Genomic DNA, 67,034 nt, shown 5'->3' with positions numbered 1-67,034 from the left:
AGAGTGTCATGTCAACTGAGAGACCTTTGGAATTATTGCACATGGATTTATTTGGTCCTACAACTTATAGAAGTATTGGTGGAAATTGCTATTGTCTTGTGGTAGTGGATGATTACTCAAGATACACATGGGTTTTCTTTCTTCATGATAAGGCCGATACATATGACACATTCAAGAAATTCTTTACAAGGGCCGAAAATGAATTTGAGCTCAAAGTGAAGAAAGTGAGGAGTGACAATGGAAGTGAGTTTAGAAACACAAGAGTTGAGGAATGGTGTGATGAGAAAGGAATCAAGCATGAATTCTCAACCAAGTACACTCCGGAACAAAACGGTCTTGTTGAGAGGAAAAATAGAACCTTGATTGATATGGCAAGATCAATGCTCTCCGAGTATAATGTTTCGGATAGTTTTTTGGCCGAAGCAATCAACACGGCTTGTCATGCCTCAAATAGATTGTATTGCCATAGATTTCATAACAAGACCCCATATGAGTTGCTCATTGGAAGGAAGCCAAATATATTATATTTTAGAGTGTTTGGTTGCAAATGCTATATTCTCAAGAAGGGAACTCGGTTATCAAAGTTTCAAAGCAAATGTGATGAGGGTTTTCTTCTTGGATATTCATCTAGTAGCAAGGCTTATCGGGTCTACAACAAAACACATGGCATTGTTGAAGAAGCATATGATGTTGAGTTTGATGAAACCAATGGGTCTCACAATGAACAAGAAAATCTTGATGATGTGAGAAGTGATGGTTTGAGAAATGCAATGAAAAATATGTCAATTGGTGATGTTAGACCAAGAGAAGAAGATGAAGATGAAGTTGGTCCTTCTATCTCTATTAGAGTTAATCCTTCAACTTCTATCTCAAATGATCAAGCACAACAAAATATACAAGATTCAAGTAATGATGATTCTCAAGTACAAGATCAAGTTGGTTCATCTAGTGCACCTTCTTCATCAACTCAAGAACCCATTATTCCTCAAAGAATTCATCATGTTCTTGCAAAGGATCATCCGGTGGATCAAATCATGGGTGATATTAGTAAGGGTGTCCAAACTCGATCTCGCATTGCTTCATTTTGTGAACATTATTCTTTTGTATCTTTTCTTGAACCTAACCGTGTAGATGAAGCATTGAGAGATCCGGATTGGGTGAATGCTATGCATGAAGAATTAAATAATTTCACCCGGAATCAAGTTTGGGATTTAGTTGAGAGGCCCAAGAATTATAATGTTATTGGCACTAAATGGGTCTTTAGAAACAAGCAAAATGAAGATGGAATGGTTGTGAGGAACAAGGCAAGATTGGTCGCTCAAGGCTTCACTCAAGTCGAAGGTTTGGATTTCGGTGAAACTTTTGCTCCCGTTGCTAGATTAGAAGCTATTAGAATTTTATTAGCTTATGCTTGCTCTCACAACATTAAACTTTTTCAAATGGATGGGAAAAGTGCTTTCTTGAATGGCAAAATTAGTGAACTTGTTTTTGTTGAGCAACCTCCCGGTTTTGAAGATCCCAAAAAGCCAAATCATGTATACAAGCTCTCTAAAGCTCTTTATGGTCTTAAGCAAGCTCCACGAGCTTGGTATGAAAGATTGAGGGATTTTCTTATCTCTAAGGGCTTCAAAATTGGTAAGGTTGATACTACCTTGTTCACTAAAGATATTGGTAAAGACTTGTTTGTTTGTCAAATTTACGTCGATGATATTATCTTTGGTTCAACTAACCCAAATTTTTGTGAGGAATTTGGTGAAATGATGTCTAGGGAATTTGAGATGTCCATGATTGGTGAATTGAGTTTCTTTCTTGGACTTCAAATCAAGCAACTCAAGGAAGGCACCTTTGTGTGTCAATCAAAATACGTGAAGGATATCTTGAAGAAATTTGGAATGGAAGATGCAAAACCAATCAAGACTCCTATGGCCACAAATGGGCATCTAGACCTAGATGAGGGAGGTAACCCGGTTGACCAAAAGCTTTACCGTTCTATGATTGGTAGTTTGCTTTATTTGACCGCATCTAGGCCCGACATCATGTTTAGTGTTTGCATGTGTGCACGATTTCAAGCCGCACCTAGAGAATGTCATTTGACCGCCGTCAAGAGGATCTTGAGATACTTGAAATATTCTCCTAATATTGGCTTATGGTATCCCAAGGGTGCTCATTTTGATTTGGTTGGATTCTCGGATTCGGATTATGCGGGGTGCAAGGTTGATAGGAAGAGCACTTTCGGTGGTTGTCAATTTCTTGGAAGATCTCTTGTATCATGGTCATCAAAGAAGCAAAATTCCGTGGCTCTTTCAACCGCCGAAGCGGAATATATCTCGGCCGGAAGTTGTTGTGCTCAATTATTATGGATGAAGCAAACTCTTCTAGATTATGGTGTGAAATTTGATGAAATTCTCTTGTTGTGTGATAATGAAAGTGCCGTGAAGATTGCCTCTAATCCGGTTCAACATTCAAGAACCAAGCATATTGATATCCGCCATCATTTTCTTAGAGACCATGTGAACAAGGGTGATATCAAGATTGATGGTATTGGCACGGATGATCAATTAGCCGATATCTTTACCAAGCCTTTGGATGAATCTCGGTTTTGCAAGTTGAGAAATGAGTTAAATATCATTGACTTCTCAAATGTGGCTTGAAAACTAGCACATGTGGCATATGGTTCTTTCATGCACTTCTTGTTTCATTTTTATGAATTTTTGAAGTATTTTTGAGCCATTTATGAGTTTTCATGATTCTACTCGATTTATTTTTGAATTCTTGTTGAAACTTGCTCATATAAGTCGTTTGAAGGTTTTCATGCAATATTTGAGATTTTTGGATTTTTATATGAGCAATGATCCCAAATTGGAGTTGGAATTGAGAAAATTGGCAGAATTCAGACTTGTCAGATTTTTGGTAGCGCGGACGGTCCGCGGGTAATAGGCGGACAGTCCGCCGTTAATTGGACTTGTTCACCAGAGGCTCTGCAGAGAAGTTGTCAACCGCAGAAATTCATTGCGGACAGTCCGCAAAAGGACCGCGGACGGTCCGCACATGTTGGGCAGAGGAAGTTCAGTCAGTTGCAGTGTAAAAAATTTCAAAGGCGGACGGTCCGCCAAAGGACCGCGGACAGTCCGCGACTGGACAGAATTGTGGGGTCGGCCAGACTTGACTTATATTGGATGTCCCCCTCACCTCCCCCACCAAACCGAACACATACCCCAAAAGTGTCTCTCTCTTTCTCTCTCAAGCACGTGGGAAGACGACAAGGTCAAGCCCTTTTTGGAGTGGTTCCCGGACGGTCCGAACACATCCCCGGACTCTCCTCAAGATAGTGCATCATGTCCTCGCGGTATTTCAATGAATCCCTAACTCTTGTTCTTGGATTTCTTTATTGGAAAGAGTTAGGGTTAGATGCTCCGATCAATTTTTTGGCCATGGATTCTTGAAAATACTTGGGGGATCTTATTCCTAGTGATGAGGAGATGCTATAGTTTAATTTTGGTTGATGGATTTGAATCGAAACTCAAAATGTGGATGAATCAAAGATAAGGGCGATTTTGTGTTCCTGCGCAGAACAGATGGGTCGCGGACAGTCCGCCTGCTGGACGCGGACGGTCCGCCGTAGTAGTTCATGAACCGCGGACGGTCCGCGTTCAGAAGTGCGGACGGTCCGCTAGTATCAGATTTTTCAGATCAGTGCTGAATTGAGTTATATCATTAAGGATTCATTCTATTGCTTTAGTAATTGTTCTTATGGTTAAATCTTGATCTCAGGCCACCCCGGAAGATCATCAAGGTAGCTTCTAAAATCAAGAAGGCTATGTCTTCCAAAAGACAAAGAGACAGTGATGACTCGGATGATGTGGACTATGCTCCAAATGTCAGTGAGATGGCTGCAGCTTCTTCAGTAGGAGATGCAGGTGATGAGTCTTCAGAGGAAGAGACTGAAGGGGTTGATGATGATATTATAGATTTAATGGGGCTAGATCTACCTAGCCGTCAGTGGACTGCAGAGAGCTATGCCAATGCAAGAGCAGTGGATCAATTCAGCTTACCTCGTGACACCAACATTCTTTTCTTCAAAACCGAGGTACAAAAAGATGTTTACTTTGGTCATCTAGTTAAGAAAAATGTATTCAAACATCAGACCATTGACATAGGCTACATGAGACAACAACAAGTCATGACTGATCTAGTAGATAGATTTCAGCAAATGAGGTTAGCTAATTTTCTGCAGCATAGGTGTGATTGGAATGAAACTGTGATACGCCAGTTCTATGCCACCCTAGAGATCAACATGGTTGAGGAAACTTTTAGGTGGACAACTGGGAAAAGAACCTATGGTGCTACATTTGCACAGTTTGCTGAGGCAAATCAATTGGATTATAATTTCATCAATAGTGAGCAAAGCATGAATATTGTGTTAGAAAACCCACTAGATGAAAATGACTACCCCATGTTCTATGAGCCTGCACATCTTGGAATTGCTAGAACTTTTGGGGGCACTCAGGGTCTGAGGCATCATCCTGCAGTGATCAATAAGATTGCTAGAGTCACATTCATGCCTAAGAGTGGCAACAAGGACAAGATTAGAGGACACTATTGGAATGTGATATCTCATGTCATGAATGGAAATAGAATCAATGTCATTGCTCTTATCATGGATCAGCTTGCAGACTTGAGGCTTAACATGGAGATGAACTTGTACTTTGCTCCATACATTATGTCCATCATCAAGGTTAAGACTAGCTTCAGAGGGTTATGTGAAAGCAAGCACACTCCTTTCAGGCCATTCAAGAATGACAATGCTTTTCTCTTGAGGCCTTTGACTCCTTTCCCTGGAGATGATATGAATGATGAAGCACAGGGGCAAGATGATAGTGATGATGATGCTCATATGGGAGCAGCTGCACCTCAGCATGCCATGCCACCACCGCATCATCCAGCACAGCAGCAGTGGGCTCCTCCAGCTGGCTATTTTGACCCATACTTTGCATCAATGCAGGAGAGCATGTCCTCTCAGATTGCGGGGTTGGCTAGTCAGATGCAGAATCAGATGAACCTCAACTTTCAGAACATGCAGCAGCAAATGTTCCAGCCTATGATGGCTCAGATGCAGGGGTTTCATGAGAGTTTACACTCGGATATAGCAGCTCTTGACTCACGTTTTGAGGATTTGCCCTCTTCTGAGCAGTTTGAGCAGCTTGAGCAGAGACAGGAGCAGCTAGAGCAGCGCTTTGATGTCTTCAGCACAGCTTTCACAGGGTTTACTGACCACTTCTACTCAGTGTTTCCCGCTCCAGTGCCGCCTCCAGAGTTCTATCCGCACCAGCCCTTCTACCCACCGCCACCTCCTCCACCAGCCGTTTGACTTTCTTGGCAATTGATGCCAAAGGGGGAGAAGGAGCTTTGGAGTGCTTGGATCTAGGGGAGCTCATGGACTTCTTATGGAGATCATTCGTTTTCGGCTTCCGCTTGCCTCTCATGTTTTATTTGTGTCTTTCATGAACTCTATTTGAGACTTGTGTTTGGATTTGAACCTTGGTTTGTAATGTGTGATGAACTATGTTAGTTTGTGCTACTCTTATCTATTTATGTTCATCTTGTGGTTGTGAGGTTGTGCTAACCATGCTAAACTTTCATATCATATATCTATTGTATCTTGTATGCCTCGAATTCCACTTGTAGGGAAAACTCTGTCAAAATTCTCATATATATATATGTGCGCTCTTGGTATTCATGAAAATTTATATGCACATATCAAGGGGGAGTTCTCTCTACTCATCGAACTTGGTGAATTTATTCATACCATATTCTGAAATTTTCGAGAAAATGAGTAAGTTCTTCCAAAGTTCAATTCCAAGTCCACCTTATGCCTAGTGTATAAAGTTGACTTGAAAACTTTTATCACTCCAAAATTTAGTGTTGTCATCAATTACCAAAAAGGGGGAGATTGAAAGCATCTAGGCCCCTAATTCGAGTTTTGGTAATTAATGACAACGGTTTGTGGATTAACGATTTCATTTGAGAAGATGAGTATAGGTTGATTCACGGATGAAAGATATTTGGTTGTGAACGTATGGAGTTTTGGAGATGATGAGCAAAGCTCGGGCTCAAGGCAAAGGTATAAAATAGGGCTTTTATATTTTACCGGTCACAGGGCGTTTAGTGGATGAAAAGTGACCGGATTTGTTGGATAGTTAGCCGTACTATCAAGAGGGGTTATGTACTCATGCTTGACGGGTCTTTAGTGCCATTTTGCTCAAAATGTCTAGTTGCATGCATGAGGGCTAACGGCGTTTTGAAAAGTTTTGAAATAGACTAAGTTCGAGAGCTTACTGAGTAACGGCGGACAGTCCGCGCCTGTGGGGCGGACAGTCCGCGCCCGTTCCAGAGAGCTTGCAGTGTCTCTGGTGGGCTCGCGGACGGTCCGGCCCAGGTGGGCGGACGGTCCGCCACTATTTTTCAGATATGTACCAGAGAGAATGTTTCTCTGGTTTGGGGTCAAAAGTTAAACTGCGGACGGTCCGCTCCTGAGGCGCGGACGGTCCGCAGGCTAAACTCAAGTTTGTTCCAGAGACGTTGTTAGTCTCTGGTGGGTTGGAACTTTTAACTGCGGACGGTCCGCCACTGGGGCGCGGACGGTCCGCCAGGGCTTAACGGCTAGTTCTGACATGCATTTATTGCACTCTGACTCACTGGTTTATAACGGCGGACAGTCCGGTTTTTGAAACGCGGACGGTCCGCGACTTCGCAGAAAAGAGTGTAACGGCTAGTTTTTTGAGGGGTGTCTATATATACCCAATGCCCGGCCATTGGGAGGCTCTCTTGGCCATTTGGATAGCATTCTTGACACATTAGAGCTAAGGCATCCCTCTCTCACACACACTTGCTTAGAGATTGCATTTTTAAGAGTGTGAGAGCTTCCTAGTGCATTGCATCAAGAGTTTGAGCTTTGTGGCATTAGGGAAACTTCAAGCAAGCGTCATCAACTTGTTACTCTTGGGAGTTGCCGCTCCCTAGACGGCTTGGAGAAGTGGATTTCGTGGAGCACCTCCAAGGAGATTGTTGAGGAGCCCCGATTTCGGTTGTGAGAGGTCTTGTGCTCACCTCACCGGAGTGGTGAAGAGCAACTCTAGTGGAATCGAGGTGTGGAGCGGTTCCTTGATTCAAGCCGGCTCAAGATCAAGAGGTTCTTGATAGAGGAGCGGTTGATTCTTGGAATCCACCTCAACGTGGATTAGGGGTGACCGGCAAGTCATCGACACCACGGGATATATTCTTGTGTCAAGCTCGGTTACTACTCTTGCTCTCTTTTATTCTTGTCTTTACTTTGAGCAATTTACTTTACTAGAGCTTGATTCGTGTCTTGTCACCCTAGGTTGCAAACCCATCTAAAGATTGTAATAGCTTGACATAGGGCTTTCCTTTGTTACTATCTAAATTTCTCTAGTGTTGTTGGTTTTAGATTTTAAACCGCCTATTCACCCCCCTCTAGTCGGTGTTCTTGATCCTACAAGTGGTACCAGAGCAAAGTACTCCATTAATTAAGGATTTAACCATCTTGGAGTAGAACAATGACTAGTGATCATGGGATTCATGTTGGGAAGCCACCGTTCTTTGATGGGAACAATTATGATTATTGGAAGACTAGGATGTCGGCTCATCTCAAAGCCATGAGTAGAAAGCTATGGAGAGTAGTAAATGATGGATATGTCATTTTGGACCCAAAGAGTTTGACACCCCTAGATGAGGAAAATGAGACACTAAATGATCAAGGGGTTAATGTGCTCTTTAGTGCTCTTGATGTAAATGAATTCAATAGAGTCAAGAGCCTCACAAATGCAAATGACATATGGAAGAAGCTCATGGAAATTCATGAGGGTACATCAACGGTGAAGGAGGCCAAGCTATACTTGCTTAAAGGAAATTTTAGTGAATTCACCATGAAGAAGGATGAGAGCATATCCGAGATGTTCAACCGGCTAAATGACATTGTAAATGATCTCAAGGGACTTGGATTTGAGGTACCGGATGGGGATTTCAACCACAAGTTTCTTAGATGTCTTCCGGAAAGATATGACACAATTGTGACCTTACTTGTAAGGTCAAATGTGAAGACCGCAACTCCCACACAAATATTGGGAGAAATTCTCACCCATGACATGTTCAAGAAATCTCAAGATGAAGCTCATGGTGGAGAAATTGATATGAAAAAGAAAAGTGTGGCATTCAAAGCTCAAGATAGCAAAAATGAAGAAGAAAGTGGATGCCAAGAAGAAGAATCGGATGAGGAGATGGCTCTTTTTGTCAAGAGATTCAATAGAATGATGAGCAAGAAGAGCTTTGGCAAGAGAGGTCAATCATCAAGAAAAAATCCTTTTGTGGACAAGACTTGCTTTAATTGTGGTGAAGTAGGTCATATCATTGTCAATTGTCCAAACAAGAAAAAGGACAAGAAAAATGATGAAAAGAAGAAGAAGAAGTTCATCAAGAAGAAAAAGAATGGCCAAGCTTATTTTGTTGAATGGGATTCCGATGCAAGCTCCGATGATGATGATGATGATGATGACAAGCCATCCAAGGGAGTTGCCGGGATCGCCATCAAGGAGGCTCCATCACTCTTCTCTACACCACATTGTCTTATGGCAAAGGGTGGTGCAAAGGTACAACAAGATGATGAACTTGATGAACTTTTATATGATGATCTTGTTGAAATGCTTAATGATGCCGATGAATTCATGACAAAGGAAAAGGCTAAGTTGAGGGACTTGAAGTTGAAGTTTACTTCTCTTCAAGATTCCTATGAGGAGCTAAAGACTTCTCATGAGAATCTCAAAGAAACTCATGAGAAACTTGAGGAAGCTCACAATACCTTGCTTAGTCATGAAAGAAAAGCAACATTGAGCATTGGTGTTAGTTGTGATTTAATTGATGATAAATCTTGTGGCTCTAGCTCTACTAGTTCTTTGTGCACTAAAATTGATAACCCATCTTGCAATGAATCTCTCATTATGGAAAATGATTTATTAAAAAAAGAGGTTACTTGCTTGACAAATGATTTGAGAAAATGCTATGATAGTAGAGCAAAGTTTAATCATTGTTGGGCAAGCCAAAAGTTCACCTTGAACAAGCAAGGGTTTGGATATATTCCTAAGAAAGGGAAGAAGGCTTTTGTGCAAACCAAAACTACCTTTGTGAAGAGTAGTGGCAAGCCATATTGTGAAAAATGCAAGAAGGTTGGACATGTTGAGAAGAATTGCACCAACAAGAAAGTCATATCCTTTGATTCAAGTTACATGCTTATGAAAAATTCAAATGGCAATGTTAGTGCAAAATTTGTTGGGATACCTATAAATGGTGCTAAAAAGAATGCCATTTGGGTGCCAAAAGTCTTGGTCACTAATGTGGTTACTAACGTTCAAGGACCCAAGAAAGTTTGGGTACCTAAAAAGGTTACTTCCTCTTTGTAGGTGAATTACAAGTCCGGGGGAAGACATTGGGTGCTTGATAGTGGATGCATTCAACACATGACCGGAGATCAAATGATGTTTTCCTCTCTAGATGAGAATGTTGGTGGCTATAGTGACATTATCTTTGGTGACAATAGCCGGGGCAAAGTCAAAGGAGTTGGTACAATTCCTATCTCAAGCAATCATTCTCTCTCAAATGTATTGTTAGTTGATTCTCTGAAGTTTAATCTCTTAGCGGTCACTCAACTTTGTGATTTTGGATATAAGTGTAGTTTCACTAAAGATGATGTTGTAGTGACTAGCTTGGATGGAAAAGATCACATCTTTACGGGATTTAGACATGAGGATGTATATCTTGTGGATTTTGCAACTAAAGAGGCAAATTTGTCCACTTGCTTATTCACTCAATCATCTTTGGGTTGGTTATGGCATAGAAGGCTTGGTCATGTTGGCATGAAACAACTCAACCGACTTTTGAAGCATGATTTAGTAGTTGGCTTAAAGAATGTGAAGTTTGATAAAGATAAGCTTTGTAGTGCATGTCAAACCGGAAAGCAAGTTGCAAATACTCATCCCACTAAGAGTGTCATGTCAACTGAGAGACCTTTGGAATTATTGCACATGGATTTATTTGGTCCTACAACTTATAGAAGTATTGGTGGAAATTGCTATTGTCTTGTGGTAGTGGATGATTACTCAAGATACACATGGGTTTTCTTTCTTCATGACAAGGCCGATACATATGACACATTCAAGAAATTCTTTACAAGGGCCGAAAATGAATTTGAGCTCAAAGTGAAGAAAGTGAGGAGTGACAATGGAAGTGAGTTTAGAAACACAAGAGTTGAGGAATGGTGTGATGAGAAAGGAATCAAGCATGAATTCTCAACCAAGTACAGTCCGGAACAAAACGGTCTTGTTGAGAGGAAAAATAGAACCTTGATTGATATGGCAAGATCAATGCTCTCCGAGTATAATGTTTCGGATAGTTTTTGGGCCGAAGCAATCAACACGGCTTGTCATGCCTCAAATAGATTGTATTGCCATAGATTTCATAACAAGACCCCATATGAGTTGCTCATTGGAAGGAAGCCAAATATATCATATTTTAGAGTGTTTGGTTGCAAATGCTATATTCTCAAGAAGGGAACTCGGTTATCAAAGTTTCAAAGCAAATGTGATGAGGGTTTTCTTCTTGGATATTCATCTAGTAGCAAGGCTTATCGGGTCTACAACAAAACACATGGCATTGTTGAAGAAGCATATGATGTTGAGTTTGATGAAACCAATGGGTCTCACAATGAACAAGAAAATCTTGATGATGTGAGAAGTGATGGTTTGAGAAATGCAATGAAAAATATGTCAATTGGTGATGTTAGACCAAGAGAAGAAGATGAAGATGAAGTTGGTCCTTCTATCTCTATTAGAGTTAATCCTTCAACTTCTATCTCAAATGATCAAGCACAACAAAATATACAAGATTCAAGTAATGATGATTCTCAAGTACAAGATCAAGTTGGTTCATCTAGTGCACCTTCTTCATCAACTCAAGAACCCATTATTCCTCAAAGAATTCATCATGTTCTTGCAAAGGATCATCCGGTGGATCAAATTATGGGTGATATTAGTAAGGGTGTCCAAACTCGATCTCGCATTGCTTCATTTTGTGAACATTATTCTTTTGTATCTTTTCTTGAACCTAACCGTGTAGATGAAGCATTGAGAGATCCGGATTGGGTGAATGCTATGCATGAAGAATTAAATAATTTCACCCGGAATCAAGTTTGGGATTTAGTTGAGAGGCCCAAGAATTATAATGTTATTGGCACTAAATGGGTCTTTAGAAACAAGCAAAATGAAGATGGAATGGTTGTGAGGAACAAGGCAAGATTGGTCGCTCAAGGCTTCACTCAAGTCGAAGGTTTGGATTTCGGTGAAACTTTTGCTCCCGTTGCTAGATTAGAAGCTATTAGAATTTTATTAGCTTATGCTTGCTCTCACAACATTAAACTTTTTCAAATGGATGTATCTTGGTAATACGCGGTACACAGTGAGGCCTGACAAAGGCTGCCCCGCGTGCCGCGGCGGCAGAGCACGCCTCAACCACCAGCATTGAATGCGATGTGAGGGCGAGTCTTCCAGCGGAAGGCTCGCGCATGAGCCCGCGCCCGTGCCTCCGGGACACGTGGCGGCTCTGTACCCCCCAGCGGTATGTTGGTTCTACCGCACGGGAGGTCCGGATGGGCGCGGGAGGTCCCGGACCCCTATGGGGGGTCCGAGGCCCCGGCTGGCAGCTCGGAGCTTCCTTTTCTTAGGGACACGTGGCGTCTCCGGACCCGTCCCCGAGCGGGGGGCGGGCCCGGGGCCGTTGGCCCGGTGAGATAAGAGCTGGACCCGTGGGGCCCGGCTGCTCCGCCATTTACCGCACGGTTACGGATAACTACGCGGGGCCTTGCCTTGCTGCAGTAGAAGTTGGTATCCCTGCTACAGGGTACCGACAAGGGGCTTTTGGGCAAAATAGCCTTTTCTTCTCTCCCTCCCTTCCCGCAGAACAGGGGAGGCGCACCCGGGCGCCGGCGGCAGCTCCGGCCGGCGGCCTAGGCCATGGGGGCGCCTGGGAGGAGGGGAAAAGGGGCAGGGAGGTGCGGGGGTTCGATCCTCCCTCGATTTTAGGGAAGGGGGCCCGCAAGGAGGGGTACCATGGCAGTGAGTGGCGGCGACCGTGGTGGCGGCGCTAAAAGGCTCGGCGGCGGCCGGGGTTAGGGGGGAAAAGGGAGAGGGAGGCGAGGAGGTCCTTTTCCCCTCCTTACCTCGGGCAGTGGCGGTGCGAGGAGACGGCTCCGCGGTGGCCGGCGGGGCTTGGCGGCTATGGTGGTGGCGGCAGCGCTAGGGGGCTGAAGGGGGCTAGCGGCGGCGGTGAGGTTCGTGGTGGTGGAGAGCTCGATGGAAGGGGTTATTTATAGGACCAGAGAGGCGGTGGAGCGGTGGTGGCCGGTGGGGCGGCTTTAATGCCGCTCGGTGTCGCGGCGCGGCGGCGCGGCCGGCACAGGGCGACACAACGGCTCGGGCAGGCGGTGCTGCGCTTGACGGCGGGCGGCGCGGCGCGTGGTTCACGTGGGAGCAGTGCGGGCACGTGGACGGGAGCAGGGCGTCGGCCGGCAGCGAAGGCGGGCACTGTGTGCGGCTCTGCTCACGCGAGCTCGGGCGCCAAGGCGGCACAGGCGACGGGACGGCAGCGGCGAGCGGTGTGGTGGCGTGGTGCGCATGGGCGCACAGGGTGCGCGCGCGGCGCATGAGCAATCGGCCGTGGCGTGTCGCGGGCGTGCGTGGCGAGCGCGGCTCGGTGCGCCGAGCGCGGCGAGCGCGTGCGGGCACGCGCGCGGGCGCACGGCCTATGGGGGTGCTCGGCGCGGCTAGGTGCACGGGCCAGGGGGGCTTGCGTGCGTGGGCAGGGAAGGCGGGGCGCGCGGGCTGGGCGCGCTCGGTGCGCCGCGCGTGTGGGAGAGGAGAGAAGCAGAAGGAAGGAGGAGGGAAAAGAAAAAAGAAAAAGGGGAAAAGAAAATGAAGAAAAAGGGAGGGAGAGAGAGAGAGCACGCCCGCGGAATTCGCGGTCGGCGGTCGCGCGCGGGCGACAGGCAACCGAGCTGCGCGGGATGGGACGGCGGCAAAGAAAAAGTGGGAGGGGTACGGTCGGCGGGAAAAGGTTTTGCAAATCGACGAGTGGTTTAGAGGGTGACTTGTTATGGATTGAAAAACGCGGGCGTTACAACCCTTGAGACTTTTGACCGCGTGATTAGAGGATGGTTACTGTAGCACCACTATAGTTAATCATCCATTAATTACCGTCATTAGATTCGTCACGAAAAGTTACACCCATCCTTAAAAAAATTTTACAAATAAACTTTATTTAGTATTCCATGCATACAAAATTCTTTTCTCAAAAATCGTGTGCTAGGATTTTAGCACGGGAGCCAAACAAGGCCATGGAGTGGGAGGAGAAGCAAGCAAACGATCCGGCATCGCGGCTGCAGCAGCATTGGATGCTGCGTGCCCGGCGCATGCAGATGGTTCCAACCCTTGTTTTAGTGGCGGACCTGGCCTGACCTGACCGCCTCGTGGTTTGTCAATGCAAACCAGCCGGGGATTAGCCAAAAGATTACACTGGGTGGAGGAGGCTAACAAAAAGTCAGATGCTAGTAACAAAGCTATCTTTTTGAAAAACAGAATGTCGTGCTCTGTTTATTTTGAATAACTGAGATGCTGAGTTTGCTAACAAGAAAGTAGTAAAAAAGTTGGAGGGAGACCGAGAGAGTGACACCGACACAATCACATGAATCTACCTGGGTCGATTAGCGTGGGACGAGAGTTTAGCGGTACAGATGAGATCCCAGCCCCAGGGATTGCCGTGGCTTTGCTGCTGCTTTTCAAGATAGGAATGGGCTAATTATAGTGGTGATTGATTGACCTATTTCTCTTAGATGTTATAGTCTTGATGGTCCATTAAGTATTATGGGCCGACCCAAATATTTTTCTATAGTCTTAAATCATGAATACTATGAACACTTTTAGAAAAGATAAAATTCAAGATTAATATATATCACAATAATATGTTAATATTGTTAGCAATGCATCAAATTAAACATATTTACTAGCGGTTCATGATTTTAATTTTATCCATTTTCACTTCCAACGCATGGTAATCCTCACTATATTTTGAAGTATATATAATCTAACAACTAATGACCAGTTGTATTTATTCAAAAGAGCATTTATTCAAAAGAATGAAGAAAATCAGTAAATTAAATAAAAAATTATTAATATGACAAGTGGATCGACCCAAAATACCCATCGGGTCAATATGTACCGGCCCTATTGACCCATTTTAGAATTTAGGATCGATCTCTATAATCCATTGATCCTATTTTTATGGATCGGGTCAACTGAATCCATCCGATCCATTTCCATCCATAGCTGCTCTCTCACTCCTCAGTCCCTTACTCACCGGCACACCACTTCATCTGCGTCCTGTTGCTATTCCGTCTCCCTCCAGTATTTATTGCTCGAGATTGTCAGACAGTTCCGAGACCCTTTCCACACACGCTCCCCTCCTTCCTTCTTGTTCTTCCTTTTCCAACCCTCCCTGCTGCTACCGCTATCGCCCTGCGCCCCTGCCCTGCTCATCAGTCCTCACACATGTCTTCACATTCAAGTGCCTGCCTGCCTGCCCCCTCGCCCTCACCGGCACGGTGGTAACAAACTGGTAAGAAGCCCTTCCATTCCATCCCCATCCTCCTCAATCTTCACTTGCTTCCCTCCTGGATAAATCGTTTCCTTCCTCCGTGGCTAACTCTGGGCTCTGGCTATGGCGATTCCCCTTCTCGTTCGCAGATCCATGTCCGGCTGCTGACTCGTGCGGCCTCGGCGCTGCGAAGGTACTTGCCACTCCGCTCTCGCTCTCCCGCTCTCCCCTACCTACCGGAGTACATTTCGCCAAGAACCTCTGCTTGCTTGCACTTGCACTCCCCCGAAATGCCGGCGAGGAAGGAACCGCCGTGCCGTTCCACTCCCACGAGCTTCGCCCACTTCCTGGCCGCCGCCTCCGCTACACCTGCGCTGTGTGTTCAAGAATAGCACCGGCAGCGCCGCCCAGAAACCCAAGCATTCCTCACCTGTAGGATGGATGCGTAGTACAGACATGTAGCGCCCGGTTCCGGCGAGATTAGTAGGCACCCAGCGTCGGCGCCGGTGCTGCGTCATCAGAGCCGGGAAAGAGAAACAGAGAGCGCACAGATTTTTTTTACTTTGGGAATGGATAGCGAGAGCAGAGCAGTCAATTGAAGCCTGGTTGCTCCCGTAATCAATCAGGGTGCGTGAGTCTTTTTGTTTGGAAAGAGCACTCAAATCCCCCCCCCCCCCCCCCGGCACTGTTTTCACCCTCGTAGAGGTGCAGAGGTGCTCCGGTTTTACTCCGCCCACACCTCGCCTTTTCAGGTCATCGCTTTCTGGCGGCCTCTTTCTTTCCATGGGAAAGCGAGGCTGCCGCGCCCAGCCGTGCCGCACTAGACCCGGTGACCGACGCGAGCCGAGAGCCAGCCCCCACCGCCCGCCGCGAAAAGCCTACACGTCCTCTGCTCCCCTCCACAGTCCACAGTCCACGCCCCGGCTGCTGCTGCTGCCTCGCCTGCTCTGCTCCTCCGCCGCCCAGTTCAAAATTCAAACCCACCCGCACGGCGCCTGCACGGCCGCCGAGCCCCCGTCACTGCTGGTTCGTGGCCGCGGCACGTCAGGGTCACCGGCCCGGCGCCCCATTCCTCGCGTCCGGACGAGCGGGCGGGGCTGCTACGGCCGACGGCCACCACTGGCTCGGCGTCGCCTTATCGTCAGGACACCATCATTAGCCGCATCTAATCGCGAGATTACCCTCCACCCTCTTTTCCTTTGATGGCCTAATCATTAGCGCCCCAAAAGCCGCGCTGCGAGGATCCTGGTGTTTGGTGTGGCTGGGAGCTCGTCGCCTCGTCGGAACTCGGGGCGTGGCGTGGCGTGGTGGCGTGCGTGCGCGCCCGCCCGTCGCGGTGGTAAAGCCGGGGTTCTTTTCTGCGGGCGGGCGGTCGCCATGTACGCCGGCCCGTGATTACTGCGAGCCGGAGTACCAGTAGACAGGGGTGGGGTGCTAGGCGAGATCGCGGTGCATTTAATTTTCGCGCAGCAGTTTGCGGTCTGACGACTGGCAACTGCTCCCCATTCAAACCCTGATGCTGTTGTGATGGGGTTCCGTTTCTTCGTCTGTTTCAGTTACTACTTACTGGTGCTGCGCCAGCCGCCAGGCTTTGGTGGTGGTAGAGCGGCGCGGTTGGGGAAGAGGAGGAGGATCGGCGGGGGAGGAGGAGGGCGGAGATGAGGATGAAGACGCTGGCGTGCTGCCGGCGGCGGCCGCAGGACTTCAGCATCGACATGGACCAGGAGCCCGACAGTAAGCCCCTGATCTCCTTCCTCCCTCCTCTCTTCCTGCTAAGGTTTCTTTGATTTTTGCCAGATTTTGGTTTGTTCTTGTGTGTCCTTGAACCGAATCTTGACTCCCTGAACCGGACGTATGCATTTTATGCTGCTGGTTTGAATGCCATTCCTTCGCCCTCCGCTATTTTGATAGGCTTATGGATTATGGTTTTGTAGCAGGAGTACACTTGTCCTACCAGTTGCAACTTGCGAGTGGTTGGGCGGTGCAGCAGCCCCTGCCCGCTGCCTGCCCCGTAGTACTGATCTAGTAGATGGCTAGGCGCTGATGAGCAGACTGTATTCACAAACTTCTCACCTGCCCAAAATCACACACCCAAAGGATGAAAAAAGTTCGATTCAAAAAACAATGAAAAAATATTGGGGGTAGACGGCCAGAGAGGGATGGGAACGTGGGAGAGGTCACGGTCGACGCGACTGTTCATCAGAGGCGTCCCGTCCCGTCCCCACAGTACTCTCGCCTCCGAGCAGCGGTGCAGGCGCCGCGCGGCGCAGGCCGTGCCGTGCACTGGGATGGGAACGTGCGTGCGAGTGATGGGGGTCACGGGAAGATCCCGGGGGCAACGGCCACGGCCCCCCGGACTTGTGCCACCCGACGCGACCGGCAGCCGGCCGGCCGGCCCGGCCGCACCATGTTCGCATTCATAACTTGCTCGTTGCACTGCTCACTGCTCAGCCGTTACGCCCCACGTACCTTTTTTTTTTCTGGCCAGTCACCGGCGTTTGTGTGTTTGTCTTTCTGGCTGTCTCCCATGGATCTCACCCCACGGAAACCGTGATTTTTAGCTACTTTTTGTTTAATCTTAGAGTTCGTTAGCAGGTTTTGTATAGCTCAAAAGTGGTCCCTGGCTGTTTTCCGCAAGGTCAGGTGTGGCATCTTCCCCCTCATTGAATTTGGGCGCAAAGACTACTAGCCGGTAGAGTAGTGGTACACTTCTTTTTAGACACTGCGCAGAGGAAAGGCACAAAAAATTGGACCATGCCCCTTGGGTTGGACTTACGCTGTTGCAAGATTCCTGCAACTGAACAATCCTGAATGGCACGCCATGTGGCCGGGGCAATTGCAGCATAAGAGCAAGTATTATAGCATACTGCAAGCAGGCTAAATGTTGAGGTGGTGGAGAGAGAAGGGGAGAGAGAGTAGAAGTGGGCTGCAATCTACAAGAACCGAGAAGGCTTATGAGATAGACAAGTGGACCATGTATTAATGGTGGAGAGCTAAACTACTATACTAGTAGGCTAAGAGATGGGCTGAATAGAATCTTGCAGCCAACAATGGGCTAAATCATTAGCCTTGCTCTAACCCTACTATGATTTGAACACACTGGCTCTGACTTCTGCATTGTTATGAGTAGATGCTAGTGTATATGATAGCTGGGGCATGCTGACATGGCTCTTCTCATGTCCTTCCATTATACTTTTTTTCCCACCATGTACTTCATGCTTAGTACGAAACCAACTGTTCCACCAATAGCTACACTGAAGTAGTCTAGATTCCTTAAATTAATAATCGGATGTTGTAGCTCTGCAGTGAAATTTTTAGCAAGGATTTGATTGTAATTTCTTATTATTTGGTTGACATTCCACATGGAGCTATCAAAATTTTTAGCAATTGTTCTTAGTTTTTAGTCATTTAATTTGCCTCTCGATTTTGGTGGAAGTTGAACCAATTGGCAGGTTCTGCATTGTAGCAGAGGAAGTACTTCTATATTAGGCAGTGGAAAGTACAACAGCTTATAGGAAGTTCACACTTCACACAAGCATGTGCAAGCCTAGTTATGATAGCAACAACATTCTAATCACACCATGGTCCATGGACACTTGGAATCAATGACTGACAGTACAATTTTTATGGTCCTCCTTTGGTTATTTAGGGGTCTGCTTGTTTATACACTATATCATATTAGATAAACAAGCATAGCAAAACTGATTGCTGTTTTACCGTTATCTAGGGGACCTTCGATTAGGTTTCTGAACCAAAATCCCATAGCTGTGATATGTAAATGAGCTGCCCTGGATTCTGTTTTCCTCATCCTTTTTGTTTAGCAATGTCCTATGCGCAGGCAAATTGGCATTTGTTTGAAAGCACATATTGCATCCCCTCCCCCCTTCTGAATTAACATATTTCCATTTCATTATGGCAAAGATAAGTTACAGTTCCTATTGATGTAGGGGTGATGACATATAATGGCCTCGAGACCTGCATTATCAATAGTTCAGCCTATGATGATGATAGTGGCGTTAGTGCAACAACAGGTGGAGATGGCTGTGTCACCAATGATTCCCTTGATGATGAAGTCTCAAGTTGCTCTAGTAAAGATGCTTCCGGTTCTTCCTTCTCTTCAAACTGCCTTAGCAAGCAGGAGGAGCATTCGCTTGATGAGTTGGGTACACCCATCGCAGTTCATCTACTCCCTTTCAAAGGGAAGGAACCAATCACATACACGTTGAGTGCTTCAGATATTGAAAACATGAAGGAAAAATTTGCAAAGCTATTGCTCGGTGATGATACTTCAGGAGGAGCGAGGGGCGTTTGTACTGCTCTGGCCTTGTCCAATGGCATAATCAATCTCTCAGGTATACTTTTAGAAGCAATTTATTTTGTGCTGTGTATATTGTAGTTTCCCTGTGCTGACAGAAAAGGATAATGTTACAGCAACTGTTTTTGGAGAACTTTGGAAACTGGAACCATTGTGTGAAGAGAAAAAGATCAGATGGAGAAAAGAAATGGACTGGTTGCTGTCTCCTACAACTTACATGGTGGAGCTGGTTCCGACTAAACAAAGTGGGGCAGATGGATGCACATTTGAGGTGATTAGTCTCCTAATGAAGTGTTCCTCTTTGTTATATCTTGTTATGAAATAAAATGATTCAGAGTCTTATTTAGTTATTTTCAACTGAATCATGCAGATTATGACTCCAAAGGCCCGTTCAGATGTTCATGTGAACCTTCCTGCTCTTCAGAAGCTTGATGCGATGCTCATTGTACGTGTGTTACTCTAGCCATATGCATAATTAGGGCAGTTTTCATCCCTGTTTGATGGCATATCTTCTCTTAATTCTTGGTGGCATATTTTGTATTTGGTAATGGTGTATGCAACAATATATGCAGGAAGTGATGGACTCAATGATAGATACGGAGTTCTGGTATGAGGAGAGTGGTAGTAGAGCTGATGGACGGGGGAAAATAACTGGTCCAAGGAAGAGCAAAAAGTGGTGGCTCCCATCTCCTCGTGTCCCTGAGCAAGGGCTATCTCAATTTCAGCGAAAAAGGCTTGTTTTTCAGGCTAAGCTTGTTCATCAGATACTCAAAGCTGCAAAATCCATCAATGATCAAGTCCTATTCCATATGCCTATTCCTGCAGCTGTTTTGGATGCACTCCCAAAGGCAAGTATCCACTTAACTTTATTTGTTAGTACAGCCTTTTGGTGATCTTTCTGCAAGCATTGACCTTCACGTTTACCTATAAAATTAGTTGATGATTGAATTGAGATTCTGATACTCTGTAAATATTTTTGTTGTTCTTTGCAGTCTGGGAGAGCTAGCTTAGGCGAAGATTTGTATCAAGCTATAACCACGGAGTATATTCCTATAGAGGAAATCTTTGTTTCGCTCAGTTTGAAAACTGAGCATAGCGTGCTTGAGACTATAAACCGGTTGGAGGGTGCCGTGTTTGCATGGAACCAAAGGATTTTAGAGGAAAAAAGCAAGAGGTCACCAGGACGGCATTCCTGGAACTTCATGAAGGACAGTTCCTCAGAACTCGACAAGATGTCTGCGTGCAGCGAAAGGGCTGACACTCTTGTGCAGCTTCTGAAATCCAGATTTCCCAACCTGCCTCCAACGTTTATAGATGTTTTGAAGGTCCAATACAACGTGGTAAGTCTGGCATTGCATCAGGAAAATCGACTTTGATAGGTCTAAAAAGTGATGTAGCTCTGAACCATGGATTGAAGAACAGCTACTGTGAAATGTGTATGCAGGACGTGGGGCATGGCATTGTGGAGGCCTACTCTAGGGTCCTTGTCGGTGTCGCGTTCAGCATACTGTCCCGGGTGGCGGAGATACTGCTGGAGGACGACCTGGTGAAGAAGCCCAACACCCCGATGGCGACGCTGAAGTTCGACCTCTCCTCCGACGTGTACCTGGCGGGCATCACGGAGACGCCGCCGGGCCACATCCGGCGGTCCCTCATGGACCAGATCCGCATGGTCGACGGCCGCCTTGACGCCGCCGTCGTCAAGAAGAAAGGGGCAAAGCAGCTGCGGTGGTGAGGGCGCGGGCGCCGCCGGGCCGGCCGTTGTGAATCTTTTGGCGATGTGTACAGGGTGGCGATGCGGGGCCCAGTTGTCCGCTCCACAAGAGTTTGTTTACCTTACTACTAGTACTAATAGCGTACTCCGGGTTATAGTGTGTTCGACGTGTTTGGCGACTGATGATGAGTTTATAGTGCACTGTGTAAGAGCAGCGTTGGCCAAATGTCGCGGTCTCCGGGTGTGTTGCTGTTGCGTCTGGTCTGGTCTGGACAAATGTGGCGCCCTTGCCGTCAGCCCTGTGCGTTCCTTGCACCTTGCTGGCACCACCAGATGATTAACCTGTTGGAAGGGGGAGAGCTAGAGGTCTCGCTGGACTGCAGGCTGCAGCGTGTCTAGTACTAGCAGACTAGTAGTATAAACGAGACGACCTTGCTTGACGGGTTCAGGATGACGCGTCTTCCGCTCCGGTACGCGTCGATGGGGGGCGTGTGGAAAAGTGAATGGATGGACCATGCCAAACCTGAAGTCAGATTTGGCCCTAGAAAAATTCTTGAGTCGGGTTTTGGAGCCCTGGACGGGCGTAAAGGGAAGAGGGTTTCCATTCCGCGCAAGGGGCGCTCCGCACCCGTGCGTCGGCGGCCGGCACCGGGACAGAGCAGAGCAGGCACTTCGGAGTCCAATCGCCGCGGCCCAGGCCGCATTCGCAACTCGGCAGACTCCCCTTTCCCGGTGGGCGTCCTCCTCCTCTCCCTGGGTTGGCAATTCCGCGATCAAACAGGCGTCGGAGGTTGGCGTGCTGCTCGCCTGCTCCAAGGGGCGAACGAGTTCAGGAATCAGTTCTCCCCCGTTGACCCCGTGTGCTATCCCGTTCGGAGAAGAATTGCCCACGAGGCGACGACGCACTTGCGTCTGGACGCTGTCGTCCCTTCCAAGTCCGAACTACGTGTCCCGCAACTAAATGCCTCGTACCGTAAGCAAGTATCAAAAAGCAAAAAAAAAAAAAAAGGCAATCGTTGGAGGTGACGACGATTGCCCGGGATCGAACAATGGCCGTAGGAAACGGGGCGGAGGGATTTACGCCGCATCTCTTGACACGAAACAGGTGTCATTTCCCGTGCAGCCAATAGGGCCACGTCGCTGACTTCTTCTCAATCCTTGGATCACGTCGCTGGCTTGCCATCAGGCGTTGGATCAATGCTGAGGAGTCCGTGCAATGTAAACCGGCCATCTGTACTAGGGCCTAGGGCTCTACGTCTCTACATCTCTCCAGAACCCTCCGGCAAACACTCAAGGCATGTAGGGCATGTTTTAAACCAGACTCTCCGGCAAACCCTCGAACAAAGAAGCTCCAGCAAACCCTTAAACAGAGAAGCGGGGACGTTCCAGGCCAACGAAGGAATCATCAGGAACAACGCAAAGGAGAAAAACCAATCAAATCATCAGGTATGTGCTCTTCGTTGCCATGAATCCCCTTCGCCATGAATCTATGTTTCTTGCCGTGACTCCATTGATTTCTATGCTATTACGAAATCTGAACCAAAGCTTAGGTTTGTGCAATGGCACAAGATTAATTGTCACAAACTTAGGAAAAAAATGTCATAGAGGCTGTTATTATCACAGGAACACATATTGGCAATAAGGTCTACATACCAAGAATAAATCTCACAACACAAGGCTCACGTTGGCCTTTCGTTCTATGCCGTCGACAATTTCCGATTAAAGTTTGCTATTCCATGACAATAAACAAAAACCAAGGACAAACACTATTAAATGTAGGAATATATTTGAGAAAACCGGTATTCACACATGGCCAATTATACGTTGCTTTATCTAGAGTAAAGGACAGACAAGGACTAAAAATATTGATAGAGAATGAAGATGGCACATGCGGAGATAAAACGACTAATATTGTGTACAAAGAAATACTAGACATAGCGTAAATTACCAACTATAATTTATTTACACTTACAGATTTATATTCTATACCAAGTTACAATTTTTACTTCCACTAACCTTTCCATGTTGTATACATGTATCAGGCTCAAAGGTGGTCTGCCATCAATAATGCAGGTACGTATATGTTACAAACAAATTTCTAGCCATATAATATACACAGAAAAAAAACTACAAATATTCACATATGCTATTAATGAGTGTGCAGGTCAAAATCACTCCATTTTTCATGGCTTCGGCCAACAAAATGAGCTCAGGCATCTTCATATGGTACTAATCGATCAAAACATATACCAAGCTTGGCAAAATCTGTAACTCCAAGATAGTACTAGGTCACAATGTCTTCTAATACACCACAATAGGTGGCTGCCCATGCAAACAATTTGACAGCAAGTAAAAATCGGTGTAACAAACTAATTATTATGCTTCAGGTATAAAATCCCTACCATTGGAACTCATCAAACATGTCTCTCTCTCACTCTCTCTCTCTCTCTATCTCTCTCCCTCTCTATCTCTATACTGAAATTTAATTCAATGTTACCTTGAACCCCTGGATGATGATGCAGCCGGCTCCACCCCACCAAATCTCGCCGATGGGAACCTTAACCTTGCCACCCATGAATCCATGGAGGCCCAACTGCCCAAGGGGATCGAAACAAGCTAAAACAATTCGGCATCTGAGAGGGAAACAAAAAGTTACTGCTGCTCGATTTGGATGGAGAGAGACCACCTATTGCCCTTGTGCTCTGTGGACAGGGGAAGGGAGATGGTGTAGGCAACGGCAAGGTTACCTACTGATGTTAGCCTGCAAGTGAGAGATCTACATAAGCTTCCTGTTGCTGCATTTGCTTACTGCTCTTTATGCTGGATGTAATACTGCTCACAAAGTGACTATTGCGATTCCATAATACTATATAATATTTTACACAGTCAACGTGGTGCCAACTAAAATATCTCTGATTAGCTGTGCCCATAATTTATTTACCCAGCAATGCAAAGCACCATTGCTATATGCTGGCAAAAAGAGGGCCCGCGCGGCAATGCCGCGCGCAGTTTCTAGTCCTTCTGAAACTGTGGATCCAAAGTATATCGCGTGTGCTACTGCACGTGCTGCGTTTTGAACTTTTGATGGGTCATCTTTTGTCGACCAAGAGCGTCAGTAAAAAGGTTGAGGGTTCTCATCGCATCTGGTGTCGCGACAGGCACTGGCGGAGCTTGATCGAAGAAATCGGAAAAATGAGGGATCACTTTTTTACTACAGTAATGAACAGTATCAAAATCACTGTTCATATAGTGTGAAATTGAAGAGGCCAGGGGGGCATGGCCCCCTTTTGCCCTCATCAAGATCCGCCTCGGACAGAGAGACCGGAGGGCAGCGGCAGCTGGATGACACACGGGTCCCACCGCTCGGCCGCCGTCTCCTCTCCTGCTCGCGCGGAGTGCGCCACGCCGGCCCGGCCGGATCGCTGCACCTCCGGCAGCATGGGGGCTCCCTGACAAGCGCACGCGCCCTGCTCTCCGTTGGATCCGTGATCCGATCCCAAGTGTTGGTTCGGTGTGCGCTCATTTTAGTCTGCGCGGCTATGATGATCTCGTAAGCTCGCGGGACCCGGGAGAGGCGTCGCAGCGATTTTGATCCATGCTCGCGGTTTCATTCGTTTTTCTTTTCTTTTAGAATAAAAGCGGTTTTACACTTTTACTGCTGCATTTTGCTCGCACAGTGAGTGCTCTGAACCTAGACGGCGCTGCCTCTCGTGCTCTGCCCGTTGGGTTCTTCTTCTCATGCCTACAGTGGTGGAGCCAGCGGGGTGCTCGAGCCCCGTCCTACCACCTTGGTTTTCATGAAAGCCCCCTACAAATTTTGTGGAGGAAGAAGAAGGATTGAGAGAAGAGAGAAGGAATAAGGAAAGGAGAGCCCTCCAAGCTCTGGATCCTGGTTCCGCCGCTGCATGCCTATCTACTCTTTTACTACTTGTAGCATGCATGCTTGCCACTGATAATTTTTTAAAAATCTAATTTGAAGGAATGAGTAACTCGGAATGCGTTTGACTATTGTGGGAATATCCATATTGCTAAGTTATGGTAGTAGCCGTTTATGATCTATATTTTGCACGCTTGTTTTTATTATAAGAGTATAAAAAATTATTTATCTCTAAACCTTAAACCCTACAACATCTAGTCAAGTATGATGCGATGTATAGCACAGGCAAAGCATGACTTCAATGAATCTCGTTAAGTATTTATCTCCAAGACTTTACGGGTTGGTATTGTGTGCAACACAAGTTGTTTCTAAAATCACGAGAACGATCAATCTCGCATTCTGCAGCTGTACATCGCGTGCGGAAAGAGTCATGAGTCATGGACTCTATCTCCAACCTCTTATCTATTTATAATGGAACCGGCTATGATAAATATGGAGTACATTAGAGCATCTCCAAGAGTTCATGATATTTTCTTTCCAAAACTTGTTGTTTGGCAACTCTCTAAATAGATATGGGAAGACAAAAAAGAGTCCATCTCCAATAGTTCTCCATTTTCACTCCAAAAAATGAGAAGTTTTTTACTCCACAAGGATTTTGCTCCCGTCTGTCTGTCGGAAAGTACCGGAAACTGCAAGGAAAGATGTAGAAATAGCTTTTGGAGTGCTTCAATAATCTAGATTCGCCATTGCTGAGGGCCAATTCTTCTGTGGGATTTGGTTCGTTTGTAATCAGTGATGAAGTACTATTTGATTGTAAAGGGTAGAGTTCGATGGATGAGGAGGAATGGATCAGCACCTGCTGGTTCATTTTTTTTGTTGAGAAGGATGCATCAGCAACTGCTGGTTCATTTGATTGTTTTTTAGACGGATGGGTCAGTAGCTGCTAGATCAAAGAAATAAAAAAGTGCTATGCATGCACAGGCAAGGCGGTCCGCCGGCACAGGTCATGCGCAAGGCGGCGCAGGCCGGGGCCATGCGGAGGCAAACGGAAAGCGGCGGCAGACCACAAGCGCAGGCCAGGGCCATGCGCTAGGCGGCGATAGCGCAGGGCATGGCAGCGCAGGCCGAAGGCGGCGGTGCGAGGAGGAAGAAGCGCGCGTGACGGAAAAACATCGCGAGGTGAGATGGGGAGCGCGAAGGGATGTGTATTTTTATGCACGGAGATCAATTTGCCAATTGTTAGAAGATAGAAAATTAAAATAGAGAATCATTGGAGACTTTTTTTTGCCTTTTCTTAAAAAAACAAAAATGGAGAAGAGAAATAGAAAACTGTTGGAGATGCTCTTAACTTTTAATTATTTTTCTTTTTTTCATGGAACTATCTGATCCACGTGATCAGACGGCCACGCTGGCACTTCCATTTGCCTAAGCCGTCACGACAGCCGTGCTTAGCGCGAACGTGGGCACGAGAGCGAACGTGGGCACGAGAGCCGTAGATAACAAACGCCGCTGCCACCGGAAGCATATTATTGTCACTCCACCAATAAAACGATTTAATAAGTTGATTAACATCTCGGTTAAACAAACCGCGTATATATATATACACTGGCTCGAAGCAAAGCCGCGGAAAAAACCAGAGGGGAGGCGAACGCTGACGCTGACGAGGAAGGGGAAGAGGGAACTGGGACTTGCCGCCCCCGCCTCCAAATTCCCCACTCCTCCGCCACCGCCGCCACCCACCCCGCGCTCCGCCCCCCCCCCCCCCCCCCCCCCCCCCCCGATTCCGTCGTCGCCTAGCAAACCCGCTCCCCGTGCCGGTCCCAAAACCCTACCCGCCCAATCCGTCCGATTCCCAAGCTCCCGGCCTCGCGTCGGGAGCCTCGGAGCAGGGGATAGGCGGAGGATCGGATCGGCCGCCGGAGGAGCATTGGGCGATGGCCGCCGTGTAGGATGCAGCTGGACTCCGCCGGGCCGCCGTTTAGCTGCTGCTGCTGCTGCTGGAGTTCCGATGCTTCGGCCGCCGCGATCCTAAGAGCGGGGGGTGGAGCATCCGCGTGGAGTGGGTTGGGCTGCTGGTTGATCTCCGTGAGCACCGGCGCCTGCGCGCTGGGAGGTGAGGAGGTGGTTGTGCGAGGTTTATGGAGAAGCCCCTGAGGGAGGGGGCCTCCCCGGGGCCGTCGTGGGCGCCGAGCGAGTTCACGGCTTTCCGGGGGTATGCTGCGGCGGTGGGGGAGCGGGCGGGGGCGTCGCCGTCCGCCCCGGGCAATGGGGTTCCCGCCCGCTCAAGCAACCTCCGCGCCGTCAGGAAGAGGCCTGTACGTTTCCTTCACCTTCCCCTTTCATGCGGCTACCCAGAGATGCTTGCTTCCTGCTGCCGTTCTATGGCCTCGCCATGCTGAATTGTCAATTAGGTTTGGCAATTCGCAAACGCGTGCGCGAATGGGATGCCGTTTATTGTTCTGAAATACTATTAGTGAATCAAAAGTTGAAGCTCCTAAGGCTTAAATTATTCAAATCATCATCGATGCTACACCTGCTTCCATTTTCTCTTGTTGCTTGCATACATAGATCAAGCTGCTATGGTCTGACCTGGTGGAATAGTGGATTCACTCATATTCTCTTTTGATTCTTAATTCGTAAGGTGCAAACTCTGTGCCTCCTTCAGGATTGCTAACCGTTTAGCTTGTATGCATCTTAAACAAATTTCATTTGCACCATTGTATTAAGTATAAGGTTCTTGTTTTTGACTTGCTGTAGTCTTGTAGTCACTAGAACTAGTTTTCAATTGCAACTAACATAATGAGAGCATGTTAACTATGATTTTGATCAAAATTTGAATTGGAAACAACTTAGATCATTTTTTAGGTTCTTATGAGTGTTTAGACAATACAAACCTGATTAGAGGACACCATGCTATAGAGACATCCTTCAAGTGTGCTACACTGCTACCACAAAATGAGAGTGGGTTTGATACACTATATTTCTTGTATATAATATAACCACCTCTTATCCACATATTTGTGATGATTTACTCTAAAATGCAGCTGTTTATTCATGCAGTTTGTTGCAAGATTAACCACAGACATCATCCAAATTTTTGAAAAATGCAATCCTGAGTTTAAATACTCGGAGTCACTAAACCCCAAGCGGTTTCTCACCAACCCTGCTGTTCCTGTTCACAACGATGGTCTTGACAATGCAAATTCTGACCTCATCTTGTATGTCAACCTAGAACTGGTTAATAGAAAGTCAGACAGGAGGTTAGTTTTCTTTTTTCGAAGTACCAACTTCTTGCATTTCACAATATAAGGCCATTTACTCAGGAGTTTCCATTTCACAATATATTTTTGTAATTTTCTGTACATTTTATACCAGATAAATTTTGCTTTGGGTGAAAGTGATTTTCATATAATATTTGAGAACTATTTAGGCAAGCCTCGATAAGTTAGAGTTGGGCTTTCACTATGTTTAGATTGTTCTTTCAATAAGTGTGGCTTATATGATAAAACTTCGCAGCTTCACTACTATTTGCCATTTTCATTTCAGACTTCAGGATCTTGAAACATGGATATCATTAAATTAGGCTAAAATTATTTTGACATTTTGTTAATTAGGTATGTTGTCCAAGAAATGCTTGGGCAAGGTACCTTTGGACAGGTTGCAAAATGCTGGGATGCTGAAACCAACAATTATGTTGCAGTGAAGGTTATAAAGAACCAACCTGCCTTTTACCAGCAGGCTATCATGGAGGTCTCTCTATTGAGCCTGGTACGGTACTTTAATATGAATTCTAGTATTAGTTTTGTTTGATGCATGGAAAAATTTGACTCTCAACTGTGACTATATTATTGCCTGCAGTTAAACGAGAAATTTGATCCTGATGATCAACACCACATTGTCCGAATGCTGGATTTTTTCCTCTACCAAAATCATTTGTGTATAGCCTTTGAGATGCTTGGTCACAACCTGTAAGATAACTTTCATTTAATTATGTTCATCAATCATCTGCATTAGATTTCATTCATGGAGTGACATAAACCTACATTTTTATAGGTATGAGCTATTGAAAAGGAATAGCTTAAGAGGTTTGCAAATGAAATATGTACGAACTTTCTCAAGACAGGTCTGTTGTCATTTTAATATGTTGAATGGATCTTTAATGTATTTATTGCAATATGTGATGTGTATATTGTTTTTTTCAGATATTGGATGCATTGATAGTCATGAAAGATGCTGGCATTATTCATTGTGATCTAAAACCAGAAAACATCCTTATAGCTCCGAGGTGAGTTGCTTCTTATCAGTATCATGTGCTAGTGTCCATCAATCCTGTAGCCTGATGACTACGTGATGACTTTTGCAGTGTTAAAACAGCAGCTGGAGTGAAAGTAATTGATTTTGGATCAGCGTGCATGGAGGGTAAAACCATCTATTCATATATTCAGGTTTTGTTTGAACTCACTCAGCAGTTTAAATTTTGGGCTTTAGTACTATTTTTTTATTTCAAGTCAAGTTTGTACCATTTCCTTTTTCAGAGCCGTTATTACAGGTCTCCGGAAGTACTTCTTGGTTATCCGTATCCTATGTGGCATCTACAATCAGATGCATTTTCGATATTCACACAAGCATCTCATGATGCACAAATTGTTCTGTTTTTGTAATTCTATGTTTGCGCCTTATTATGAATCCTAGCTTGTGCGCTTAACAAATGCTAGATATACTACTGCCATTGATATGTGGTCATTCGGCTGTATTGTTGCTGAGCTGTTTATTGGGTTGCCTTTATTTCCCGGAGCATCAGAATATGATGTCCTTTGCCGTATGATTGAGATTCTCGGGTTAGTACTTCCTACTGAAAAATTCTCTCTTATTTTTAAGTTTCGTTTAGTAACTTTGAGGGCAAATCACCTATACTGGATTGGGCTGTAACTGTTTGAGCTCTTTTGTTTAAATTGAGAAAACTTGAACACTCTAAACATCCGCTTTCTCAAAATTCATCTATACACAGTGCGCAACCACCAGATGATCTGCTTCGTGAGGCTAAAAACACCGGGCGATTTTTTAAGCATGTTGCAAGTATCTATCCTGGTAGTGAGGCTCGGAATGGCACTGGCAGTGCATACAGAATTTTAAGTGAAGACGAGATCGAAGCAGTAAGTTTTAATGATTTTCTTGAAGATTATGCTTAAGGTCTCTTCAATACCATGCCTTATTCTTTAGCGTTTTTACCCTGTTTACATCCCTCAATACAGAGGGAGTCCAAGAGGCCAAAGGTAGGGAGATGGTATTTCCCTCGTGGAAGGCTCGACAGACTCATATTTACATACCCGTGGAAGAATTCGAGTGAGGGAACCTTGCTAGGTTTGTTCTGGAATCCTTTCTTTCAGTATAAAACTATGTGGCCTTCATTGTTCTTTTGTGAAATTTGGGGGTAGTTTCGCAATACATTGTATCTGTGTTGTATGGTCCCAGAGATTAGTGTTTCTTTGTCACAATGTTTTTTGTCCACGAAATGATTTAATGCTACTCCCCTTTTTCTTATTTTTCTAATAACTCACAGGGGATGGCGCGGAGGGCCCTCAACCCATAAAAATTCCTATAATAATACTGTAGCACAAATATTTTCTTCAATCGCTGAACTAGAATTTATATTTATCAGTTAGGTGTGCACTAATGTGACTAGATGATGAGTCTGCAGCTCAATGAAGTGCACAATTGTTATGAAAAACACCAGCTACATGTCTCATCCATACTGTGTGCTGCAGTTGAATATGATTAAGAGGAGAAATTAGATGGACTTCTACTCCTTGCATTCACTGGAGTTACGAAGCATATTTTGTCCTTTATTAATGAGGCACTTAGTTCATTGCAATGACAAGTGCAAATTTCTTGAATGAAAAATACCATTCCCATCTGTTTCAAAAAATCATAGCCATCATAACTCATATGGATGTACCATAGTCACAAAGTTCCTGGGTCGACCGGGTCGAGGAACGGGGTCGAGGGTCAAGGGTCGTCACTTTATAAAATTGTGGTACGAAGGGGGTATACCTCCATGGAATGATAAATTATTATGTGGAACAGGACTCTGATTCATCCGGGTCGATATCTTCGGGTCGATGCGTCTTTAAAAAAGACAAAAACTATATACATATGTGCTACTAATGAAGAACCTAATCTGCACAATCATTTAAGAAACATACAAAATAGTACATCTAGATCATACTACACGCACTTAGCTTATTATCTAACAAAAACCACATCAATCCGCTATCAATAACCTTCTTATCTCAATTAAATCTGCTAGCAATGGGGCTACGACCCCTCTCAAACCGGGACGTGATCCAACCTTGAATGGGACACTGACCCTCTTTGACCCCGACCCTCGAATCGGAACGGCGTTTCCGGGTCGTGGGACGAGGCATCGACCCCGAATTCTGTGACTATGGGATGTACAACTATATATTCACTTCTTGCAATTTTGTTCAGAGACAGAAAAGGCTGACTGCCTGGCATTGGTTGATTTCTTGAGAGGTCTTGTTGAGTTTGATCCGAATAAGCGGTGGTCACCGCTGCAGGTATTCACTGATGATACTGGTTCATTTACTTTTTTGGGTATAATATTCTCTTTGTGAACTGGAATATGTTTCAATTCTCATGCCTGGAAACTTTTTTTTTATGTTGGGAAATGCTTGTATTGTAGTAGTTTTAACTTTTAATGCTCCTATTACTGGTTTGATACTGAGGTTTATACTTTACTTGATTTCAATTCCGAAAACCTATTTCAGGCCTCATATCATCCATTCATCACTGGTGAAGCCTTCACTGGTCCTTATGAGCCTGTCCAGGAAACCCCACGGATTGTAAGTACAATCATAAATTAGATTTTCATTACAAGATATGCTCCAAAATGTATGTGAGAGAAGTTAGGAAATATCTGGTTTATCATTCATGCGCCTTATGTCTTGTTTTGTGTGGTGTTGTAGCCTGTAGGTCGTGCTGCAGTAGTTGACCACAACCCAGGAGGAGGTCACTTGCTAGGTGCTGGTCTTTCTCCTCAGGTTGTAAGCATTTTCTCCTATGCTTTTAGTTGACAAGTTGTAAGATATTCCTGTAACATCTTAATTATGGCTTTTCTAGGTTGGAAGCATTAACAGATGCCTACGATTTAATAATGCTTTGCAACCAAAGATGCCTTCATATGGAAGCAGTTTTGGCAGTTATGGTAGCCATGGTAGCTTTAATGATAATGCTGGTCTTGCAAACAGCTACGGAAGCTATGATTTTAACAGTCTCAACATTTATAACTCACCAATGGATCCTCCTGGGTTTAATTTACGTTCCCAAGCTGGAGGATCATTTCTAGGATCTAGTCCGGATATTCGACGAAGACCTCATCTCTCATATGGTGGAGGCATTCGGTTAAGTCCTGGAGGTCCGGGGCCTATGTCTCTTGGGGCCAGTCCATCACAATTTACACCACCAAACTCCCAGATGCAAATCCCAGGTGCTAATGGAAAGTATGGTGCCTCTCCTTCAAGAGGTGCTCACGGCTCCTCGTTGGGGAAGGCTGCTGCTGTAGGCCAGTACAATAGGAGGAGGAATCAGGGTTATCCACCTATGCCAATGCCACCACATGGGCACACATCTCAACCGATCCAGGGACACCATGGAGATGGTGTCAGTGCTGCTCGCTTTGATGGATATAGTCAAGGAAGTTCTGGCTACCCACACAACACACTCCCTAGTTCTGGTCATTATAGCTGGAGACCTCAAAGAGGTGTTGGCAGTGGTTTACCTTCGGACCCTTCTTCTAGTCATGGTTCTTTTCCACCCACCAATCACCATGGTTTTCCTCCCCTACACTCCTCCGACGTGTCAGCAGATACATTGCCCTCCACTTCATCGATACCTGATCCAGCCGACTGGGATCCCAACTATAGGTATAATGGTGCATTTAAAGTTATTTCTTTGTAACGTACCCTACATTACAACTTATTTTTTTAATTATAATATGCAGTGACGAGTCACTCCTGCAAGAGGATCGTTCATTGCCGGTTGAGTTGAGTGGTCTTCACCTGAGAGATTCAAGTGGTCAAACAAACAGATCTAGCAGATTGGCACCTATTCCAAGTCATGATATTTCAAGTTCAAACCCTTCGGCATTGAATCGGAGGTATTGTATTGTTTTAAATGATGTGATTTAGTTCATGTGCTCAGCTGTTCCAAAAAGTTCATGTTACAGAAGTACGCTTCTTTTGAAAGCGCTTCTGATCAACGGCCAAAGGGATGCATTAGTTTCATGAGATTTTACATTATGCCATTGATCAATTCTTAATACATTTACATAGTTTATCTGCATGTTTAGAATGCTGCTGGTTTCTATTGCATCATACCTTGCACTATTGCATGCCTTCAAGGAACGATTGTTGTTGAAAATGATGTTCCATGTATGAAACTAATAATGATTTCCCCGCTTTTTTCCAATTAAATTTCCTGACTCTATTTTGAAAAGATCTAGATGCTTTTTTTTACCATGCACATCCTACTGTCCTTAGGGAAGTTCCGCTGGAGTTGTTTGTGAAGTTGGGGGCATATTTTCAGCTCTATTTTATCGCACTGTTGCATTTAATACCTTTCTAAAACCTGAACTTTTTATGATTAAAACTTGTTAGGCAAGTGATTATGCTGTTTTAGGATTGAATGATGCTTGCCATATAGCTATAGTTTACTACTTTTTTCAACCAATTTAACCTGAATTGAAGCACGAGGAGACATTTTCCCTGCACTAATTACTATACATGTTTTTTGCTGTAGAACTGGACACCTGTTTCATTCATCATCTCTTGGAGAGAGTGCACATCCTCCAGGTCATGTCACCTTGGATGGTTACAACCATGCAAATTATTCTCAGCCGAGTTTGCCAAGCTTTCATGGACAACCATTTCAGCAGTACAACAATATGACTTCCAGTTACATACGTCCGATGAGGACTCAACACAATGGCCGGCCTGTCTGGACTAATTATAGTCTGGCAGAACCTCCACCCACTACTGTGGGAGATGGAATGCCCTGGGGTATTTTTCATGCTTTCATACTTAAGATTTCTCTTATCTGTGTGGTCAACTGGTCGGTATAGCCAGGCATTTTGCATAGTTATTATATTTCCTTGCATTTACAGTTCTCCTTTCCACGTTTGATCTTAGATAAGGCATGCTTTAGAAATTTAATTGACGTTATCTTGTTTTAGTCCCACCTTAACCAGTCTCAATGTCATATTTGCAGTATCTTATAAGCTTCACTATTAAGATTCAGAGATGGATGTTGCAGCGCACATCACTAGTTGAATCATGACAAAAAATTTAAATAAATCGTAGTATGCTCAAATCCTACAATTGTGCACTTTCTATGCACATGGGACTGGATAAAAGCAGTTAATGTTAATGCCAGATCTATTGCGTGACAGGCTGACAGCGCACCTGATATTAACTTGTTTGCTGTGATGCAATTATATTTATTTCCAGGAAACACTTTATCTTGTTATCCTATTGTAATTTAGACTGAGCTTAGAAATTCTTATATAGTTCTGTGTTCCAATTGGCATCCATTTTTAATTATACTCAAGATAATACTGATACAAAATCATCATTGTGCAGGAGGGAGAGCTGGTCACTCGTTTGCAGCAAGTGGACTGCCACCTTCCGTTGCAAGAAAGGATTTTGGGAGGATATTTTAGTCGTGGATATGGAGTAATGAAGAATGCCACCAAATCGATGGCATCGGCTGTTTGCATTTGCAATTCCGGGTTGGGTTGTTTGTGGGCGTGGTTGCTTAATGCAATGTGTTGGGTGCCTCCGATGTTTGTCTCCCTGGGATGCTCCGATTCACAAGATATAGTATGGTTAGGATTATAGCTTTCGTTTTCTGTGAGTTTACCCGCACGAATTCCGGTTCAGAAAGTCAGTTGTGCTCAATGGTACAAATCTTGTGAGTTCTGCAGGCCCCATAGTTTTCCTGACCTGATTATTGTCTTTTCTTCTTTCTGTTTTTTTCCCTTTCACTCCGACAGAGAGGGAGAGAGTCGTGTGGGCGGTGATATTTTCTCTTTTGTTTGGAGGGTTTTTTTTCCTAGCTGAATTAACGCGTCTCACCTCGTTGGTACGGAAGCCTCGATAGTTGCAATTTCAAAAATGAAACAGTCATGCAAGGGTGCATAAACAGAACATGGGCATAGAGTATCAGAGTAATCTATAAAAGGCGAAATCATATTTCCTGAAAATAATCTATGCCGCCTCACTTCTGAAGAACCAATGTGGCTCATGTAAGTATCAGAACAAAATACAGGGCAGTGGAAACATAGGAAACTTCTATCCTGTGCCGTTGGAAGCTGCATCCAGCTTCCGGCACCGGATCTTTTATTCAATCAATCAATTGCTATCAACGCATTGCCCTATACAACTTAGCAATGCTGGGGCGTCAAATGTAGTAGCGTGACGAATGGCAGTAGGAAGTGAGGCTGCTGTAATTGCTAACTTAGCAATGCTGGAGCGTCAAATGTAGTAGCGTGACGAATGGCAGTAGGAAGTGAGGCTGCTGTAATTGCTATGCTCGTGACGGGTCATCGTAGACCCGGTTGTGACAGGTCGAGTCGCAAGGGTATGGGCAGTCGATCTTCTGGAACGGGCTTCGGTCGAAGAACCAGGCGCCAACGGCGTCTGCTATCGTCTGCACAGCAGAGAAAAGCTCCGTCAGAATGAGCATCAGAGTCAGAGGCCCCTCTAGCAGTGAAACACACAATTTGATTCGGTATTTCGGTGGAAATGTAAGGTTCGGCGTTTTCGGGGTGCATTACCCTGTTCCCGAGCATGGGGGAGTCAGATGAAAACCACAGCTCCTGTGTCTCGGACTGGCAGTGCACGAAGCATGAGTTTATGAACAGCCCTCTGGAGGCGGAGTTCCCTTGTTCCGCCGCTGCCTTCAGAAAATCATCCCTGAATCCTGCACCAAACGTTTTAAGCAATACGACTGGTTAAGCATGGACATCATGACAGGCCTGTTGGAAAACACTGATGCAGTAGAACCAACCCTGTAGTACCCGGAGCTGCGCTGCAGAACACTGGTCTATGTCGTGCTTACAGCTATGCCATGTACCCCGAGGGTCAGCAAGTCCTGGCACCAAAATGTTCCTTACCTGCAGCAAGCATGTGTATATGATGGCAACGCAAAAAAGATTGATGACAATAGCAGAATATGAGCATATTTACAGTAATGAAGTTCTTTCGGTGATAACCTGCCATGAATCATATGCTGCGTTGAGGATGAACAGAGGTGTCTGTATCTGTTTTACCTCGTTCTGGGGGAAAAAGCACTGTATCGAAGCAACATGTATTCGTGAAATCTGTTACCTTGGCCACAGGTGCATCATGGTGCTGCTTGAAATTTACATCTTACCAGTCCTGGAGATACGGTTGAAGTGCACGAAGAAGGTAAATTCTTCGCTGAACCCTAAGCCATTTGAAAACAAACGTAATCAGGTTCAGACAGACAGCATCATAACAGGTGAACAATGCATTCTGAAAAATATTTTTTTTTCTGGTTTATTTAATCAGCTGAATTCAGGCATACTGGCATCGGAATCCTCTCATTATCGTGTACTCGATGTGTTTCAGTTAGCCCCACATGATATTCATCAGTTAACAGTATAAAATATAAGTAAAAGTGCATACATGTGTTGTAACCACATCGTTGAAAAAGGCAGCAATGTACCCCACTCCAGCAACATCTTTCCTATCAGCACAAGGATCAGAGATATGTTAGAAAAAGCATTTGAGTTTCCAGAAAGCATATGAGAGGAATTCTTTTTTGTTTTCCATGCTATACACTTTGTTCTATTTTAATGGCAGTATATTTAAAAGACTCAAAATCATATGGGGTGTTTTTTTTTCTTTTAGCTATAAACTGGCTGCTAGTACAAGTGCCACTGTCTTACTCATTGATGAAGAAACCAGCATCAGAAAGGCATCTAACCCTGGCACCCGGTGGTAGAAGGTCATGAAATCTATCGCAGTGTAGTATAGAGGTTAAACCGCCAGCAGAACATCCTGACATTAGAGCCTGGCACAATTTAGTTAGTCTTGCAAACCATTGTGGTTGACAAGAATTGCGCTCACAAGAGTTCATACGTTTTCAGCTTTGTCCATCCCTTTGGCGAGCAGGTCCTCCATGACAGCTTGCCATATCCTTGCACCTCTATAGTGTAGCTTTGTTGTCTGAACAAAAGGAAAACGAGGGAGGGAAACTAAGATGGGAAAGTTTAGTCCAGTAGATATTCTTATAGTACAATGTCGTCAAAGTTGTAGAATCAGATCCTTAATTCCGATCAGTCGTAGAATTGTATGACAGAATCAAGATCTTGACAAAAATGGTAGTATGTTATCATCTGATCTGAAAGAAAAAACAGAAAATTAAGGAATCATGGACTCTGAACTCACAGGATCCACTTGTTCCACATCGCCGGTGAAAGATGATCCATCGCAGTACCGAACCTTGACCTTGTTCCAATTGTAAAAGTCTGATTTCGATGGTTGCACAAGCACTCAGCATGTGAAGGTACATGCCTAGGATTCTAGGCGGTCTGAATTGCTACAGAATGAAGATGGCACAACAGTATATGCTCCGTATGCAGAGTAATTCCTCCATCGAGGAACTACTGAAATTCAGTACCTGGGTTGTAATCCGGCGTGCCGCTCAGGATTCCGGAGAAGGCCATCTGCGTCGCCATCTCCTTGGAGGACCCCAGCCGCGTGCGCTTCCGTTGCAGGCAGCTCGTGACATTGCTGCACCATCCTCCCCCCTGTCATCGATCGGGTGAGCCGTGAGCGGAACTGAACTGAACTGAACATTTCTCCCTGAAGCAGCAATCGCTGAATTACAGATACACCGCTCCCCTTAGCAACCTGACCTCAAAATGAACCAGCCAGCTGTTCATGCCGGAGCCGGAGCCGCGGGCGAGGTGATACGCCGGCGCGCTCCCATCCAAGCACACTATTAGCAGCAAGCACGTCAGGCATGAAAACGCTTCGATCCTCACAGGAGGACGAGAGCGGAGGGGGAAGGAATGGAATCGGCGACGAAGCGGAGCTGCGCTCACCTGCCCCTTTGGCCACGGCGGTTTCCACGTAGGTGATGTCCACGAGCAAGCCGTCCGCTGCGACGAGCGCCAGCGCGCAGGCCACGGCGCGGCACCACGAGACGCAGAGGCTCCCGTCGGCCATCTGGCCTGAGGACGAGAAGGCGTCGAGAAACAGGTCGGTGGAGGTGGAGCACGCAACGCGACCCGGAGAACCCAACAAGTAACCTATCGCTGGACACTAGGAAACGGGCTCGAAGCAAAGCCGCGGAAAAAACCTATAGCTAGCAAGCCATGGAAACGAGGCGCGAACGGACCTGGAGCGGCAGCAAGGCTGCGTCGTGGCGGTAGCCTCCTCTCCTCCGTCTTCCCCCCGTGCGGCGAGTCACGGGGGCGGCGGAGTGGCGGAAGGGACGGGGGACGCGGGGCGGGGAGCCCAAGAGCGCGAAAGGTTTGGTGAGGGCAGGGGGCGGGGGCTCGCTCCCTTGCTCTTTTTCGGGCTCTCCCCACCGCGTCGCGAGCGGCCGGCCCCCCGCGTTTGGTTTCCACACCAGGGCAGGCCAGGGATGCCGCGCCCGCGCCCGCGCCCGCGCCCTTTGTGCCTTCCCTCTCCCTGGGTGCTACTGCTACTGCTACCGCGGGAGTGCATTGACCATTGAGTGCGCGCGATGATCCGGCCATCAATGGCTGCCGTTGTGCTGTCCGGCTGGGGGATTTCCACTTCCACCAGCGGGTGCCGTGGTGGGGGTAGCGAATTGAATGGCGGGGATTCGAGAAGGAGCTACGGTCCTGCGCGGCACGGCCGGCCGGCCGGCCGCCATTTTGCCTAGGCTCGTGGCCGGCCGCCATTTTGCCTAGGCTCGTCTGCGCGCGGCAAAGGTCCGGTGGCCAAAGCGACGGGCCGCGCACGCGCCGACGGGACCTCTGGAAGGAGAATCTTTTTTTTTTTGAACTTGCTCGCTTTTCTTTGTTCACCAAATTCTGCATCAGCATCAGCATCAGCTAGATCGCTATCCGCCAACGCACTTGCAAAGCTCGTGCCGGGATCCAACCAAATGATCGGTTGATTCTGGAAGGAGAATCGGGGGCTGGAGGTGTTTGTGTTTTGCCGGAATCCATCACGTCGTCCGCCCTCGCTGTCGCCGCAGTATCCGATGTCTCGTGTCTCTCGACGACGCCATTTCAGCTACAGTTTTGAAGCATTCGACAAGCGGAAAAAAATACGTACAAGATCGGATTCTCGCAGCACGCGAGGCGAGAACTCGGCAGCTCCAGGACCAGAGGAGTAATGTCTGCGGGGTTCTGGAGCGGTCTTGGAGTCCTGGAGCATTACTCCTCTGTAATGAGTGACTTGTTTTATGAGACGGAGGGGGTAGATGCTCAGAAGCTGCTCCTTCAACATAACCTTTTGGTGCGGCTTCTCATGTGATCCCAAACACCCTCTCCACATAAAAGAACATAGCAGCACCTGCAAGTTCCGCATTGGCGAGCTGTTGGGGACCGTGCACGAAGGAGAATGCCGGGCGTGCTCGGTGACGGAACCGTTAAATTAAAACTCTAATTAAGCATAATAGCCATCATTTGAACACATCGGACGCATTAGCTTAACGGTTTAATTTGGCGATCCTTTCTCAACCCACGGCCCGATCGAAACAACACCGGTAGTCCCCCGCGAAGGAGGGCACAGATGGTACAAGCACAACATAATACTTAAAAATACATACACTATATGAGTACAAAACATTAGGTTTTACAACCCGAGTTCAAATATACACATAATTTACAAGAGTTGCATAATTTACAAACTTTACAACCGATGTACTGAAATTCGAATAGACTAGATCCTACAACTACACTAACCTTCAAAAGCCCTTACTAACCATGACCGGTCAGACCGGTTCATCCAACCGGTTGGACCTGTCGGCGCTACCCTGCTAACACCACAAGTCAGACCGGTCTACGCAAAACAGAAAGGCTGAACACTCTGCCCTCAAGTGTACAACCCGACAATTCCCTAACCTAAGGGTCTCGCTCCTCCACCTCCCACCCCTCTGCATCCCGGCGGATCAACTTAATACAGCAGGGGCAGAAGTCAACGTCGGGGTGTCCTGAAATAATTGTGGTAACAAACCTTGAGTATACTAATACTCAGCAAGTCTTACACGTCTATTGGGTATACTTAGCCCACATATTCTAGACATGCAAGCTTTTTGGCTAGTGGTTGGTTTTGCGGAAAAGAAGCAATTACAGGTGAATCCTTATTTTTCTATGTTTTAGCTTCAATAATAAGTAATCAATTTACTAATCCTCTATGATTTGCAAATCTACAACAATCATGGTGAACAATTCAATAATTAGATAATATCAGCCGGCATCTCATCTCTTTTAATTCATTTCCTTGCTACGATGTGACCAAGAGATCAAGGCTCTCATGACCGCGAGACACGGCGAATCGATCCGATTTAACCTTGCAAGGTGGACCTAACCAACACGGCACGCAAAAGCCCCGTCGGACCCCACGCACTAACCTTTCCCCTCCCCACCTAGAACTACAGGAACCAGCCCAACGACATATGGTCAGCCGAGCTCAACGTGAGACCACCAAAAGTAAACATATGCATCCCAATTCTCCGCGACTACTCGACTCGCCCCAGGAGTTGGGAGCGGGTTCATGTACTTTCGAAGCAAAGCAGTACTCGGCTTACCGGTTTCGACTGCCTCCTACTCCCGGCATGCGGTTAGTACAATTCAATCCCCGATCAGCACAGCCGACAATGGAACGGTCCTTAATCAACACAGATGGGGCTACACCTTCCCCCATCCGGTCTCTCATCCCATACCTTTCATCTTGAATATAATAATTCATATACTGCAATATAGAGACATCCTATATCTCGCGAGTGACAGAATTATCACTCGACTTCTATCGAGCCCTATTAAGCATAGCAGTGCTAACGACCTATTCATACTAGTATAAGGCCCAGGAAAACCTAGGGATCATGCAGCTAAAGTTTCAAACAATTCCTAAATATAATGCACAATTATTAGAGACATATATAGGTGACATAATTTTAAATAGTAGGATATGCACCGGGGCTTGCCTTCGGTTTGCTGCTGGGTACTGGGATGAACTGGGCCTTGGGCCGGGTTCTCACGCCTCTCCTCCTGCTGGGCCTGCTCCAGCGGCTCCGGTGGCTCCGCAACCACCTCGTACACGACCTCCTCGGCTGCGGTTTCTACACGTATGCAAATGATATGAGAATGCATGCAAATACGATATGCAACAACAATCTTTGAAATGCCCAAGTAGAAACACTACAAATTTACCCCAAATTTACCCAATTCTACATCCAACAGTTCTAATAAAACCCGGAATATCCGGATTCATATCCGGAGTATCCGAACTCCGAAGTCCGGAGTTTCCGGGCCTATACCCAGAGTTTCCCCCGGAGTATCCGGGCTTATACCCGGAGTTTTGCCCGGAGTGTTCAAAACCCGGAGTATCCGGGCTTATACCCGGAGTCTCCGGGCTTGACAGCATTTTCGCCCCAAAAACTGAAATCTTGATTTTTGGCAAAACCACCCCACCAAATTTGAAACCCTCTTGAATCCTAGTTGAAGGATGCATATAGAGATGATTGACCAAAGGAAATCACCTAGAACATCCTAAAACAACCAAATCGGCGAGCCCTAACTTCTAGTACCTTGAGGTAGTTTCTCTTGTAAGAAAACTCGAAAACGATGTCGCCCCAAGGTGGAATACTTGTAGAAGATGACCCCCCACGCCGAGTGAAGCTCCCTTGGCCTTGGAGTCAAGTTGAAATGAAAGATTTCGGAATCTAGAGCTTAGGGGAGAGGGAGAGCTCGTGAGGGAGGTGAGGGAGAGAGTGAGAGTGAGGGAGAGTGAGAGTGATATTTTCTATTTAAATAATTGTGGGGTCCAGATGACTAAATTATGGAAATAGAAACTCCACGCCCGGAGTATCCGGGCCAATGGCCGGAGTATCCGGGTGTTACATACTCCCTCCGGCTTAAAAATAATAATGCAACTCTCATTCTTCCCAGAGAATTTTATTAATTTTGTTGACTCGGCTTGACCTTTGACCGACTTGGCTTTGGCATTTAAATTTGACCAAAACTATACAAAATATTATTAACATTGGTGTTACAAAATAAATATTAATATATTATATTTTATACTAAATTTATTTGATGATATAAATATTAATAAATTTTTATATAAATTTAATCATGAAGGGGTTTGACTACTCCAAGAATTATATTTGTTTTCGGATGGAGGGAGTAGCCGTAAGGCTATCTCCAACCATTCCCCCCATCCAACTCCCCCTAAACGTACTATTTACTATATTTTACTACCTCCTTCCAAAAGATTCCTCCCCCTATAACTCCTTCTCTCCAACCATTCCCCTCATATCTATTCCCCCTATATACTATTACTCATTAACTAACTATTTATTTAACGTTTTTGAATTAAAAAAATCATACAATATTTGTGCTATCATAATACACATTATCATCATGTTACAGGACTCAAACGGAATTAATATCGTGAAGAAACGGTGTGATTAGAGATATAGGGGGAGTTGAAACCCACCCTATACATGAGGGGAGTTTTAACTCCCCCCGTATATAGAGAGAGCTGTGGAGGAGCCGTTGGAGAGCTCGCTCCCCCCAAAGCCCCCCTACGTAGGGTGGGGTGAGGGATACAGGGTGCCCTTGGAGCTAGCCTAAGGGACACCCGTGTTGCCGGCTAGTGTGCTACTTTGACGCGCCGGGTGGCACCCTTGCAGTCTTGCAGAAAGCGGCCGATGCCTCTGCAGGCTGCAGGATTCCGCTGCCCGCGATCTGCCGTGCCACCGACGCATGTGACTCGCTGTACCGTCCCCCCGAATCTCAAAAAAGAAGAAGATGAAGAAAATTCGTGCCGTCAACTGCAGAAACCAAGCACGCCTCATCGTGACGCTTCGTCCTCCTTGACTCCTTGCGGTTGGGGAAACGGTGAAAAGGCTCAAAAACAAAGACGGCCGGGGGCGGCGCGTTCCGACCGACGTCCGGTCACGCTCGTGCGTGCACGTCATCGCTGTCGTGCACAGCAACACTGGCCGAGCGGCTGACTCCTCCCCACACCCCGAGCCGTGCTGGACGAGAAGAGGTCACGGGTCAATTGTCGCGAGCTGCCACGCCTGAAAAAAGGTGCTAGGAGGAAAAACAAAAGTGCATGTCGCGAGATCTCCCCATCGGCAATTCCGTTCCGAACCAGCGCGTCGGGCGACCGGGGGGATCGGGGGTGACGTGGCGCGCCGCGCTGCCCGTGTGGACGGCGGCAAAGCCGTTCACACCCCCCGGCGTGGCGTGGCGTGGCGTGGCGGCGTGTGAAAGGGTGAATTTGAAACGCGCGCTGACGCCGAGGAGGCCGCGAGGCGTCAGAGACGCGACCCGATGAGAGGCGCGGGAACAGACAACCCGACGGCCGCTAGCGCTGGCGTCCTGCTGCATGCAGGCGGCTGGTCTGACTGCTCCGGGTGCTTTCAGCCCCACGCGGTCTCGCCTTCCACATTCACCAGCACGTACGCGTCTCCTTTTTATGGCCCCCGCGCCACACCTGGGAACATGAAATCTGACGGCGCGCGGGCAGGGCGCGCGGCTGGAACGCGGCGGCAAGAGCGCGGGGCCACCACTACCACCGCCGACTGCATCCCTGGATGAGCACAGGGCAGCACAAGCTTAGGACGGAGAGCTTCGGCGGCGGCGGCGGCAGCAAGGTCGGTCCTCTCCTCCTCTTCTCCCGCATTCACGTCCTGCTCCCGCTGCCGAAGCATGGTCGACGCCATGGCTCTGTTCGAGACCGTCGCGAGGATCGCAACAGGATTGGTGCCTCGCCTCGGTGTTTTTTCCAATGACCGATGATGAGTCGTTTTCACCAGGTGAAAGAAACATCCAGTGCAAGAAGCAGCAGCAGCAGCCGCTCCGCTCCCCGTTCTTCAGACGGGGCGCGCGAGCGAACATGCAGAGCCAGGCCTCCGGGCCCGGACCCGGGCGAGCCCCGGCGAAAAGGAAGCAGCGAAGGCCGGCCGGCCGCGGGGCCACCGAGGGCGGCGACGACGACGACGAGCGGAGGAGGAAGGTCCGCGGCCTGCTGCGGGACTTCTTGGAGCAGCAGCTCCGCCTGGACGTGCAGCGGCAGGAGGTGATGGAGAGGCAGGCGCGGGAGCGGCTCTTCTTCGAGGAGCAGTGGCGGCAGTCGATGCAGCGGATGGAGCGGGAGCGGCTGGTGCTGGAGCGGGCGTGGATGGAGCGCGAGGAGCAGAGGAGGATGCGGGAGGAGGCCAGGGCCGAGAGGAGGGATCAGCTTCTCACTACCTTGCTGACCAGCCTCTTGCATGGAGATCTGTAGGTAGTAGTTGGCTAGGATTGGCACAGGTTGTAGCAGTTGGCTAGGATTGTTTTGTTCATTCATCTTTACATGAAAAATAATTCTGGGTATCAGTACAATTGTTAAGATCTTAGAGAACCAGGTAGTGGTATCAGTGGTATGATAGAATATGCTGTCATCGGAGGCTTTCTGAAAATGATGTATTTCCTGCTGGAAATCATGGAAACCAGCAGCGAATGGGGAGCAAAACTGAACACATGTGCAAATCGGAATATAAATAAATATTTCTGCCGAGAATTGTCTACAGTACAACTCTACAACCGCAGAAGAACATATGGCTACGAAACATATCGATCTGGGCAATTGGTGTTAGTAGGAAACCATGCATAACCAATATACTACAGGAAGCCTCTAACCAAAATTGTAGAGCCTATAATACTTGTGAACATACACTGTCCTTACTGTTCAGTTTCTGTATTATACCTCTGTGTATCATCCTCATAATCAGTATCACTATCACCCGAGCCATCTGAACCAATGCTACGACTTTCCTCCATCGTAGAACCTGTAAAACTGTCCAATACATGAGGTTCAATTATTTTCCAGAACGAGTCAGCATTGCTTCCCTGGAAACCTATCCAAAAGAATCTTCCTTTCCTCTTCACTTTACATGTTAAAGACTGTGTTTGTAAGGAGTTCACAATTCTTTCAATGCCATCAATGTTCCCACCACTGACCTTAAGAACAATATCACCTGATTGGAGTCTGAAGCCCCCAAACATGAACCAATATGCCAGAACACGTGGGGATAACCATCGATGGACAAGCTTCGGGAGAACTGGCTGGCCTTTCAGAAAGAATTGATCTGCATAGAATCCAAAATGTGTATGGGGTATGGTTGAAAATTGATAAGGGATCTCACTGTCATCATTCAATGATCTGCATGCTGAAGGAAGCCATTCAAAGAAACGTTCATGAATGTGTGCCCTTAGAACTGAATGAGCGTTAGAATCCTTTTGGAACTTAAAGTTGACGATGTGAACCCCTTTCCGTGCATGAGATTCTATTTGAGTGCCTCCAAGTAGCAAACCAATCAAAATCTCACGCTGCTCTTCATCCAACTTCATGCTCACCGGTTTTGGCGGCTTGACAGCTTTCTTGCTAGTGAGGAGACCATTTTGAAGTTTTTCGGAAGTATCCACTGGTACATCATACTTCTTTTTACACATTAAATCATAAATGCTTTCAGCTTTCTGATAGTCCTCTGCAGAAAGATACCCTCTAAGCATGATGTTGCAAGACATGGCATTAGTACCTATCGTCCCATTTTTATGCATCTCACCAAAGATCTCCTCGGCCTTAGCAATATTTCCAATCCTCACCAATGATTCCAGATAGATGGTGTACAATATTCTATTTGGACGACACCGGCCAAGGCATTTTGTGAACGTCTGCTCCAATTTGTCATGCATATCAAGATCTAGATACATATACATCAAGTCAATAAAGGCTGGCATCAGATGTTTCATATGGCTTTCAACAAACTCATCCATGAGTTTTTCTGCGGTCTCTATTTCTCTAGCTTTTGACATTATCTCGATTATCTTATGATACGATGCAACATTGAGAGGTACATTCCGGCCCTTCATTTCCTTGAACATTTCAAGGGATTTCATAGGCTCACCAGTCCGTGCATAAAGCTCCATTCGGCAGATATAAGCCTGAGCAGGGAGCTCACAACCACTCTGAAGAAGCCTATGCCATGTTGCCTTTGTTTCTTTAATATCACCTTCCTTGGAGAAGGCCCTCATCAAGGACACCAGCACATCAGCAGTCTCCTCATACCCCGCTCGCTTCATCTCATCCCTAAGAGCTTTGATCCTGTCTCTATCAATGATATCTTGATAGCTGTGAATCCAGATAAGCCCCACAAAAACATCCTTGTGCACTGCAAGATTGCTCGTGACTATATTGTGATAAACAAACTCAGCCTGCTTGAGATTGTGCTTCGCCGTGCCTCCTGTCTTGCTCACAAGTGCACGGAACACTGAATTGTGCAGGTTAAGGCGAGGATTGTAACCACCCATCTGTATCATCTGGTTGTAGATGGTGCATGCCTCCTCAAGACAACGCCCCCCTGGCACGCTGAGATATGCAACGACCAATATGTGGAAGGTGGATTCGGCAGGCACTCGGCCTTGCTTCACCATCGCATCGAACACCTCTCGGCACTTCTCAACCTTGCCTTCTCTGGCTAGGCAATCGGCCACCCTTGTCGCTAGTGCAAAATTGAAGTGGTACCAGTGCTGCCGTACCATCCAGCTGTATACCTGAAAGCAATTATCGAAACATCCATGTGTAAACCTACTGTCTTCACAACTATGTCAATTCGTCGAACAGTTCGTGTGCAAGAACTGTAACTCGTAAGCATACATTTACATATAAAGAGTAAGGGGGCAGTTGATCGAAATGGAAGGGAGGTGGCAGCACAGAGCACTGAATACTCACCCGGAATGCTGCATCGTTGTTGCGGATGCGGAGGCAGTGGACGGCGATGTAGGTGGCATCATCCTGGTTGATCCACTTGCGCTGGGCGTTGAGGATGCGGGTGAAGGTGGAGTGCTTGTAGGCAGGGAGCTCCTTGCAGAGCCAGGCGATCCTCGACCGCCGCCACTGCTCCGGCAGCTCCTCGAGCTCGAACACCTGCAGCTCGGGGGACCTCACCGCGTTCCTCTCTTCGGCCGCCGCCGCCCACGCCTCGCCCTGGAACAGGCCCGCCCCGGACTCCTCCTCCGATTCCTCGCCCTCGTCCTCATCCTCGTCGTCTGACTCCAGCACGAGGGCCTCCAGCGCTGACGCGGCCCTTGGGCGCGAGACGGAGAGGCGGCGCGGGAGAAGCGGTGGGGCGGCGAGACGGACGGCGGGAGGAAAGGAGGCGAAGGGGAGCGACAGGGAGAGAGGGCATCGCACCAACGGGGATGGAGCGCCGCAGGCGCAGGGAGAGGCCGAGGCCATCAATGAATCGACGGCGAGCACCGGAAGCTTTGCTGCTCACCAGTCACCGCTGCGCGCCGCAGCCTAATCTTTCCCCGGGACGAGGGAGTCCGTGCAATCCAGTCCGTGACTCTCCATCTGGAGTTCTGGACGCTTCATATGAAAATTGGAACCGAATTGCTTTCCATATTGCAAAACTTTACGACAATCCATCCAAATTCGTCCAACCTTTATATTTCCTTTATAAACTTTGGACTACACGGCTGACGCCCATGTGATTTGTTGCCCCCAAAACAGGCCAAATGTTTGGGGGAATTTAGATAAAATAAATGAAAACATGTCACTAAAGTGCAGATGGCTACAATAGTTACAGTTCAAAACAGGGATTTGCACGAGAGCAGCTCCATCTCAAGCGGGTCAAATCACAAATCCACGAAATTTGTGCCTTTATGGCATTCCTTTGCTGAAATCTACATTGTACACATGATCTATTCCATGATCTAAAAGAGGTAAAGCTAAAACTGAGAAGCAGAACTACAGCTACTCTGCATACCCGCTACATGAGATTCAAATCAGGTTACCAACAATACGATTTATATTTTTTAATCTTTCAACTCCAACGAATTCAACAAAAACAGTATTTTGGTGTGTCACGTTGTATTGTGTTCTCACTCGCGCTTCTTGTTCTTGGCATAGTAGCTCTCTATGGTAGAAAACCAATTCCACTGGAAACAAAGCGCTGCGAACCGCATGAGTCCAGCACCAATCACCTCTAGGAATGCAATTACCGGGGAGCTCTGCGGGGATAAACCAGCAGTGGCTATAGCCAACATTGCGCCCTCAAAGTTGCAGGGGACAACAAACTTCCCGGATTTGATGCCGTCCAGAGCCTTCTTTGCAACATCATTGGCCTTCATTCCATCAGATGAACCCGCAATGATGTTCGTCAATTCTGGCCTCCTCTTATGCTCTGAAACCAGACAAAGAACAGGTTCAGCATCCAGTAACCAAAAGTGCAGAGGGTGTCTTCAGAACATGAGGGATGCCAGGTATGGTGAAAAAAGTTCTCCCTTCATTCCCATTTTTGCTAGTGCGCTTGTAAAATGATACTATTGAACATATGCACAATTAAGCAAATTAGAGAGTAATAACAACTTTTGGTCTATGATTTTCAGTGTAATTTGCAAGCAGTGTAAGTGCTAAACCAATCAATAGCTTTCATCAGGTGCTGGAGTGAGTGAGAAACGTGCAGAGGGTGTCTTCATAACATGAGGGATGCCAGGTATAGTGAAAAAAAAAAGTTCTCCCTTCATTCCGATTTTTGCTGGTGCACTCGTGAAGTGAAAGTAATACTATTCTACATATGCAAAATGAAGCAAATCAGAGAGTAATAGCAACAACTTTTGGTCTATGATTTTCAGTGTAATAATTTGCAAGCAAGTGTAAGTGCTAAACCAATCAATAGCTTTCATCAGGTGCTGGAGCGAGTGATAGCCAATATATTCATCATATATAGCTTGAAATTTCAAGGTTGCCAAGTTCAAAAGTTTCAGTACAAATTGAAGAGGGCAACTCAAGCATTTGATGGCCTCACTTGTTAGTGGCTACTAAAGCAGAGTTGAACTAAAATCAATATGCAGTTGTCCAGTTCATAAGCAACACATACCCTCTTCGAAACCCGGAGTGTCAGTGTCAGGAGGGAAGATTAGCGAGACATGAATATTGTCCGTAATGACCTCATGCAGCAGCGCCTCCCCCAATCCCCGAAGCGCAAACTTGCTCGCTGAGTACGCGGTGTACCCATAGATACCAACCTGCAGCGAAGATGTTTACCGACAAAGGGATTAGTCTTCCCAGCAAGCAGCATTACATCGAACAGCTTAGCTGCATGAGGGGCGAAGCATCGAAGGAGCGAAACGTCTACCTGGCCGGCCTGCGAGGACATGATCGCGATGGAGCCAGGGAGGCGCGTCTCGCGGGTGCGCGCCTTCATGGCGGGGAGCGCGGCCTTGATGAGGTGGAAGGTGCCCATGAGGTTGATGTCCACCATCCACTTGATCTCCTCCATGTCCTGCCGCTCGAGCTCCTGCGGCACGAACACGCCGTGGTTGCAGACCAGCACGTCGACGGGCCCGGCCTCCCGGAGCGCGCGCGCCACGGCGTCCGCGTCCCGCACGTCGGCCGCGTGGACGCCGACGTCGCCGCGGCCGGACTCGCGCTGGATGGCGGCGCGCGCCTCCTCGAGGCGGGCGAGGTTGCGGGCCAGGATGGAGACCCGCGCGCCCTCCCGCGCCGCGGCCGTGGCCATGGCGAGCCCGATGCCGCTGGACCCGCCCGTGATGAGGACGTGGCGGCATTTGAGCGGGACGCGCGCGGCGCGGGGGCGCGCCAGGAAGGCGAGCGCGGCGAGGAGGCCCACGGGCGGGACCAGCAGGAGGAGGAGCGCCGCGGCCATGGCGGCGGGAGGTCTGCTGACTGGCGCTGGCGCTGAACTTCCCGGGACGGTGGTGGAGTGCGGGGCTGGATCGGGGCGGCGGGGTTAAAGAAGGGGGGACGGGGCGGCCGTCGGAGTGGACCGGGCGGGATGCGATGCGACGAGGTGGTCAGATCTGGGAAGGACGGCGCGGTCGCGCCGACCAAGTAGGAGGGGGTCTGGTCGTGGTCGATGAACCGTACGTCGATAAGCTTGCCGGCGGGGAACGGCAGATCTGAAGCTGGCCTATCACGACCGAGGGACTCTGTCCAATGAGAGGCTCCCTTTTTTTTTTGAAGTAAACTCTGTCCATGTTAGATGGAACGTTTCGACGTTTGCAGTGTAATAAATGACTATGGATCGATAAAACTAGAATGAGAAAAGTCCATTTTACCCCTGAAGTGGTCTACAAGTTTGAAAACCCCCCGAATTCCAAAATCAGGAATGTTTCGTACCTGAACTTTTCAAACCGGGCAAAACACCCCCCTCATGCCAGTTTACAGTGGTTTTGACTCAAGTCGTCGGCCACGTCACCTGTTTGGTCCACGTCAGCCCTGCCACGTCAACGAGTAATGGGCCGGCCCAAATTAAACACCCCCTCCCCCGTTCTCCTGCCCAACGCCGCCACATCCGTCCTCTCCCGTCCCAGGCGCTCCCTTCCCCGGACAGCGCTGCCGCCTCCCTCGTCGCCCGACACCGGCGGCATTGACCGCCGCCGGCCATCCTCCACCGACACCACCTCCCTTCTCTCCCGACAGCGCCGCCTCCCTCCTCTCCCGCCGCCGCCGTCGGTCATGCAGATCTGAGGAGCTCAAATCTCGGCAACGCATCCGTTGAGGTAAGGGGACACATCCTTCCTGTGATTTAGTTCCGCAAATCCGCTTGGAGTAGAACCGGTAGAATGAGTTTTTGCTGAGTAGGAGCTTTGATTTTGTTGTAGGCACTCGCGGAATGGATGCACTAGACAACCTTCCTGTTCGATTCCATTTTCTTGGCGAATTCATCAATGATGGGAAGCAAGTGCAGTATGTTGGTGGGTCAGAAGCATTATCATACATCGAACGTGATAAGATTTCATTGCCGGAGCTAATAGGACACGTGAGAGACCACTGTCAGCTTGAGTTTGGGTCATTGCTGCATTGGTTGTTTCCTGGTAAAGAGCTGAGCAATGGACTGCGGGTTTTGGTTGATGATAAGGCCTGTCAGTACATGTTTGATAGTATCACAGATGGTGGTGTAGCTGAAGTATATGTGGAGCATATTCGGGCGGTTGAAATGGAGGTTGACACTCAAGAGGTTGAAGGCAGCGATGATGAAGTGGAGGTAGTTGGGAGCAGGAAGTATGGGAGTTCAAGTGGTGCTGGTTCTTCTTGGGGCAATACAACATGTAACAAGATCTTTTCTTTGATGGAGCAAGGAAACCAAGTTTGTTCTGCCAGCACTATGAGTCAGGCAATTCAAGTTGAAGGCAACAGTTCAGATGATAGTGATTACATACCTGGTGATGACAGTGCTTCTGAAGTTGATGAGGAAGCAGCAGAAATTATGAAGAAGTTCAAGGAGTTCAAGAGGAAGTGCAAGGCTGGAGAAATAGCAAGATTAGATGATGTTATTTGCTCAGGAAATTTTCATTCACATAGTGTTGAACAAGATGAGGATGGCTATGGCACTGCATATGAAGACAGTAGTGATGAGGAGGATGATTCATTCACAGAGGATTCAGACGGTGAAGTTGTGAGGCACAATGATGGTCTACCTGTTTACAAGGACAAAGGGTCAAGATCAGTTTTGAGTTTGGGCATGAAGTTTGCAGATAAGAGAGACTTTAAGGAGGCTATCAGAAAACATGCTTTGGATCAAAGGAAAGTCATAAACTTTGTGAAAGATGAAGGTTACAGAGTAAGGGCTAAGTGTGATTGGAGCAACTGTCCTTGGGTGTGCTTGTTATCAACAAACTCTAGAACAGACAGCTGGCAGATAAGCACTTTTGTAGATGAGCATAAATGTCCATCTAGAAGGGATAACAAGTTAGTAACTGCTAGAAGGATAGCGGCCAAGTATGAGAACATGTTAAGAGCCAACCCTCAATGGAGTTTGCGGCACCTTAAGGCAACTGTGCAAGAAGAGATGTTTGCCGATGTAAGCATGTCTAAAGTGAAGAGAGCCAAGGCAATAGTCCTAGAAAAGATATTCAGAAGCACAAAGGGTGAATATGCCAGACTTTATGACTACCAATTGGAATTGTTGAGGAGCAACCCAGGTAGCACTGTGATTGTGAAGGTTGAAAATCCTGGTGCAGTTTTCCAGAGGTTCTATGTTTGTTTTGATGCACTGAAGAGAGGATTTTTGGCAGGGTGTAGGAAGGTGATTGGTCTGGATGGATGTTTTTTCAAGGGCTGCACAAATGGGGAGCTTCTGTGCGCTTTGGGAAGAGATGGCAACAACCAAATGTATCCTATTGCATGGGCAGTTGTAGAGAAGGAGACAAATGAGTCATGGGATTGGTTTTGTGATATTTTCTTTAGAGATGTAAAAATTGGTGATGGTTTAGGATGGGTCATCATTTCAGATCAGCAGAAGGGCATACTAAATGCTGTTGCAAAATGGGCGCCAAATGCAGAGCACAGAAATTGTGCTAGACATGTGTATGCTAACTGGAGAAAGAAATTTAAGAAGGAGTACCAAAAAAAATGGTGGATGTGTGCCAAGTCTTCTAGCATGCCACTGTTCAATTATGCAAGAGCAAGGCTGGCCCAGAGTACTCCAGAAGGTGCAAGAGCTCTATTGCACTCAGGACCAGAACACTATTGCAGAGCTTACTTTCAGTTGGGCTCAAACTGTGATTCAGTTGACAACAATATCTGTGAGTCGTTCAACAAGTGGATTATAGATGCCAGATTCCTCCCTATCATTAGCATGCTAGAGGCAATTAGGTGCAAAGTGATGGTTAGGATCCTACAACAAAGAGATGCATCAGAAAAGTGGACTGGAAGAATTTGCCCCAACATCAGCAAGAAACTGAAATTCTACATCACTCTGTCTGGAAATTGTCATGCCATAGCTAATGGAAGAGATGCCTATGAAGTGAAGTACTTTGATCATAGATTTGTTGTCAACTTGGTGGACAGAACATGTTCTTGCAGATACTGGCAGTTGTCGGGCCTACCATGCCCCCATGCAATAGCTTGCATATTTTTCAAGACTAACTGCTTGGATGAATATGTTGTTGGTTGCTACTCCATTGAACACTTTCAGAGAACATATGAGCACTGCTTGCAGCCACTAGAGGGTATGACTGCATGGCCACAATCTAATCTGCCCAAGCCTAATCCACCTGGCTATGTCAAGATGCCTGGTAGGCCCAAAAAATCACGAAAAAGAGAGTACGGGGAGAAGCCAAAGAGAACTAAAATGTCCAAGGCTGGTGGAAAAATTAGGTGCAGTAAGTGCAAAAACACAGGTCATAATACCACAACATGTGACAGAAGGCATGGTAGGAATTCAGAGCCAGCTCCAAATGCAGCAAGGCATGATGCAAGTTCACCTCCAGCACAACATGCTGCGACTTCACCCCCAGCACATAATGCCTTGGTTATAGTTCATGATTCGGAGCAGAGTGGAATAAAATCTAAAAAAAGAAAGTCTACCTCCATTTCAATTTCAACCAAGAAAAGTAGTCAGAGCTCACGGTTAAGAACTTCTCAAGACAGCAGCATCATGACCCATGTAAGCTACTAGTCCACTACCATGTTCATGTCATGCGTACTATTTGTTGACTAACATGTGAAAAATTGTGACAGGATATGGGTGTTGGCTCAACTGCTAAAGCTAATGTTCACACCAAGAAAGGAGGATCTGGTACAATCAACCTGGAGGCCCATGTGTCAACATCTCAGGCTTCTTCTAAGGTTCATGTTACTGTCACATCTGGATCGGCTAGTGCTCAAGTCAGTGCTCATGAACCACCAAGGAAAAAGCTAACTCCAAGAAGGCCAAAAAAAATCCCACAACTACCCTCTTCATCTGCAATTTGAAGACCAAACAACTGCCATGTATCTGTGTTCACCTGATGACATTTTGTGTGTTTGTTTAAGCCAAACTGATGGCATATTGTTGTGTCTACTTAAGCCAAACTGATGGCATATTGTTGTGTCAGGTTGCTATCTGTTAAACTGAATTCATGTTGCCTATGTGTTGAACTGAATGTATGTTGCCTATGTGTTCAACTGAATGTGTTATGCAAAGAAATCATTCCATATCAATATGCTCATTTCATCAATAACATAATTTAAGAGGAAATCATCCATTTTCATAGTGCATTACATCCATAATCTGACATACATTGCAGCAGCTGCACATCCAGCTACAGCATATGCAAACATGCACCTCTCTTTTTCTAGTTTCCTAACCCTCTCACTGAGCACCAGAATTTCTTCCTTCTTGGCCTCCAGTTCATCCTTCACAGCTCTCAACTCTGCAACTGTAGCACTGCTTTCCACGAACAGCTCCCTCCTTGCTTCCCCTAGTGCATCCTCTAGTTCGCTCCTCTCCCTTCTTAATCGCCAAACCATGTCACGAAGATCCACAAGTAGTTGCTTGACGAATGGAGTGGTTGCGCCCTCAAACCATACCCAAAAATCACAGCCACCAGCCTACGACAAATGGAACCAATGGTTCAAAGCAACAACAAAAGAGAACAAAAAACCTACTAAATTTGAATCAAAACTCAGCTCACACCCTCACCCGGCGACGCAGGCAGGTCAAGTACCTCCTCCCTGGATTTTCATCGCTCCAAGAGATCCAACGGGCAGCCTTCTTCCCGCACTTGCACATTTGAGCCGGCCAGTACTCCAAAGGGCCCTCACGGTATGGAATCGGAGACGAGGCTACCTCCCCCGGCAAACGGGACCGCGAGGAAGCCGACGACCGACTGGAAGACCCACCCGAGTTCGCCATGTTCGTCACGGGCGGCGACGGTGGCTAGGGTTAATGGCGTCAGCGGTGGGAGAGCAGGGACGTGAGGCGAGGCGAGAAAAGCAGGGACGTGAGGCGAGTGTGGGCGGCGGTGGTCAATGGCAGCGGCGTCGGGAGAGGAGGGAGGCGGCAGCGCCGTCCGGCGAGGGGAGCAGAGGGAGGCTGGTGCGGGAGCAGAGGGAGGCGGCGGCATCGAGCAGGAGAACGAGGGGAGGGGGTGTTTAATTTGGGCCGGCCCATTACTCGTTGACGTGGCAGGGCTGACGTGGACCAAACAGGTGACGTGGCCGACGACTTGAGTCCAAACCACTGTAAACTGGCCTGAGGGGGGTGTTTTGCCCGGTTTGAAAATTTCAGGTACGAAACATTCCTGGTTTTGGAATTCAGGGGGGTTTTCAAACTCGTAGACCACTTCAGGGGGGTAAAATGGACTTTTCTCAACTAGAAAACCCCGCGGCTGGCCAGTGGATGTACTCGTGGTTTTCGATGACACTAGATAGAAAAATTATAGGTTTTATAATGATTGGCATGAAGAGAACATATTGTATGAAATTGAAATTTAAAGTCACCTGAACTTGTAAGCTACTAACTGGACATTAGATATTGGCAACTTTTGTGCATTTTATTTTTCAGGAATTCACATATGTGTCCATATTGGCATTTAGAAGGTCTGTGATACTTGACAAGAGTTGCTAAAATCATAAGTAACACGTATATCTATATTTCTGCTTTTCTCTAAAAAATATTTATATTTCTGCTAAATGTTGCCATTAATCGTCCACAGACACAAAGTTTCAAGTCTACAAAAGGAGCGCACATGTAGACAGCTCGCTCCAGTTACGGATCAAATCTCAACTATTAATTATCTTAGGAGATGGCTTCAAGTGCACGGTAGATTTGTGTTGATGAAATAAAAAAACAGGATTTAACCGATGAACAAAGATGATGCATGGTCTACCTTGCATGGACATATTCACATAAACCTTTTTACCAAGCATGCTTGGAGAGTGGCATCAAAGTTACTGCTAATTGGGGCAAGGAACTTTTCTAGTGAAAGGTTGGATACCTTTCCAAAGATCCGTCGAACTACCATAAAAATCAGCCTATTCAAATAACACTCTTTGGCGCAATGGTGGAGTTTCACAGATTCACAGACAAAAAAAAACTGTCTTTGAACATTATTGAAATACATCTATATTTCATTTTGTTGTATATACAGGTTAGGCTTTGAACAAAATGGCTAAAGATTTAGAAAAAAAGCATACGCTCTTATCTTCTACGTGCTTGTATTAAAGTTAAGTATTGCATGGATTGTTTCCATTTCATGTTTGTAGCTTGACTGAGCTCTATGACTCATATATTGAAAGCTATATCAACTATGTTGTCAAATGTGACCCATTGTGTGTGCGCGTGATTAAATTGAATGTGAACAATTCCTGAGTTCTTTAGGCTCTGTTTGGTTTCAACAGCATAAGTCATAAGTTCCGTCGCATCGCATGTTTAAACACCAGTTAGGAATATTAAGTATAGACTTATTACAAAACTAATTTCATAAGTCGTTATCCTACGAGACGAATTTATTAAGCCTAATTAGTCCACAATTTGACTACTAATTGTTACAGTAACTATCCTCTAATTATTAATTAATTATACTTAAAAGATTCGTCTAGACACTTAATTGCAACTTATATAATTAGTTTTATATTAAATTGACATCTGTACATTCGATTTGATAACCAAATCGATGCGACAGCTACTTGTAGAAACCAAGCATCTCCTTGATCCTTTATCGATGCTTGGTACTAAAATGGCCTTAGTGGCCTTTCAACAAAAAAAAGACATTAGTGTGCATTGTCGGCAGATCGGCCATAAACTCCAAGCGACACGTGTATCCTCTCCCTTCTCAATCGCACAGCAGCACAGGCGCGCGCACAGACACCCGGCCATTTCTCGATTCGTGGCACGACGATGTGGACACGCGGCCCTTCTTTCTTACTCTTGTCTGGGAGTGTGTGAGCGTTGTTGTCCACTCATTTTTTTTTGCATCTTGTTCATTTCACATCTCTCCCACGCAGCACTCTCTCTCGCTGTCTCCCGATGCACTCTCTCTCCCTGTCTCTCCACACAGGCAGCACGGCAGCAAGCCTGGCGGGCGCGACTCGCAGAGCGCGGCCATGGGGGCATGGGCAGCTCTTGCAGCAGCGCGGGGTGGGTCGGCCCCGGCTTGCGGCGCTGTGGTCTGGCGGGAGGCGAGGCGGCTTGACGGGCGGTGTGGCAGGCCGGTCGCCGGCTCCTCCGTGTCGGCTCCTTCTCCTCCTTTTTTTCTCCTCCATGGTGACCCGGCGGGTAGGTCGGCGACTCGGCGACGACAAGCCGGTGGTTGCAGAGGAGCGAGGCGGCCCCTGGCTCGCTGACCTGCATGCGTAGCGGCGCTGCTGCCAGCGCCCAACAGCGGCTCGGGCGGGCACTGCAGTCGCGCGGCGGCGGAGGCGGCCCCTGGCCGACGGCCGGTCGAAGGCGGCGCGACGAGTCTGGGCCAACCCGACGAGCTAGCCGTGGCGCCCTTGCTGGCTGGGGATGCGAGGCCGCGACCACCCGCCGCGAGCACTTGTGGCCGTTCGTTGCTGGATCGACAGCCGGGATTCCGCCCGATGACGTGGCACAACGAGAGGCGAGAGAATTGGCCACGAATCGTCAGGAAAGATAAGAAAAGAGACACAAAAACTCCGTTCCAACGGAACCGCTAAACTGGTCGACTCGCTTTCTCCTTCGTCGGGGTGTTTAGTTGATGAAAATTTTTGGTACAAAAGTCGCATCAAATGTTTGACCAGATGTCGGGAGGGTTTTTCGGACACTAATTAAAAAACTAATTTCAGAACTCACTTGGAAACCACGAGACGAATCTTTTGAGGCCTTTGACCGCATCATTAGCACATGTGGGTTACTGTAGCACTTATGGCTAATCATGCACTAATTAGGCTTAAAAGATTCGTCTCGTCGTGTACATCCAAACTGTGTAATTAATTTTGTTATTTAATTATATTTAGTGCTTAATACATGTATTTAAAGGGGATATGAAAATTTTTGGTAACTAAACGGCCCCTCATTTTGGAAAAGACGGTAGCCATCTTTACCTACGCGGAGCACCTCGCCATCCGCCCTCCTAGGCCTGGCCCCACCCTCCAGCCTGCGCCTCGCCCGTGCCATCGCCGACCTCCTCGCAAGCCGCGTCGAGCTGTCGTCCTCCCCAGAAAGGGACGGCCATGGTGACTGGCCGCTGCAGTGCCTCCTCTTTCCGGCCAGCGGCTGGGGAGACCCAGCACCTCCCCCGAAACACGCCCGAGGCCCTGGCCGGGCCATGGGATGGCCGGAGCCTAGGTCTCAACGGCGGCCCCCCTGGGCCACGCACGGTCACCACAGGCGGCGACGGCGGTGAGGCAGCTCCGGTGAAGGATTTGGACCGGGAACGGCTCCAATGGCTTGCTGGAGGGCTGGGAAAACTATAGGTGCAAAGAATTGAAGAACACACTAGTGATGGTGGGGAATTTTGGGTTGGACGGGAGCTTGGCTGTGAGGGAAGGTTTGAGCGGAGGAAGAAGAACATGCCTGAGGGAAGGTGAGGAATAAAGGATAGCATGGGACCCATCTGTCAATATGTGTGGTGGGAAAGACTTGAATAAATGAATAAATGAATAGTTAGTCTGTTGGATTCTATCATAATATATAGAGTTAATTTTAGCTAAATGAATAGCTAAATAAAGATTAAGCTAGTCTATTTTGGAGAGTTTGTTAGAGATGCTCTTATGCCTTTTATGGTTTGCTTTTCATTTTGAGTCTAAGCAATTCTTCCTCCTAAACCAATATAACTCCATTTTTCGATTGAAAAAACTTCTTCCTTTAAAAAGGAAGTCCTGAACAATCCGACTGTTCGGCTGCACTTAAATAGCTGGGCTGGAGCCAGCCAACCAGCGCCAACAACAAATTCAAATCCAGACAGGGGTGAAGACAGCGTGGGGGCTGGTGGGGGTGGGGAGGGGGTGGCTTCAGCCCTCCCTACCCATATTGTCCATTGCAGCTCCAAGAAATTTTGCCATAGTGAAGAGAAAGTGAAGAGAAGTCTAGAGAGCCCATATTGTCCATTGCAGCTCCAAGAAATTTTGCCATAGTGAAGAGAAAGTGAAGAGAAGTCTAGAGAGAGAAGGAGAGTATCGGCAGTGGCGCTGGCTGTCTGGGCAGCAGCTCCAGCCTATCCATTCCAGCCGAGCCGAACAGGACAAATATTGGGCCATTGTTCAGACATCTTTTTTATTTTCAGTTTGGCATATAACAATACTGGGTCCTCGCCTTATGGATCCATGAATAATCGTGAGCCCGTAAGACCGGTACATCCTCCTCTTCTGTATACCGCCCATATGTGCGGCTTAAAGCCAGTTTTAATGGGAGTTTCATTGAGGGCTTTATGATATTAAATACCATCACTTTTGCTGACATGGCAAGGAGAGAGAAAGCCAGAGTTTGATAGGATGTGAGGAGAGTTTCATCACCATAAAACTCATCGGCACAGTTACCTAGTTCTCAGTCTAGATAACTATGGAAAATTAAGTAATTGTGTTTATAAAACTCCCACCGAGACTTACCGCTGAGCCACGCCGTAGTCCGTGCCAAAACTTCTCGGCTCCGTTCAGGATGCTGTGCGAAAACGGCCACTGCGCGCGCACGGCTTCTTTTTTTTTTAGCAGTGCTTTCTGCCGCCCCAAGGATGGCTATTGGCACATCGTCGACCCTAGCTGACGGGTAGCCGGGAGATTACACTACTACCACTTGCACAGGAGCCCCACCGGAAACGGCGATTTGGAAACGACAGGCTCGTGGAGGCGTCAATTTGAAATCTGCTATCTCAACGAGTGGTAGAAAATTATTGGGAATGGGGCACATGGCCAAACGTGCGTGCGCGTACAGAAAGAAAGAGAAGACGACGACGGGGCGCCTTCTAGTTTCTAGCTCGCCATTGGTAGGTATTTGGTTCTACGTTATTGCGCCGAACAGAGGCGCCGCGACGGTAACTTGACCTCCTACGCTGCTCCGGGCTTGCGACAGGTGATGATGGTGAACTTGATGAGCCCCTTCTTGTAGCCCTGGATCATCAGTGGCATCACCATCGCCCCTCTGATCGTCTTCCACCCTTCAGACAGAGACGGAATTCAGTGCCCACACACAGATTCCAGATCCCAATCGGTAAACCGGTTCATGGAAGATGACGAGCAGAGTTAGCAACATACCGCTTGTCAGGAGAGAGGTGATGCCCTTCCATGTCAGTGCTGATTTTATCACGGCCGGCCAGAATGGGGCCACGTTCTCCGACCAATCGGCTGTCTTGACATCCTGACACCACACACCACAACCAACAAAAAAAAAGACAGATATGATAAGATTAAGACATCATACAAATTGTCAACCTGGAGGTTCACCTCTTGGCGAGACGGATTTGGATGCACTAGAAGCATCAGAAAAGACGTGTACGCACCTCGAGAGACAGAGACTTGGCGATGCTCACATAGTCTGAGGGTGAGCACCAGTCAGGAAGGTAGTACGCATCGCAAATCCTCTTGAGGAGGTTCAGTTCATCCGGTTTCAGCGAGGTTTCAGATGGCTCCAGGTTCCGATGGCACCATGTCACGATGATTATTGTCCCTCCAGGAGCCGCCACGCGTGCCAGCTCACTAACAAACTGATAAAAGAGTCAGGCTCTAGATATACGAGTTCAAGGAAAACACGTAAATTCACTAGAAAAGGTATGTAGAGAAAATAATCCGAACTATCCAAATGTTCATCTTGGAGGTTTGGGGTTCAGTCTTTTCTCCTTTGGCAATAGAGTGAAACTATTCTCTTTGTTTTTGCCAAGAGAGTGAAACTATTCGATGTTCAGTCATTTTAGAAATTTCAGGACAGATTAATAAAAATATAAAATGACTATATTTACCCCTATTTAATACCCCTATTTGGTAATAATTGATTCTTGCTGCACATGCGCTTTCTAAATATAGAGAAAAAGCCTCGAGCTGAGGTCCGAGTATCGCTCAGTGAGGTAGCAGAAGGGAGGGTGAACAATGGGCAACTCCTACTACTGAAGCCAGTAGTAACATGACTTATTTTCTAGGATAAATTTGGAATCCTAAAATAAATTGCTCTTTTTGGATGGAGGGAGTAACATTTACTGTTGCGGTGTTGCCTATTGTTTGCCTGTAACTACTGAACTAAACAAAACAGAACTAAAATGACCTGTAATTCTAAATAGGTAATGTTGTACTAGCTTTATTGTGACGTCAGTAGATTGCTGATGTCCTGAAGGCTATCTTACCGTTTTCTTTGTTTTTCCTTTTTGTTCAGCGGTATCAAACTTACGTGACGTTTTCCTCAAATGTTAAAGTTACCTTGCTCTTGTCCGGCATGTGCTCGCCACTCTCCATGGACCACACAAGATCGAACTGTCCATCAGGAAACGGTTGCTCCAGAGCATCAGCAACTTGCAGAGAAACCTGCCCCATCACAAGCAGATGTTAAAGTTAAAGTAACAGTTGATATCAGAATTACTGAGTTACTGTTGGCATCTACTTCTCTCCTTTTTTTTTTAAATAAGAGTTGGCAGCTACTTCACCGACCGATATCAATTTGCAAGAGCAGTAGGGGAGTAGCAGTGAGCACCTGATCCGACAACCCCTGCGCAGCGGCGAGAGCGTTTCCTCTTTCAGCTTGAACGGGGCTCAGCGTGATGCCCTTGCACTGTGCTCCGTATTTCTTGGCCAGGTACCTCGAGCTACCACCAATTCCGCATCCTACATCGACTACCGTTTTGGGCTTCTTCTCCGGATCATCTGCACGCGAAAATAAAAACGGAAAACATGAAGTCTGCAGGGCACTCTCTTGAGCAGCAGGTAGCAAGCCATCGTGTCCCTGCTCCTGGAAAACGCCTGGAAACAGCGAAAGAGCTTTGCTCCACATGATGACGTGCGTCGGATTGTTTCAACAGACTTGCGACTGGCCAGTGCAGTGATCAACCAACCAGCAAACGAAACGGGAAAGCAAACAACCAAAGGAACAGTCTGCAGGGAGCGGCCTCGTGGCGCCTGCCGGATCTTATTATTTTATTATTTACTATTAGTCGCGCAGAAAAAACGCTAGGCCAATCGATTCGTAGATAACCCCTGGTGGGGAGCCCAAGCGTACGGCCAGATGCGGGGGCGTGGAGTAGGCGGCGCACCTGGGACGGCGGCGAAGGCGAGCGCCTCCTCGATCATGCGGATCTGGGCGCGGCGGTGGTCCGCCATGGAGGCCGCCTCGCCGGAGTCGTAGAAGCCGTGGTGCATGTGGTCGCCCCAGATGCTCTCCCAGAGCCCCGACGACTCGTCGTAGAGCCCCGCGATGCCCTCCTTCAGGCCCGGGGGCGCCGGCGCGGGGGCCTGGGCCGTCGTCGGCGAGGCCATCGGGCGCAGCAGGTGGCGGCGGGAGCGGCGCGCGACGGGCGGAGGGGCGCGGTGGCTGCGGCCGTAGCGGCGGCGGGCTGCGGCCGTAGCGGCGGCGGGCTGCGGCAGCGCTCGTGGAGGGGAGGGCAGGGTGGAGCAGCGCCGCGGGAGCCATTTGCGGCCGTATTTAAAGGAGGCGGAGGCGGAGGCGGAGGCGAGGCGAGGGGTGTGGCGGCTCTGCGCGCTGTGCTGCGCTTGCACCGTGCAACTGTGGAGGCGCTGGCTGTGGCAGGGCGAAACGTGATGCGCCTTTCCCCGGCGTGCGAGTAATAATAATAATCGGACGAAAATGAAGGTGAAACGAAAATCGTAGTGCCGCGGCAGGTTGGGAGGACTGAGTGAGTTTGCTATCAGGATTGTGAAATTGAGGCAGTTTTTTTTTAGATGAGCAACCACGGTGGGTCTTTTTGCTAGGTGGGCCGTGTCTTCAAAAGAGTTTAAGCAGACCATGGGCAGGGAAGCCGACCAATTTGCGAAAACGAAAAATCAATCAGCCCAGACATGGACTAAAGGCGCCCACGGCCCAATAGAGTAAGAGGCCTGACTCCAGCTACTAGCCCAGACCCAACATATGTTCTTTTTTAATAAATCTTCTAAGATTAGGCCAGATTTGAGGACTTTTTATGTAAAAAAATTTCTAAGAAATTTGAAAAGTTAATTGTATAACAATTTTTTGATAAATTTAATTTGATCCCCTCTCGAACTATCAATGCAGTCCATTTTTCCTCTTTCCGCTTGTAGTGGTGCGCCCGTAGGACCGCTGTTGTAGCACAACATCGGGCAGACAGTTTTTTTTTTGAAACACATCAGGCAGACAGCTAAAATGCGGGGAAGGGGCCCATCTTGGCAGTGTAGGTTCTTGATAACGCTCTCCTAAAAAAAAAGGTTCTTGATAACGCGGGTTTTTCTTTGGGTCGTTAGTTAAATTGTCGGCATGGTCTTTCTCGCCTCTGGTCACTTTGGTGGCCTAGTAGTCGTCATGGCTGGATGTCCAGTACTAGCCCACGGGCCACTCATACCCATTACCCAGGGAGACTGGGAGAGGCCTCCAACGGCCAACGCCAACAAACCGGCAGCAGTATCTCGGGTTCGTCGCGGGAGGTCCACGAGCAGAGTCAGCTTTGCGCCGTGACAAACAGTACGCCTGGGCCACAGTGGGCCCACAATTATACGCACTGTACGCGTACGTACGCTCGAGATGTGCCACCACACCCGCCGCTGTCAAGCGGATCCGGTCCGGCACAAGTGTCGTCGTCTCGGCGCGCCGATGCCGAACCTGTGTCGGCGCATCGGCGGCAGCCAGCCGGGCCGCCCCGATCCACGGCGTCCGGCCCCGCGCGGGACAGCCCCCATGCTTGGATTGGATCGGATCGGATTCGGATCAGCAGAGATGCCACGCATCCATGCAACGCATGGATGGATGCTTCCTTTCGACGTCCATGCTCCTCAGGGTTCACCTTACCGACGGTAAAGCGATTTTCGCCAACTAGCGGTATCGGTAAACCGGCGGTAAATCGCCGAAAACCACTAGAAACCGCTCGAAATGACAATTCAAATTCAAAAAACCGGTAACCGTTGTTTACCGACCGGTAATCGATGTTTACCGACCGGTAACCGTCGTTTTTAACCGGTAAACACCGTATGATTTTGGAAAATTAAAAATTTTGGCAGCATTTCACCGTAATTTTGTAAATATCATTACTGATGGTATATATCAAACAATTATATAACATTTACACATACATAGAATAGAAGTTCATATCCATAAAAATAGAAATTCACATCCATAGTCCATATAGATCATCACAACAATAGTCCATGCAAATCATCACAACCATAGTCCTCACAAACCATCATCGTCAATATATATAATACATAGTAGTGGTTTCCGGTCCAAATGAACAAATGAACAAATGAACAAATGAAAATATATGTACATATTTGAAATATGAACACACATATATACATATAGCTAAAATGAACAAATTAACATCCAACTACCATGAACAAATGGATCCATATAGCTAATATGAACACATGTTTTTGAATATAGCTACACAATAAACATCTAAAAATCAATGTAAATTCAAGAAATACTCACAATGCAGTGGTTTCCGGTCCAAACGCGCCGATTTCCGCTCGGAAAACGCCGAATACCGCTCGGGATTACCGGCCCGAAAGTTTTTTTATTTTTTTGAGTGCCCAAACAGTCAAATATTTGAACATGTTCTATATTAGAATGATGTATGTCATCTCTACTTTCTTACCATATTTTTTCCTTTTTTATTTCAAATATTTTTGAAAATTTTAAATTCGGGCGAAATTTTTCGAAATTTACCGCCGGTATGGATTGCCGCCTAGTAGCGGTATCGGTAAAAATCGGCGGTAACCGGCGGTTACCGATCGGTAAGGAAAACACTGATGCTCCTCCAAGCCCAGTTGGCCTACCGACCTGCCACCTACCGAGGAGCAACAGCGGCGCCAACCAACACGACGCAGGTTCATCAGCGGCTCTCCTGTTTCTGGGCCCATCTTTGCAACGACGAGCTGCGTGCCGCGCACAGCATCGTCCATGGCTTTCCGAGCCACGTGAGTGGACCCCCCGCGGCGCGGTGCGCGCGCGCACCCGGCCGGCTACTCGAGGATGGCCGGCTGGCATTGAGCCACCTTGAAGGGAGGGGCAGCTGGGTAGCAGCGATTCGAGTGACTGAAAGACTGTCCGGCTACAACTCCACACGATTGCATCGCATCCTCTTACGAGATGGGTTGCTTTGGGTGTCTGCATGTGATGATAGCTGTTGTTATGTCTGTGTCTGTCTCTCCATGATTGGCTTTTAGTTGAGTTCACAACGCGTCATCCAGCTAGCTGACTGACATTGACTCTGTTATTGATGTTTTCAATTCTGGCAGTGTTTAGTTCCGTTGTAAAAAAATTTTTAAAGAAATTTTACTAATTTGAAGTACTAAATGAAGTCTATTTATAAAACTTTTTGTACAGATGGATTGTAAATCGCGAGACGAATCTAATGATGCTAATTAATCCATGATTAATCGATAGTTAACGGATGTTTACTGTAGCATCACTGTTGCAAATTATGGATTAAGTGGGCTCATTAGATTCGTCTCGCGATTTACAGCACATCCATGCAAAAAGTTTTATAAATAAACTTCATTTAGTACTCTATGCATATGTTAAAATATTTAATATGACGTTTTTTATTGTTTACGGATTTAAGGGTCGGATCTAAACAGGCCCTCTGTCGCGTGTGGTAAACAACACATTATATTTGCCGACCGCGAAGGTCAGTGCCCACCACCCACCCAAACATCAATCGTGCGGTGAACCTAGTCTCAAACCCAAATAAAAGAAAAACGTGTGCTGTGCGAGGTCGTAAAGATTTCTGACTCAAGCTTGAGCCCGCAGAATATGATATTGCTGAAGCATTGGCATTGAAAAAAAAAGGGTTTAGAATTCTCACATTTCATATTCACTCTGTTCGCTGTCATCAACCAACAATATTCTTCTCTTACACCAAATAATCAGTACTAGCCCTCAGCCTACCAGCAGTACTACTTCTCTCTCATAACAAATCAGCACCAGCCACAGCACAGTGAACAGAGTGGCTGTGTGTTACTCCACAACATGGTTGCAGATCAACGGATTATGCATACTCCTCCAAGATCCAACCATGCTCGAGTTTTTATATATACAAAAAACATGCTCAAGCTCTGAGTCCAAGTAAAAGATCTAACCCATTCCTCAAGCTTGGCTCGCACGGATGAACCAGGCTCCTGTCAGCTAGAGGCTGCACGTATGCTGGAGCAGCGTGATTGGTTGCATGTACGCATAGATTAAATTCACTCGGGGTCTGTTTAGATGAAACGCAAAATTTGTGTTGGAATTTTGCTAATTTGAAGTACTAAATGAACTCTATTTATAAAATTTTTTGCACAGATGTGTTGTAAATCGCGAGACGAATCTAATGATGCTAATTAATCCATGATTAATCAATAATTAATGGATGGTTACTGTAGAACCACTGTTGCAAACCATGGATTAAGTAAACCCATTAGATTCGTCTCGCGATTTACAACCCATCTATGCAAAAAGTTTTGTAAATAGATTTCATTTAGTATTCCATGCATGTGTCGAAATATTTGATGTGACGATTTTTTTGCATTTACGAATTTTATGAGATGAGAACTAAGCAGGGCCTCAAAATAAAGTGATTAGGTGCCTAGCTACAATGGTACATGCACGCGCGCAAGCGAGTGCCAGTGCACGCGGCTGCGCGCAAGCTAGGCCTGCGGGTTACACCCGATTTTATCGTATCCTTGAAGTACTCCTAGGATTGGATTTGGTATTATCCAACATCCAATTGGATTTTGGCATTGGATCTCACTAGATTAGGATCTAATTGAATATGGATAATCCATTTGCTTTAGATCCAAATTCGTTTGATCTCGTTGGATACAAAAAAAAAAGGACAATCCAATTCATGTTGGACGTTGGACTTCTTGTAATACCCAGGAAACTCCGGACGGTCCGCTCTGGAGTGGCGGACGGTCTGCCCAGGTAACACCCAGATATTTATCTGGTTGTGGGACCCAGCTGTCACCTCCTTCTTCTTCTCACATCGACCAGAGACGAGCTCCGCTCGTCCGCTCGCTCCACCGTCGTCCCATTCCTTCAATCTCCCTACTCCGGCCACCATACCTCGATTCCTTGCGCGAGCATCTTCCCCAGCACCTCCTCCACCTTCCCCAACCCCTAGCCCAGCTTCTCCCGGCCGGAATCGCCCCCGCCACCGCCGGTCACCATTGGAGCCCGCTTGAAGCTTTGTTCCACCGTCGATCCGCTTCTCTGGTCATCCTCCGCCCGAACCGACCGCGAGAATAGATTCGTGGTGAGTTACTTGTGCTCCCTGGCCTTTT

At 47.0% G+C, this 67,034-nt stretch overlaps 9 protein-coding genes and 1 long non-coding RNA gene across 20 annotated transcripts; 6 read left to right on the top strand and 4 right to left on the bottom strand.

The window, feature by feature from the left end:
- The first annotated feature begins 14,555 nt into the window (after positions 1-14,555).
- LOC120649307 (rop guanine nucleotide exchange factor 14-like) lies at positions 14,556-21,052 on the top strand. 4 transcript variants are annotated; one of them, XM_039926073.1, is made up of 9 exons: positions 14,556-14,730; positions 14,859-14,902; positions 16,266-16,443; positions 18,657-19,061; positions 19,141-19,295; positions 19,395-19,469; positions 19,597-19,872; positions 20,017-20,364; positions 20,469-21,052. In XM_039926073.1, exons 3-9 carry the CDS (start codon positions 16,368-16,370, stop codon positions 20,757-20,759), a joined length of 1,626 nt encoding a protein of 541 aa, XP_039782007.1. In that variant the 5' UTR covers positions 14,556-14,730; positions 14,859-14,902; positions 16,266-16,367; the 3' UTR covers positions 20,760-21,052. The 4 variants fall into 4 exon arrangements, with proteins under 4 accessions (XP_039782007.1, XP_039782028.1, XP_039782022.1 ...); XM_039926094.1 differs by lacking the exon at positions 16,266-16,443; XM_039926088.1 differs by lacking the exon at positions 14,859-14,902 and having other exon boundaries at positions 14,557-14,730.
- Positions 21,053-21,830: 778 nt separating this feature from the next.
- On the top strand, positions 21,831-23,620 carry LOC120649288. Of its 3 annotated transcripts, none has more exons than XR_005665220.1 (4): positions 21,831-22,184; positions 22,781-22,811; positions 22,903-23,125; positions 23,261-23,620. XR_005665220.1 is itself a non-coding variant. In XM_039926050.1 (4 exons), the coding sequence occupies exons 1-4, from the start codon at positions 21,936-21,938 to the stop codon at positions 23,507-23,509; spliced, it is 591 nt and encodes a 196-aa protein (XP_039781984.1). In that variant the 5' UTR covers positions 21,831-21,935; the 3' UTR covers positions 23,510-23,620. The 3 variants fall into 3 exon arrangements, 2 of the variants coding, with proteins under 2 accessions (XP_039781984.1, XP_039781993.1); XM_039926050.1 differs by having other exon boundaries at positions 22,903-22,964; XM_039926059.1 differs by lacking the exon at positions 22,903-23,125.
- A 2,775-nt stretch (positions 23,621-26,395) lies between these two features.
- LOC120649259 (dual specificity protein kinase YAK1 homolog) lies at positions 26,396-34,636 on the top strand. The gene is made up of 18 exons (XM_039926017.1): positions 26,396-26,930; positions 27,676-27,875; positions 28,230-28,383; positions 28,474-28,583; positions 28,669-28,738; positions 28,818-28,900; positions 28,979-29,060; positions 29,151-29,191; positions 29,331-29,453; positions 29,624-29,768; positions 29,868-29,976; positions 31,105-31,193; positions 31,404-31,478; positions 31,602-31,676; positions 31,756-32,558; positions 32,636-32,791; positions 33,433-33,692; positions 34,272-34,636. The coding sequence occupies exons 1-18, from the start codon at positions 26,754-26,756 to the stop codon at positions 34,349-34,351; spliced, it is 2,832 nt and encodes a 943-aa protein (XP_039781951.1). The 5' UTR covers positions 26,396-26,753; the 3' UTR covers positions 34,352-34,636.
- A 217-nt stretch (positions 34,637-34,853) lies between these two features.
- LOC120649268 (pectin acetylesterase 8-like) lies at positions 34,854-38,199 on the bottom strand. Of its 4 annotated transcripts, XR_005665217.1 has the most exons (14): positions 38,062-38,199; positions 37,766-37,894; positions 37,577-37,659; positions 37,339-37,468; positions 37,107-37,186; positions 36,798-36,884; positions 36,605-36,729; positions 36,342-36,402; positions 36,067-36,120; positions 35,906-35,983; positions 35,701-35,806; positions 35,468-35,613; positions 35,148-35,340; positions 34,854-35,073 (listed from the first exon to the last, which is right to left on the bottom strand). XR_005665217.1 is itself a non-coding variant. In XM_039926026.1 (13 exons), exons 2-13 carry the CDS (start codon positions 37,887-37,889, stop codon positions 35,218-35,220), a joined length of 1,197 nt encoding a protein of 398 aa, XP_039781960.1. In that variant the 5' UTR covers positions 37,890-37,894; positions 38,062-38,199; the 3' UTR covers positions 34,854-35,217. The 4 variants fall into 4 exon arrangements, 2 of the variants coding, with proteins under 2 accessions (XP_039781960.1, XP_039781964.1); XR_005665218.1 differs by having other exon boundaries at positions 34,854-35,340; positions 35,711-35,806; XM_039926026.1 differs by having other exon boundaries at positions 34,854-35,340.
- A 5,097-nt stretch (positions 38,200-43,296) lies between these two features.
- Positions 43,297-44,429, top strand: LOC120639811 (trihelix transcription factor GT-3b-like). Of its 2 annotated transcripts, XM_039915725.1 has the most exons (2): positions 43,324-43,527; positions 43,690-44,429. In XM_039915725.1, exon 2 carries the CDS (start codon positions 43,770-43,772, stop codon positions 44,157-44,159), a length of 390 nt encoding a protein of 129 aa, XP_039771659.1. In that variant the 5' UTR covers positions 43,324-43,527; positions 43,690-43,769; the 3' UTR covers positions 44,160-44,429. The 2 variants fall into 2 exon arrangements, with proteins under 2 accessions (XP_039771648.1, XP_039771659.1); XM_039915714.1 differs by having other exon boundaries at positions 43,297-44,429.
- On the bottom strand, positions 44,397-47,277 carry LOC120639789 (pentatricopeptide repeat-containing protein OTP51, chloroplastic-like). The gene is made up of 2 exons (XM_039915684.1): positions 46,647-47,277; positions 44,397-46,468 (listed from the first exon to the last, which is right to left on the bottom strand). Exons 1-2 carry the CDS (start codon positions 47,151-47,153, stop codon positions 44,597-44,599), a joined length of 2,379 nt encoding a protein of 792 aa, XP_039771618.1. The 5' UTR covers positions 47,154-47,277; the 3' UTR covers positions 44,397-44,596.
- Positions 47,278-47,499: 222 nt separating this feature from the next.
- On the bottom strand, positions 47,500-58,235 carry LOC120639798 (3-dehydrosphinganine reductase TSC10A-like). Of its 2 annotated transcripts, XM_039915693.1 has the most exons (4): positions 57,714-58,235; positions 49,057-49,885; positions 48,799-48,946; positions 47,500-48,102 (listed from the first exon to the last, which is right to left on the bottom strand). In XM_039915693.1, the coding sequence occupies exons 2-4, from the start codon at positions 49,585-49,587 to the stop codon at positions 47,801-47,803; spliced, it is 981 nt and encodes a 326-aa protein (XP_039771627.1). In that variant the 5' UTR covers positions 49,588-49,885; positions 57,714-58,235; the 3' UTR covers positions 47,500-47,800. The 2 variants fall into 2 exon arrangements, with proteins under 2 accessions (XP_039771627.1, XP_039771634.1); XM_039915700.1 differs by lacking the exon at positions 57,714-58,235 and having other exon boundaries at positions 47,550-48,102; positions 48,869-48,946; positions 49,057-49,876.
- LOC120656027 lies at positions 51,049-52,693 on the top strand. The gene is made up of 2 exons (XM_039934015.1): positions 51,049-52,551; positions 52,667-52,693. Exons 1-2 carry the CDS (start codon positions 51,049-51,051, stop codon positions 52,691-52,693), a joined length of 1,530 nt encoding a protein of 509 aa, XP_039789949.1.
- Positions 53,116-53,867, top strand: LOC120639812. The gene is made up of 2 exons (XR_005661676.1): positions 53,116-53,331; positions 53,406-53,867. It is a non-coding gene; the product is annotated as an uncharacterized LOC120639812 (long non-coding RNA).
- A 1,221-nt stretch (positions 58,236-59,456) lies between the features above and the next one.
- On the bottom strand, positions 59,457-62,549 carry LOC120656021 (probable tocopherol O-methyltransferase, chloroplastic). Its single transcript, XM_039934006.1, has 6 exons — positions 61,838-62,549; positions 61,282-61,451; positions 61,011-61,115; positions 60,104-60,307; positions 59,859-59,961; positions 59,457-59,761 (listed from the first exon to the last, which is right to left on the bottom strand). Exons 1-6 carry the CDS (start codon positions 62,547-62,549, stop codon positions 59,652-59,654), a joined length of 1,404 nt encoding a protein of 467 aa, XP_039789940.1. The 3' UTR covers positions 59,457-59,651.
- Between the last annotated feature and the right edge of the window lie 4,485 nt (positions 62,550-67,034).

This window comes from Panicum virgatum, chromosome 1K, assembly GCF_016808335.1.
Source record: "Panicum virgatum strain AP13 chromosome 1K, P.virgatum_v5, whole genome shotgun sequence".
NCBI lineage: Eukaryota > Viridiplantae > Streptophyta > Magnoliopsida > Poales > Poaceae > Panicum > Panicum virgatum.
Note: the sequence above shows the minus strand (reverse complement) of the source record. Positions and strands in the feature narration are given on the sequence as shown.

Bases quoted from the DNA above. Each gene is read 5' to 3' on its own strand.
- LOC120639811 (XM_039915714.1), top strand. From the start codon at position 43,662: ATGACCGATGATGAGTCGTTTTCACCAGGTGAAAGAAACATCCAGTGC.
- LOC120649288 (XM_039926050.1), top strand. From the start codon at position 21,936: ATGCTGAGGAGTCCGTGCAATGTAAACCGGCCATCTGTACTAGGGCCT. The intron at 22,812-22,902 runs GTACGTATATGT...ATGAGTGTGCAG, and splicing joins GTCTGCCATCAATAATGCAG to GTCAAAATCACTCCATTTTT. The intron at 22,965-23,260 runs GTACTAATCGAT...ATGATGATGCAG, and splicing joins AGCTCAGGCATCTTCATATG to CCGGCTCCACCCCACCAAAT.
- LOC120649259 (XM_039926017.1), top strand. From the start codon at position 26,754: ATGGAGAAGCCCCTGAGGGAGGGGGCCTCCCCGGGGCCGTCGTGGGCG. The intron at 28,584-28,668 runs GTAAGATAACTT...ACATTTTTATAG, and splicing joins GAGATGCTTGGTCACAACCT to GTATGAGCTATTGAAAAGGA. The intron at 32,792-33,432 runs GTATTGTATTGT...TTTTTGCTGTAG, and splicing joins CCTTCGGCATTGAATCGGAG to AACTGGACACCTGTTTCATT.
- LOC120656027 (XM_039934015.1), top strand. From the start codon at position 51,049: ATGAGTCAGGCAATTCAAGTTGAAGGCAACAGTTCAGATGATAGTGAT. The intron at 52,552-52,666 runs GTTAGGATCCTA...GTCATGCCATAG, and splicing joins CAATTAGGTGCAAAGTGATG to CTAATGGAAGAGATGCCTAT.
- LOC120649268 (XM_039926026.1), bottom strand. From the start codon at position 37,889: ATGGCCGACGGGAGCCTCTGCGTCTCGTGGTGCCGCGCCGTGGCCTGC. The intron at 37,660-37,765 runs GTGAGCGCAGCT...TGCTGCTAATAG, and splicing joins CGCCGTGGCCAAAGGGGCAG to TGTGCTTGGATGGGAGCGCG. The intron at 36,403-36,604 runs GTAAGACAGTGG...TTGTGCTGATAG, and splicing joins GCTGGTTTCTTCATCAATGA to GAAAGATGTTGCTGGAGTGG.
- LOC120639798 (XM_039915693.1), bottom strand. From the start codon at position 49,587: ATGGCCGCGGCGCTCCTCCTCCTGCTGGTCCCGCCCGTGGGCCTCCTC. The intron at 48,947-49,056 runs GTAGACGTTTCG...TCTTCGCTGCAG, and splicing joins TGTCCTCGCAGGCCGGCCAG to GTTGGTATCTATGGGTACAC. The intron at 48,103-48,798 runs GTATGTGTTGCT...GTCTGGTTTCAG, and splicing joins CACTCCGGGTTTCGAAGAGG to AGCATAAGAGGAGGCCAGAA.
- LOC120656021 (XM_039934006.1), bottom strand. From the start codon at position 62,549: ATGGTCTGCTTAAACTCTTTTGAAGACACGGCCCACCTAGCAAAAAGA. The intron at 60,308-61,010 runs GTAACTTTAACA...CTCTTTTATCAG, and splicing joins ACATGCCGGACAAGAGCAAG to TTTGTTAGTGAGCTGGCACG. The intron at 59,762-59,858 runs GTATGTTGCTAA...CTCTGTCTGAAG, and splicing joins CACCTCTCTCCTGACAAGCG to GGTGGAAGACGATCAGAGGG.
- LOC120649307 (XM_039926073.1), top strand. From the start codon at position 16,368: ATGAGGATGAAGACGCTGGCGTGCTGCCGGCGGCGGCCGCAGGACTTC. The intron at 19,296-19,394 runs GTGATTAGTCTC...TGAATCATGCAG, and splicing joins CAGATGGATGCACATTTGAG to ATTATGACTCCAAAGGCCCG. The intron at 19,873-20,016 runs GCAAGTATCCAC...TGTTCTTTGCAG, and splicing joins TTTTGGATGCACTCCCAAAG to TCTGGGAGAGCTAGCTTAGG.
- LOC120639789 (XM_039915684.1), bottom strand. From the start codon at position 47,153: ATGGCCTCGGCCTCTCCCTGCGCCTGCGGCGCTCCATCCCCGTTGGTG. The intron at 46,469-46,646 runs GTGAGTATTCAG...AATTGCTTTCAG, and splicing joins ACAACGATGCAGCATTCCGG to GTATACAGCTGGATGGTACG.